The sequence below is a fragment of the Diospyros lotus genome, unplaced genomic scaffold (assembly GCF_014633365.1).
Source record: "Diospyros lotus cultivar Yz01 unplaced genomic scaffold, ASM1463336v1 superscaf1, whole genome shotgun sequence".
Taxonomy (NCBI): Eukaryota; Viridiplantae; Streptophyta; class Magnoliopsida; order Ericales; family Ebenaceae; genus Diospyros; species Diospyros lotus.
Window position 1 is genome coordinate 3,067,052 of NW_026267104.1, and position 68,570 is coordinate 3,135,621.

General features: G+C 36.6%; 10 protein-coding genes, 1 long non-coding RNA gene and 4 other non-coding genes across 16 annotated transcripts in view; 5 read left to right on the forward strand and 10 right to left on the reverse strand.

Moving 5' to 3' along the window:
• Positions 1-8,089: 8,089 nt before the first annotated feature.
• LOC127793210 (pentatricopeptide repeat-containing protein At4g21065-like) lies at positions 8,090-10,026 on the forward strand. The gene is made up of 2 exons (XM_052324013.1): positions 8,090-9,804; positions 9,897-10,026. Exon 1 carries the CDS (start codon positions 8,230-8,232, stop codon positions 9,784-9,786), a length of 1,557 nt encoding a protein of 518 aa, XP_052179973.1. The 5' UTR covers positions 8,090-8,229; the 3' UTR covers positions 9,787-9,804; positions 9,897-10,026.
• On the reverse strand, positions 9,930-12,385 carry LOC127793211 (2-hydroxy-palmitic acid dioxygenase mpo1-like). The gene is made up of 4 exons (XM_052324014.1): positions 11,920-12,385; positions 10,417-10,479; positions 10,270-10,341; positions 9,930-10,176 (listed from the first exon to the last, which is right to left on the reverse strand). The coding sequence occupies exons 1-4, from the start codon at positions 12,256-12,258 to the stop codon at positions 10,060-10,062; spliced, it is 591 nt and encodes a 196-aa protein (XP_052179974.1). The 5' UTR covers positions 12,259-12,385; the 3' UTR covers positions 9,930-10,059.
• Positions 12,386-14,021: 1,636 nt separating this feature from the next.
• Positions 14,022-14,095, reverse strand: TRNAI-AAU (transfer RNA isoleucine (anticodon AAU)). The gene has a single exon. It is a non-coding gene; the product is annotated as a tRNA-Ile (tRNA).
• A 2,942-nt stretch (positions 14,096-17,037) lies between these two features.
• On the reverse strand, positions 17,038-18,901 carry LOC127792771 (uncharacterized). The gene is made up of 2 exons (XR_008021217.1): positions 18,755-18,901; positions 17,038-17,209 (listed from the first exon to the last, which is right to left on the reverse strand). It is a non-coding gene; the product is annotated as an uncharacterized LOC127792771 (long non-coding RNA).
• On the reverse strand, positions 17,775-17,855 carry LOC127793283 (small nucleolar RNA snoR122). The gene has a single exon (XR_008021298.1). It is a non-coding gene; the product is annotated as a small nucleolar RNA snoR122 (small nucleolar RNA).
• Positions 18,075-18,162, reverse strand: LOC127793281 (small nucleolar RNA R44/J54/Z268 family). Its single transcript, XR_008021295.1, has one exon. It is a non-coding gene; the product is annotated as a small nucleolar RNA R44/J54/Z268 family (small nucleolar RNA).
• On the reverse strand, positions 18,312-18,384 carry LOC127793280 (small nucleolar RNA Z267). The gene has a single exon (XR_008021294.1). It is a non-coding gene; the product is annotated as a small nucleolar RNA Z267 (small nucleolar RNA).
• A 7,309-nt stretch (positions 18,902-26,210) lies between the features above and the next one.
• Positions 26,211-27,788, forward strand: LOC127793209 (expansin-A1). Its single transcript, XM_052324012.1, has 3 exons — positions 26,211-26,399; positions 26,503-26,815; positions 27,110-27,788. The coding sequence occupies exons 1-3, from the start codon at positions 26,273-26,275 to the stop codon at positions 27,414-27,416; spliced, it is 747 nt and encodes a 248-aa protein (XP_052179972.1). The 5' UTR covers positions 26,211-26,272; the 3' UTR covers positions 27,417-27,788.
• A 1,587-nt stretch (positions 27,789-29,375) lies between these two features.
• On the forward strand, positions 29,376-30,532 carry LOC127792978 (chlorophyll a-b binding protein 4, chloroplastic). Its single transcript, XM_052323686.1, has 3 exons — positions 29,376-29,649; positions 29,744-30,159; positions 30,241-30,532. Exons 1-3 carry the CDS (start codon positions 29,444-29,446, stop codon positions 30,375-30,377), a joined length of 759 nt encoding a protein of 252 aa, XP_052179646.1. The 5' UTR covers positions 29,376-29,443; the 3' UTR covers positions 30,378-30,532.
• Positions 30,533-30,740: 208 nt separating this feature from the next.
• LOC127792977 (agamous-like MADS-box protein AGL65) lies at positions 30,741-37,585 on the reverse strand. The gene is made up of 13 exons (XM_052323685.1): positions 37,419-37,585; positions 37,164-37,275; positions 36,614-36,799; positions 35,094-35,153; positions 34,965-34,983; positions 34,793-34,857; positions 34,683-34,698; positions 34,503-34,564; positions 33,750-33,846; positions 33,185-33,232; positions 32,949-33,076; positions 32,209-32,590; positions 30,741-31,060 (listed from the first exon to the last, which is right to left on the reverse strand). The coding sequence occupies exons 3-13, from the start codon at positions 36,796-36,798 to the stop codon at positions 31,052-31,054; spliced, it is 1,071 nt and encodes a 356-aa protein (XP_052179645.1). The 5' UTR covers position 36,799; positions 37,164-37,275; positions 37,419-37,585; the 3' UTR covers positions 30,741-31,051.
• Positions 37,586-44,812: 7,227 nt separating this feature from the next.
• Positions 44,813-45,784, reverse strand: LOC127793221 (probable calcium-binding protein CML45). The gene has a single exon (XM_052324027.1). It carries the CDS (start codon positions 45,737-45,739, stop codon positions 45,158-45,160), a length of 582 nt encoding a protein of 193 aa, XP_052179987.1. The 5' UTR covers positions 45,740-45,784; the 3' UTR covers positions 44,813-45,157.
• A 4,368-nt stretch (positions 45,785-50,152) lies between these two features.
• On the forward strand, positions 50,153-54,434 carry LOC127793193 (uncharacterized). 2 transcript variants are annotated; one of them, XM_052323987.1, is made up of 4 exons: positions 50,153-50,593; positions 51,587-51,627; positions 53,933-54,055; positions 54,154-54,434. In XM_052323987.1, exons 1-4 carry the CDS (start codon positions 50,209-50,211, stop codon positions 54,274-54,276), a joined length of 672 nt encoding a protein of 223 aa, XP_052179947.1. In that variant the 5' UTR covers positions 50,153-50,208; the 3' UTR covers positions 54,277-54,434. The 2 variants fall into 2 exon arrangements, with proteins under 2 accessions (XP_052179947.1, XP_052179949.1); XM_052323989.1 differs by having other exon boundaries at positions 50,154-50,594; positions 51,589-51,627; positions 53,971-54,055.
• Positions 54,435-56,980: 2,546 nt separating this feature from the next.
• On the reverse strand, positions 56,981-59,637 carry LOC127793249 (cyclic dof factor 3). The gene is made up of 2 exons (XM_052324083.1): positions 59,231-59,637; positions 56,981-58,508 (listed from the first exon to the last, which is right to left on the reverse strand). The coding sequence occupies exons 1-2, from the start codon at positions 59,435-59,437 to the stop codon at positions 57,384-57,386; spliced, it is 1,332 nt and encodes a 443-aa protein (XP_052180043.1). The 5' UTR covers positions 59,438-59,637; the 3' UTR covers positions 56,981-57,383.
• Positions 59,638-63,531: 3,894 nt separating this feature from the next.
• Positions 63,532-64,885, forward strand: LOC127793075 (uncharacterized). Its single transcript, XM_052323845.1, has 3 exons — positions 63,532-63,836; positions 63,943-64,001; positions 64,537-64,885. The coding sequence occupies exons 1-3, from the start codon at positions 63,722-63,724 to the stop codon at positions 64,669-64,671; spliced, it is 309 nt and encodes a 102-aa protein (XP_052179805.1). The 5' UTR covers positions 63,532-63,721; the 3' UTR covers positions 64,672-64,885.
• Positions 64,886-67,467: 2,582 nt separating this feature from the next.
• The window catches only part of LOC127792840 (GDSL esterase/lipase At1g74460), a 2,109-nt gene continuing 1,006 nt past the window's right edge, over positions 67,468-68,570 (reverse strand). Inside the window, exons 3-5 of the mRNA XM_052323455.1 lie at positions 68,500-68,570; positions 68,053-68,302; positions 67,468-67,929 (exon numbers count right to left, since the gene is read on the reverse strand). The exon at positions 68,500-68,570 is cut by the window's right edge and continues 169 nt beyond it. Coding sequence (XP_052179415.1) covers positions 67,664-67,929; positions 68,053-68,302; positions 68,500-68,570 — 587 coding nt within the window. The 3' untranslated portion in view covers positions 67,468-67,663. The remainder of the gene's footprint in view (positions 67,930-68,052; positions 68,303-68,499) is intronic.

A 68,570-nucleotide genomic window follows, 5' to 3' on the forward strand; every position in this document is an offset into this window, starting at 1 on the left:
CTACCTGGCTTCTAAAAGCTTCAGTGGAAGGTATAGAGTCTTCCAAACAATGATGGGTTTACATTTGTTCAAAATAATTCGGGAGTGAATTTATTATTAGCTGATTCAGAAATTTGAATTTAAAATTGAATCAGTCAGCTCATAATAATAAATTTAGGGTAGGTCTTCATTTCAATATTTTTAACCTAAATTTAGAAAAGAAAAAAGAGTCAACTTATGGGAAATAAAATAGAATAGAATAGAATAAAATTAAATTAAATTAAATTTAAAAAAGACCAACTTAATCATAATAGTTCGATTTTACGAACATTCCTAATGAATAACTCAAAAATACTTTTGATAAAAACATTTTAATTCTTTTATTCTTAAATTTAATTTAATTATAATGACTAATTAAATTTTATAATACCACCACTCTTGAAACTTTAAACTTGAGAATTTAAGATCATGTTCTATTTATTATTTTTAATTTTTAAAAATAGTAAAAATATATTTATTTGTATATTTTTAAAAATAATTAAATTAAATTAAATAAAACTCAAAACAACATAAAATCATTTTAACTACTTTTATCACAAAAGAGTTTAAAATTTTTAAAACAAAAAAAATGTTATAAATAAAAAGAATGTATTTTTAATCATCTCAAAATAAATATTTAAAACATAAAACTTTTAAAAAAAATTAAATTAAAAATTAAAACACGAACATAACAGAATTTTTCTTATCCCATCATATTAAATATTAAATTATCCCATTGCATTAAATATTAAATATTAAATATTTTCCCTCTTTGGCGTCACTCTCATGCACTGACGTTGGTGACAGCGGAAAGGATGACTAACCTCGCTGCTGGGTTCACCAAAAGGAGCTGCAATTAAGTCACTAAAATTAAATGAAATGAAAATGAAAATGAAAATTTTAATACAAAACCCATCCAATCAGGAATCTGGACAAAACTTGGGCGTATGTAAATGTAATCATATGGGGTTTTATACTCTAAATAAATTTAAGTGTTCTCATTATTCCCAGATGACAACATCTTGATGATTGATTGGCGCAGAGGTCGCAATTATGAAAACTATAGTTTCCATTAATATTCCATATATATATTTTTTTTATAATTTTTCATTTGTCTGCGCTTTGGACGACTCGTGCCTGAGCGTGTTCATTTTTAAATATTTTTACCATAAGTTTTATTTTAAAACAAGATGATGGTAACATTTTTTTGTATTAATTATAAGCTTGTTTTATTGTATGATGATGTGTAAATAAATATTCATATGGTACAAAATAGGGTATTTGGTGAATGGTTATATGTGAAAAACAGTAGGCACTAAACTTGGTGTAATATTACCAATTTTTAGGTTCAATTGAGAAATTCAACTTTTTTATTTTTATTTTAGATAGATAAAAATAGACTTGATGACAAATTCGTATGATTTGAAAGTATTTTGGTAGTTTGTCAAGATGTTCTATTTGATTTAATTTTTCAAAGTGTGGGCCCTTGGTGTAAATTTTTTCAAAGATTGTTGGGGTTATTGCATAATTCTCAAAAAAAATTATGGCTTAAGTGGAAGATTAAATTGCAGTGACTTCTCAAAATTATGCAGCTTGTCGGACAACTTGCACTACCATTGACGATGGCTAAATCCCTAGGATTTGACTTAGGGATGAAGAAGAAAGGGATGAAAAATTAGGATTTGAGAATTTGGGTGGTTTGGCAATTGAGATTGGCTATAGAAAATAAAGAGTTTTAGCTATAAAAAAAAAGAAGCAAAATCAATCATAATTTGACCAATTTTGAAGATTTATTTATTTATTTACGGTGTTCGAGATTTATCCAACTAATCTTTCGAGGTATGTGATATTCTTCAATGATATACTATTTGAGTAAATATGAATATAAGCACAATCTACAAATACTCAGAGTTGGACATTCAATGTAGTTCATACGGAACTTACATTTTAGCTTTATTGTTGTTTTTCAAATAAATATTGTATTTCAGTAATAATTTTATCTTTTAAATTATTGCACTGATTCAAACTCTCAATATTTCATGTTAAACTTCAAGTACTGCACCATGTATGTGGGGTAGTTTGAAAAAGTTTTATAGAAAGTTTTGGTTGAAGAGATAAAAATAAATGAATTAAAAGAAAATGAAAAGAAAATATGGTATTTTAAGTAATTTTTAAAACTCACTACAAATTTGGAAGAAGATTGGAGGTGAGGTGTCTAGTATGTGTCCCAAGCATGCCAGAAAAGAGGCAAACGTGCATGGTAGACTCCCTAGAATGAAAAAAGTTAAAGAAAAGAAAAAAAAAAAAAAAGAGAAAATATAAAGAAATTTTAAAAAAAATTCAAATTATCATGAAACATTCAAATCTCAAGAAACATATAGCTAACCTCCAAATATATTTTCTTTTATAAAATATATATATATATAGATATGCTGAATAATCTATAACAAATGTATTGGTTTATGAACGAGTTATGAAGATAAAAAAATTTATTGTTTAGAGTTCCGGATCCGCTTGCATGTTTATATTCAATATTTTAGATTTATATTTTTATTTTGTTGTATCTTGAACAAATTTATATTATCATTTAAACTTAATTTAGATGTATAAACGACTATTGTTCACCAGAATTTTATATTCATTCTAAATTTGATCTAAACTATGTTCCATCCTAAATCCTGATTACTTTCCTTAATTTGTTTTTATTAAGATTGTTATAGAAAAGGGTAAAAAGGAAATTTTAGATAACTTCCAAATTAAAGTGTAATTATTAAAAAAATCCCAAAATATCAATCCCGGGCCTAAACACATGAGTGTTACACTTAGGCCCCAAATCTAGAGATGTCTACACAAGTGATTTGGATTTTTTTAAATAAATAAGGTTGAGCATGATTTTTTAATTTGAACTTATGAATAATAAGTTTATTTATTAAGTGTTAAATTGTAGGATGATTTTGAAATAACTTGTGTTTCTTTTATACATCAATTATATTATTTAAAATTTAAATACATATTAATTTTGCATTAATTATTAAATCAGTCTCCAAACTGATTTATCGATTGTACAATATTATTATTTTTTAAAAAAAATGGGACCATTCAAATTGAATATTGTGGGATACCATAATAATGGAAGCTTAATTGAAAAAGATAAGAGAATGTCACTTCAGTTTATGAGATGAGATGAGATGAGATTTGATTTGGCGGACAAAGTACATGCTTTCAGTCACGTGAATTGTGAGCTCCACCAGTCGTCTTGTCAACCAGCGCCCTCCCACCCACCCACCCACGGCCAGCTCTTGGATTAATTGCCAGATTACGTTTCCAGACTTTAATTAGCTCTTCAAATTAGGCTTTGGATCAGGGAAATTCTATTTACAACCATAAAATTTGCGGATAATGCTACACGAACGGAATAGTAAACAGAAAGTTAGACAACTCTAACAAAATTACATATCTACCCCTTAAGGCAAAAGACAAGTTCACCCTGACCTCTAACTCTCACTTTCACTCTCTCCCTCTGTGAAAATCGCCCTCTCTCAAACCAATCCAGTCTTATCTCTCCTCCACTCTCTCTCTCTATCAAAGCCCACTCTTATCTCTCCCTCTCAAACCCGGTTGCAGCGTCCGCCCCCCACACTGTCGCTCGCACCGCCGCCGTCACCGTCACCCCTGCCACCGCTGCTCGCACTGCCGTCGCCCAAGAATGGTGCTATCGTCGTCGCCCGCCATCTCCCCCACCAAAACCGCTCGTCGTCGGCCCCCTACTCGCATAGCCGTCTCATTCGCCAACACCGCGAACACCTCCCACCGTCGTCATTACCTCTATCACCAGCCACTGATCACCGTCGTCCCCCACACACCGTCGCTCCGACAGCCATCGCCGACCCTCCGCCCCTACACAGTCGCCTGCCCCACCCCCTCCGTCGCCCACAAAAACCCTCCACCCCCACCCACCGCCCCCTTTGCATACATTTATATATTTTTTATATATTTATATCTTTTTATTTTTCTGCTTTAATTTTTCTATTTTTATATGTGTTGGTGAAAATTTGGTTGTGAATGTGGAAAATTAAGAAGAGATGATGATTTTAGTTTTTGTAATTCTGAAAATGAAAAATTTGTTATTTGAGTGTAATTTTTTTAAAATTTATGTAATTAATTTAATATTAGGAAATTTATGTAATATAACTAATTTTATTTTATGAAATATATTTTAAAAAATTAGATTTGTCATATTTCAATCCTGAACTAGATTGAATCCTCACAATCAATTAGGTTTAAAAAACTGCTACAATGATTGTGCAAATGATCCCTTAAATATAGTCAGCTCATACATGGCACTGAGAGTCAATTTGTTGAAGCCTCCAAGTGACCAACACAAGAGCTTTCATCTAAAAACCAAATTACAGGTGAAATTACGAGTAAGCGAGATCAAGAACTCAAGTTGAAGCCTCCTGAATTTTAATTTTTCTTTTTATTAAGTTTTGATATATAATTTTCATTATAGTGATTTTGATTAAATATTGTTAAATCTAACCTTAAACTGTTACGCTTAAACTTTTAATCAAATTTTGATAATTTTTTTAAATATATTACATAATATAAAATTAATTATTTTACATAAATTTTATAATATAAAATTAATTACATAAATTTTAATTTTTAGAAAACTAAATTTACAAACAAATAATAAATTTTTAATTTTCAGAATTATAAAAAGTAAAATAATTACAAACAAAATAATATTTAACATTTTCATCTTGCTCGTCAAAGTCTTCAATCATATTCTTATTTCGACTACCACATTCGCTACCAGATAAATTTCATTTTTTGACAATATCATATAAATTTAATATTCTGTAAACCCAAACCAGAAACTCCTAACACAATCCAAAAATCAACCAAGTAAAAAGAAAAAAAAAATACAAATCTATGTAAATGTATATGCGTCCCGCCAGGGGGCGACCCGGTGAGGGCGGACAGCAGCAGCGGGTGGCCATCCGAGCAGCGATGAGGGGCCGGCGGTGTGATAGGTGCAGGCGGTTGCTCGCGGCGGAGGGAGGGGCGATGACGGGTGGGGGCGCGGCGGTCCGAGCGGCGCTGTGGGGGGGGGGGATGGCGGTTCGAGTGGCGCTGTGGGGGGGATGGCGGTCCGAGCGACGCTGTGGGGGGGGCGACGGCGGTCTGCGGCCGGTGGTGGGGGTGACCTGGTGAGGGCGAGGCGCTGCGACCGGCAAAGGCAGGGGCAACAGCGGACGGTGCTCGCGGCGGGGGGGGGGCTAAGGCGGATGCTGCAACCCGCGAGGGTGGGTTTGAAAGAAAGAATAGGGGAAAGATACAGCGATTTTGAGAGAGAGAGGGGGGGTTGAGAAAGGGTGGTTTTGAGAGAAAGAGTGAGAGATTTGAGAGAGGGTGGTTTTATTCTTCGGTGGGTTTGAAAATGGGCGGGCCAAAAATTAATTCAAAAATATTTGGGTGGGTATTTTAAAACATGTCAATCTCTCGCGATATTTTTGTGTTAAAATATCGCGAGAAGTTAGAGTTGTCTAACTTTCTGTTTACTATTCCGTTCGTGTAGCATTATCCAAAATTTGCTATTCGTAATCAATCTAATTAAAATATTTAATTTTACTATTTACAGCCACACTTATTATTTTTTACAACCATTTACATGTCAAATATGCCCTCCACACACTCAACCCTCAAAAACAACGCCCACGCGCATCAAATCTTATTCTTCTTCTTCTTCTTCTGTGACAGCGTCGCCGACTTTGTTTGCCTCGCCTACTTTGCTTGTCTCGTATAGCCTGTTGGAATCTCCCAAATCGCATAACCAGATAAAAATTTTGCCTTCTAATTTGATTTCATATAGATGCGATAGTGTTGGGACTCGTCGAAGTTCCTAGAATCTGGCCGATGCTTGGTTACTGCTCGAATTAGGTGTTCGGGAGAACCCGCACCCCCGAATCTCAGTGTTCGGGGGAACCGCCAACCCCCGAACAACGAGTTTCGGGGGGCAATTAGCTCCCCCGAACAGCGGGGTTCGGGGGAGCCCCAGCCCCCTGAAACTCATTGTTCGGGGGTGGGGCTATCCCGAACCTCATTGCAATAATATTTTATTAACTTTATTTAATAATATTACCCCATTGTAATAATATTTTATTTTAGTATTTGTTGTTAGATTTTATTTAAATTAAATTTATTTAATTTATAATAAAATGTCATAAATTTAATATAAATAAAAATAAATATAATTTTATTACGATTTGTATTTAACTCAAAAAAATTAAAATTAAAGCAACATTAATTTAAAAAAAATAAATATAATATTAATCTAAATAGTTGGGGCACGATCATTCGGAAAAATTGATATACTTTTGAAATAATTTATATAAAATCATTATATATATGCATATAGTTATAATATATAATAATATAATAATATAATATACATATATTATATAATACATATAATTGTATTATAATATATAATATATTATATACATTTGCATTCTCCCGAGCCTCATGATTCGGGAGAATGGATAGTATGCATATTATATATTATTATATAACATATATAACATTATATTAATTATATAATATGTTATATAATGCAATTCGGGAGAATTGCATTCTCCCGAACCTTGAGGTTCGGGAGAATGCAAGTCTCTAGAATTCATAATTTCAGAAAAAATGATTTTTTTCGAATTCATTGATTCGGGAGAATTAATTTTTTCTAAATCTATGAATTCGGGGTGGTTACCAAATCTTGAAATTCGGGATTTCCCGAACACCCCGAACCTCGGGGTTCGGGTCATCCCCTAGCTCCCGAATCTCGACGTTCGGGGGCATCCCCGAATCCCGAGGTTCGGGACATTCCCTAGCCCCCGAACCCCAAAATTTGGGGCATTCTCTAGCCCCCGAACCCCAAGGTTCGGGGGCATCCCCTAGCCCCCGAACTCTAAGGTTCGGGTGGGTTTCAAGGCGTATTTTTTATTTTTTAATTAATCTTATTTTTTTAATTCATCCCTCTTCTATGTATATGTAAATTATGTTATTGAACTACTGATAGATATTGTAAATTGTGTTGTTTCTCGACGAAACAAGAATACTCATTATCTTTTTCGTCAAACTCTATGTAAATAATAATGGATATTAATCTTCTATCGCTGGATAATAATCTTCCATCGCTAGTAGTAACTGTTGATAATACTAGTAATTGGTTATGGCGAGGAGAACTGGTCCGAGCAATATTTAGTATTGAATAATTGTGGTTGCGTAATGCTAAGTGTTGAATAATAATAGTTGTGCGATGTTCAGTGGGTGAGTAAAGTGGCTATGGTGATCATGATCGAGAAAGTGAGTGAACGCGCTTGAAGAGTAATGATGGGTGGTTGAGCGTCAAAGATTTAAATGAAGGGCAAATATGAATTTTCATTTCAAGGTATTTTAGGAATATTAAAAGTGAGTTGTGAAAAGCAAAACGTATGGTTACAAATAGAATTTCCCTTTGGATTATCCCTTATCTGTGTTTGGAACAGATTCCCCTCGAAAAAAGAAAAGAAAGGCGCTAATGTTAATGAATAATGCTATTTATTTATATTAAAGATGATTTTTTAGTCTAGATGATATTTTTTTTATCAGATAATAAAAAATTATGAATATTTATATTTATTATACATCTTTTCCTTATTATTTAAATTAAAAATTCATTATCAGTTTAAATAAATAGCATTATTAGCCCTCACAGGTGTGGTGTAATGGTAAAGTATCTAAAATTTTATATGAAATATCAAAGTTTGAATCAATGTCGCGACTTGTTAAAAGATTTAATTCTCGTATGGACTATATTGAATGTTCAATTCTGAATGTGTATAGATTGTATTCGCATTCGAATTTATCCCAAATGTGCATTTTGGGAAAAACTCAGTCGTCTATAGAGATTAATCAGGCAAAACTCGGATACCTTAAGTAAATAAAAAAAAATAGCATTACTAAGATTAATTAATCAGAGATAAAATAAAACGGGGTATAGGTGCTTGGGCCAAAACAAACGGCTGATGGTTGAACGGTTGAAGAACATCACAATTCCAATCCTTATTAGCACCTTTTTTGAAAATTTCATTTTGTTTCATTCAGGAAATGAGTGGTGTTCAGTTTCTAATTTCTATGCTGAACCTTTTGGCGTAGAAATTGGAATCTTAAGCGATGGGCAGCAATAGCATGAACTGTAAATGCCTGAAAGCATATTTGACGGTTTCGCTTTGTATTTCGAAGCTGCCCCTTCTCCCATGGCCTCTTCTTTCCCAGCTCAGTTTTTCTCCTTTTTATTCAGCCATTGCAGCACAAGATCCAGATCCATGTGGTAATCACACTTCCAAGGAACGGGTTCTCTCTCTGTTCAAGCGTTGTTCCGCCTTGGAACATGTGAAGCAGATTCATGCTCACATGATCCATACTGGCCTTGATCAAAACCTCTGTCTTGCTGGGAAGATCGTCCTTTTTTGTGCTGTTTCCGAGCGCGGTTCGATGGATTACGCAGCCTCAGTTTTTGAAAATACTAAGAATCCTGATGGATTCCTCTGGAACAATATGATTAGAGGGTTTGTAAGGACGGCCCAATTTGATAAGGTTTTTAGTTTCCACAAGAAAATGCAAGAAATGGGAGAAGTTGCGGACAACTTCACGTTATCTTTTTTGCTTAAAGCTAGTGGGCAGATGGGATCAGTTTTGTTGGGAAAGCAGATGCATTGTTGCGCTCTCAAACATGGGCTGGAAACTCATGCATTTGTGGGGAACGCTCTGATTCACATGTATGGCATGTTGAGGGAAATTGAAACTGCGCGCCAACTGTTTGAAGAAATACCCAAACCACACCTGGTAGCTTGGAACACCATTATTGACTGCCATGTTCATTGTGGGAAGCATAGAGAAGCACTTGAGCTGTTTTCCAGAATGTGGGGGAGTGGAATGGAACCAGATGAGGCCACATTGGTTGTGACAATTGCAGCTTGCTCCGCATTGGGTGCTTTGGAGTTTGGGAGGTGGCTTCATTCATTTGTTAGCCTATCTGTCCTCGTTGACATAGTTTCAGTGTCTAATGCCCTGATTGACATGTATGCAAAGTGCGGCGCAATTGATGAAGCATATAGTGTGTTCAATGAGTTGAATGAGAGGAACATAGTAACATGGAATTCACTGGTTCTGGGATTGGCAATCCACGGCCACGCAGACAAAGCATTGGCACTCTTCAATAAAATGTTGGAAGAGAAGCTTGAGACACCAAATGATATTACTTTTTTGGGTGTTCTATGTGCTTGTAGCCATAGAGGGATGGTTGAAGAAGGAAGACGGTATTTTGACAGTATGAGACAAGACTACCATATCCAGCCAACGATAAAGCACTACGGGTGCATGGTGGATATTTTGGGCCGAGCTGGATTGGTGGAGCAAGCTTATAAGTTGATAATGGGCATGCCAATGGAGTGCAATGCCATTGTATGGAGGACTCTGTTGGCTGCGTGCCGGTTGCATGGTAAGGTTGAACTAGGGAAGCAAGTTAGGAGGCATCTTCTTGAGTTGGAACCAGATCATAGCAGTGATTATGTTCTTCTAGCGAGCATTTTTGCAAGTGCCGGCCAATGGGATGAGATGGCTAGAGTAAGAAAATCAATGACAAAGAGGGGAGTTCAAAAGCCCAAGCCTGGTAATAGCCTTATTGGTATTCATCCCAAGTTGATGGAGCCAACCAAGACCTTTGCATAGTCGTGATAAGAGCTTCAGGTACATCTTGATCAAATACGAAGTTCTCAACCTAGTTTCTGATGCTATAGTTCATGCAGTAGAAAGATATCTGATGTATCATGCGTGTACAGATGATAAAGATTTTTGAGTCTGGTGAGAAAAGATAGGAAAACATTCAAATAGAAATTCATATATGAGGGAACAGTCTAACAAGGTACATGCTGATTTATTTTCTCAATCCGTTTACATTTTGTAATTGAGGCCTATATCATTCAATTATTGACCCAAATCAAGTTATGAAATTTTCTTCTCTTTGTTGTCCTGCCATTTTCTAGTTTCAGCGTCTATGTTTGCTTTCACACTCGCATTAAACCCTGGATATGGTTCGTAGCCAAAGAAAATCTGTAAGGCCTGCAAGAAATGAACAATTACAGCATATATTGTTAAAGCTGCATCGCATAGGAGTTAAATTTTTGGTTTATGCAACAAACAGAGAAAACTTACATCGAGTAATACTAAGAAGGGAACCATAAGGAGGGCTTGAGCCAGGTTATCCCGCACAGATGGTGAACGGCTCTGTAGAAAATAAAAACCTTTTAAGATGTAGTCATGCATGCTAAAGAAGGTCATCCGAAATATAGAAGAACTTACCTCAAAAATAGCATGGCCAATTATCTGTGTTGACCAACAGAACAACTGAGTTGCCAGAACAATCTGGAATGTGTTATTGAAACAAAATATTAGGGTTCAATTCTATGAGAGGTAAATTTATCAAGAATAACAATAACTTTCAAATAAAATCTACCTGCTCATACCCGAAGAAACAGACGGAAGAACTGTTAGAATGATAGTATAGTCAATTACAGAGGTTTTCCCATATACCTCTGAATGGCTAGGTAGTTCTCCTCAACCTTAGGTTTGTGTCATCATGAAAGAAGTCCTATATGTCACACACTCACTTTTGGGGGTTAATTTTATGCAGGCAACACACAGTTTTGACCTGTTGATTGGGCAACAATGTGGCGTCTACATGGTGAAGACTATTACATAACATTCCAGAATGTTCTAGAGTCATCCAACTAATTCTAGATAGTCCTTTTGTATTCTTGTATCTTCTATTATGGTCTAGATTATTCCATATAAACGTAGTACCTGGTAGATGAATACTAGTAGTTGGTAGGATGTTTTGGAATGTATTTATGATGGAGGATTCTAGAATAGGTGAATGGTTATATATGCCTCATCCCTCCCGTTTTCTACTCGCCCCAATCTCTTTCTCTCTCTAAGTGCAACACGTCGCCTCAGGGCGTGAGATATAGGACTAAAATCTGCAATATTACTTGCTATCTGAAATGTTTCGTGTGAGTCCTATGTTTACTTAGGGGGTTCCTGGTTCAGAGTCTAGACGTTCAAAATGGTCTTCTTAGGTCCCCAAATTATGACCTCTACAACTTGTATTAGCTAGATGACATTGGCATTCTCCCTATGACACTCCTCAACATGTTCATTAACTTGTTCTTGAATCTTTGAGATTGGCGAGATATCTCTCAGCAGGTTGATTCCATGCTAGGCTAGTAATGTAATATTGGTAGAATGGATAAAACCATCATAATAGAGCTTGGCAAAAACACACAATATCAATCTGATGGGTATAAATTCAAGTAAGAGTCAAAGTTAGCAATAATAAATATATTTCAACAAGGCTAACTAAAATATTCAAAGGATAACAGAAGCAACCTTCCATCAAACAGGAGTGATCTAGGTGACTAGCTATTGCTCAGAGGTTGTGGAAAGAACAGTCGGAAAGGATAACAAAGTTAGTCAAAATTGAAAAAAACACAAAACAAAACAAAAGGCACAAGGCATATCCAGATTTTGAAATCGTAACATGCATTTTTCAAAGACAAAAATGTTAAAAGCAGAGATATGTTCATGGTTAAAGATGACAAAAGCATCTCCTTCCATAACACGTAGTAGTCGATAGATATAAAGAAACAGAAAAAAGAAACCGGTAAAGGTGGATGATGAGATAATAGTTAGTGATGTTGATACAAAACAAAATATTACACTTTGGATCCCCTTGCTTCCCTAATCCAAATGTATTCATGTATCAAATGCTTCAAATAATCAAGAAGGAAGGAAATAAAACTGTACCTTCCAAGAAAGAGAGAAGCCGAGATTCTTAGCAAGAAGACTGGCAGAGACCCAACAGGCCAAACAGAGGAAAGCAGCCAGAGTCCCAGCTTTCCTATCCAAACACACGTAGTACACAACGTATACCAAGGTGAAGATGAGCCCAAAATTTGGAACCAGGCCAAGGCGGCACTTAAATGGGCACTCGAAGAGAGGGGGAGTGAAATAGAAGAGAACAAGGGTGGTGAAGAAGAGTGGCCACACGAACAGCAGGTGTATCCAGACGTTCACTGGGTTGCCGTGGTACGCCTTGTGGAACCCCAAGTTCTTCTCCAGATCAAACAGCTTCAGCTTCCCCATTGGAAAGGAAAATTAAAGGGCGTTTGTTTGGGGCGAGAAAATTTCAATATTTTCCGGGAAAGTTTGCGGGGGAAGAAAGGAGGTGAGAATGTTGGGAAGGGAAGGGGAAGATGGTTGGGCATTTATAGGAAAAAGGCAGCAACTGTGTGGGCGATGGATAAGAAGACCAAAGTCTACTTTTATTGTATTTTTCTGGCCAGGTCAAGAACAAAGGCAGCAGCTAGGAACCAGACAGAGGCACAGCACAACCGTCCATTGGAATTTACTTCTTTCCGCGGCATCGTATAAGAAAAGGAAAATGCTAAAGTACGCCGACTATGTTACGCTGCATTTGTATTGGCCTTCCCCTACTTGGACCGGACCCGACTACCTTGACGATTGGGCTAAAGTGATTTTTATATAAATAATTTTTTTTTATAACATACCAGAAATTTCACAACAAAATCAATGGAGCGTTACGCTAGGTAGATTCGGCTAGTTTTTTCTTTTTGGTGGGGACTTGGGTCCAGATCAGAAATTAATGGGTCGGATTGAGATAGCTGGGCATAACAACCCTTCTTGTGTATTTTTTGGCCTTTCTTTTTCTGTATGGGTTGGAAGTTTGAACTCTTGCCTGCTTTGCATACCAGTGTGAACACATTGACACTTGACATTAAAGTATTGGGTCTCTGAGCTGTGCCTGTGCGCTAAACTATGTTCCCGGGCAAACACAGGTTGTGTCAGTGAGACGACCATTGAGACGAAAACTTTGTGCAGGTAAAGTAAGTGAGTTTAGCAGTTGTTGAAATTGAGAGAGAGAGAGAGAGAGAGAGAGAGCATTTGGACACATTCAGCTTTGCTAATTGCTATAAGGCTGCAATGCTGTCTGACTAAACTTACCTAATCCATTCAGATAATTTTGTTTGTGTTTGTAGCTTAGCTTGTACATGCACAATAACCCATGTCTAAGTTGATGACGAAGTGTAAATTCTTCCAACCCAGAAACATAAAAACAAAAGTATATTTTCACCATCTTGATATTTCTTGAGTTAAAATTTGAGATTTTAAATTTAAGTATAGTTTTTAACAGTTATTGAATTGTACTGTGTTTTGAAGTTCAAGGATGAGGAAGTTAATAATAGTATATTGAATAATTTTTAATATTAATACTTGTAATAAATACATATTATTTTTAAATAAGGTATATTTATCATATATTATTTTTTATTTTAAATAATTTTATCTACTAAAGTAAGGAAACATTAAAATCTGTATATATTTTGATAATAAAAACATTAGAAGAAAATTTCTAATGTTATAGGAGGAAGCTACTTTTGCGGTCAAAATCCGATATATTGCAATTGTTAATTATATACATGTACGGATTGTGGAATGTGGAGTGAGATTTTTATGTGTGTAGCAGCATTTCACTAGTAAACAATATGAGAATTAATAAACGTGACAAGCAGGATTATTGGTTACAGTGAGAATATACTTTTATGAAGTTATTGAGATTATTGTATTTGTGTGTTTGCAATTTTTTATTTTGACAAAAAAGATAAATTATAAATCGAACTCATGATTTACTGATATAAATCCTAATTTATCGTGATCTAACCACTTTGCTAAAAATAATTTTTTGTATGAAGTTCTTTTTCCGAAACTTACTGTGTGTGTGTGGAGCTAAAAAATGCATTATGCAGGCCCATTGGCTCTCAAAAGCATCGAACGAGATGCCATCGCCGTGTGGCCGAAAATGAGAAAAAAGGACAAAAAAAATAATTTGGCCCATGCAGGTCTCGAACCTGCGACCTTCGCGTTATTAGCACGACGCTCTAACCAACTGAGCTAATAGGCCAGTTGTCCTTGTCAGTTTTCAAAAATAATTTTGTTTACCAATTCTTCGTCTTTGGGAGGGGGATTTGGTGATCCCGTTCTTTATCGTCCCACTTTCCTTTTATGAAAAATTTTCAACCACAATATATTAAAAATAATGTTAGTCTTGTAGTCTAAATTGATGGTAGTAAATGTCTTCTTATTAGTTTCAATAATCATTATAGTTATTAAAACTAACACAATATAAAATATTTCATTATTTTGTCAACCCATCAATTCAACACAAGAAAGAAAGAAAGAAAGAAAGAATACAAATATCATTACTCTAAGTATTATTTAGACTACAAAAGCAGACCTCGCATGTGTTACTCACCTAACCCCACTTTGTTAAATCAGCTTTCAACGTTGAAAACTTTTCAGCGGGAGAGGTTTACATTTTATGTACCAAATCTCAATCAAGAATGAGCCAAGGGGTGGAGAGACAGTATGGACGAGTCCAAGCCTCGTTTTGATATTTCTTTGTCACCGTCGAGAGATTCAGGATTAAGTCCAAGTTTGGTTTCTGCTTTGACATTGTAAAAACCGGGGTTGGGTCCCTCCTCTTGTTTTCAATTAAGTTTTTGGCTGTTCACCTCCTCTAGCTCTAGGTCATCCAATCAAGTTACATACATTTCTTAACTTTGTCGTCCGACTGGTTAAGAAATTTCCTACTTCCCATCTATTGGACGTACAAAGAGTAACTAATTTGCCGTTGGTTCTAGCGAGGACCCCCAGAGAAAGAGAGAGAAGAAACTTTTGTTTTGAGGAAAGTTTAACAGCAGAGAACTTCAAGTTGTAAAATCGTCTTTCAATCTGGTCATTGCATGTTCTTAATTTATTCATCACAGAACTAAGAGTAGATGGATTCAAGAGTTCTTGGTTCAAATCAAGATCCATAATTAAATCATTAGTCATAGCTATAGGAAACATAACAAGTACAACTAAAAAGGTTAATCCCATTATCCCGTTAAGAAGATAAATGTTGTGAAAACTAATTCTGTTAAAATAATTAGTAATGTACCTAACTAGTCAGCTACCAAGTGTTCCTGACCATTACCTACAAAGATCTGTTCCGAGAATGAATGGAAGGCTTGTTGCCGTCTCGGGTAATAAGATTGGTGGTTGTACCATCCATGTACGAAAGAAGGCCATATTTATTCTCAAAGCATAAGTAGAGTAGTCAAGCAAGTGATGTATCAAATTTGGATAGGTGAACCGTGAGTTTGATCATTGCTTTATGTAATGAGGCAAAATTTTACACCTGTGATTTACCTAAACGACAAAGGCCGTGTAAGGAGGGTCATCCCAAGAAGACCATACAAACCAGAATTCTAGTGAAGATAAGTTTGAGGAATAGCTTGATTAACAGTATAGCCAGAATCATCAGAAAAATTCCCCTTGAGGATAAGAAACCTCCTCTTTGAATATAGTACTAATTAGATGATGAGACGCCATACCAATTTCTGTCAAACCCAAAATAACACTGAAGTGCAGAATGACCTTGTTTAGAGCGAACATGACAAAATAATTTTCCTCCTCGTGTTCGGCCATAGCCCCTACCAAAATTATGGCCACGACCTCTATTGACACCTCTATTAGAGTTTCTACCTTGTCCTTGCCCAAAAGAATGATTATTCACACCAATATTAGCTGATAAACCAGTAAGATCTGCTTGCCTTTCTGTATTAAGTTGTTCCATTCTCTGTTCCCGAGTCATTAATATAGACAAGTCTTCATGCAGAGTATGATTTTTAGCTAAATGTGATATCAAAGGAACCACAGAATTATATCCGGATCCCAGATCATTCAATAAACGCAGGATCTGGTCATACGAGGTCAGAGACTAGCCTACTGCCATTAGATTATCACAAAATGATTTGATTTTAAGACCATAATAACTTATACTAGGGTTATTTTTCTTGAGATTTTGTAGTTGATTCTTCAGATGTTAACACCTTACTAATAGATTCCTGAAGAAAACTTTGTTCAAAAACTTGTCAAAACTGAAGAGCAGTAGAGCAATGTGTTACTCGGGCCATAACACTTGCACTTACTGTAGACAGTAACTAACAAAGAAGACATTTATCAGCCTTTTTCCAAGCTAGATCTCCTTGCTAACTATTTTCTGAACATCTATACTATGAATCAGATACATGATCTTCCATGTCAAGAGCACTAAGTGCTGGAATGATCCAAATCTTCCAGAACATATACTTATCCTTATACAACTTAATGGACAAACTAAAATTTAAAGTTCGAGCCCCAGTAGCGACATTCATACCAGATGAAGTTGTTCTTGTACTAGCGTTGTTCAATTCAGAGTTTGAAGCAATTGATAGATCGGAAGCCAGTTGTGCCATGATACCATTTGAAGGCTGCAATTATAATAACTTCAAGAACAAACACTTGATAGCTGACAAGTTGGATGTATAGCTAACTGATTTAGCAAAATTACTTTTCACAATTTTAACAGAATTAAATACATTTCTTCAACTTACTTTGCACACAGGTTCCAAATTTACTGATCCATCATTATATAGAAAAACCATTGGTTCATTACAATACTATGTCATACCAGATCTGATGTTGCTTTTACGTCGAACAAACTTAAGTCAGTTCTTAACTTCTTGAACTCAAGCATACACAAGGATTCTGCAATATCTTAAGGGTACAGTTGACAAAGGTTTAGTTTGTTGTCCAGCTAACCATCTTTAAATGTACACAGATGCAACAATCTGTTGCTTCCAGGTCAAGTGCTGGAGTAGAGTGTGAACATCTACTTGTGGCTTAACTGAAGTTTCGTGGTTTTAATCCTTATATTCAGAGAACTGGGATTTGCATTATCACGTTGTCCGGTAATGTGGTGTTATAACCTGTCCACAAAACAGCTTGCAAACAATCCAGGATTTCGTACAGCACAAAATATTGAGAGATTAATGTTGATTTCATTAAAGAGAGAGTAGCTGCTAAACAAATTGAAGTTAAATTTCTGCCGTCTTAACAAAGGACTCTTCTTGACTTGGATTTGAGATTCTCTGCTCCAAGCTGAATCTAGTGTCTAATCCCAAGTTTTGTTTGCAACTGGGTGTAAAGACAACTGCGGTAAAAATTAATTCTGTTAAAACAGTTGACAATATGCCTACCTAGTTAGCTATCAAGTGTTTGTTCTAGAAGTTTATTACAGCAGTTCAATTAATTACAAAAACAAAATAAATACTATGATCTCTTTTCAGTAATTACAGTCCTCACTCTACAATGAAACTATTAGATCTCTCTCCTCAACTCTCTCTTCCTTGAGTCATCTACTTACTACCTTCGCACATCCACCAAACAAGGCATAACCAAATCTTAAAAATGTACAATATAGTTTTCACTTTTACAAGTAGTTTTTTTTATATATGGAATTTGGGATCAAGACGATACCACAAATCCTTTAATTAACCAATATTAAAGGGATTTAAAAAATTAAATCTCAGTCAAACAAACCATTGACTCAGTTCGAATGGTTTTCTAAGTCTTGGGGGCCATGATCACACAATACCCCATAATTGAAATTTTCAGTTCTCCCGTTGATTGGTATGCAATGTCTGGAACCTGAATATCAGAATTAGCAAGGAATAATTTGTCAGGCCTAAACAATGCGTGTAAACCATTTGATGATTTGCCTCAGAGGTAGTGACAATCCAGATATCATCATGCTCTTTATATCTGATAATACGTGCAAATAGAATGCATCATCGGCAAACCCGCAAATAGCAGTAGATTATTGCATGCATTAATGACAATTCCAACAACGTCCGTTACGGTTTAACAGGCTTCAAAGATGAATTGTTAAACCATAAATCATTGACTAGGGCTTTAAAATGATACGGTAAAGTAGCAAAGATCACAATTAGAGAAAGATTATGCGAAACATGCAAATATGATGCAGTAACAACGATTTCCAGAGTTAATGCAGCGTTCGTGCATCAGAGAGATTCCCAACGACAAATCATCATTCTCTGTGATAGAGTTTCTGATGTCCCTGTCTGTTTTATCATCACTTGCACTAACAAATACTTGGAAACCAATCACAATGTTTTCGAATATGGCATCCATCAATCACTCTCCCTAAAAGGATCTACGGTTTTCTTAAAAAGCAAATCACTTCAAAAAAAATTCAGCAAAATAAAAATGATAGAAAAAGGATTAGGCTCAGAGAGGTGCCTCAGATTAGGTTCTGTTCATAGTGGTGAACACTCATAGTATATTTAAACCCATCACTGGCACTTTCGTACTAAAATAGGAACAAAACTCCCATGTTTCATTGCACGAAACAAGGACAATTCACATGGCAGTGAATCCATGCAAAAATCTCATAGGAATCAAGTCAACGAAACGGATCCAACAAAAAAATTTGATAACAGAAAAGAAAACAGAAATGATGGAAAAAAATTCTTATGAAGGACCAAATGCGAAGAGAAACAAATCCAAGCGAGGTTGGGGATGCCTCAACGCTTCAGATGAGTTCTTCACTCGCAGAAGTAATATAATCATTGTAATTCTAATGTCCATACCCATCACGGGCATAGACAACTCAAATACAATGAAAAGATCGCATCAACCAACGAAAATCAAATGCAGCAACAAACATTATTGAAACCTGTTGGTCTTCAACAAAACCAGAAACCAAAGATTTCCAAAGCAAAAGGAAATCACAGCATCATTCCCGAGACGCCATGGAGAGTTAACTCTCTTAAAACCCTAACTTGCAATAGAGGAACAGGGGAGAAGAAATGAGACTTTAACAGTTGAGACGGCTCTAGGGTTTAAGCCGCGCTTATATATAGAGGTGTGTATATATCTGGAATGTTCGCCATCGATTAATGGGAGGGTAATCGGACGGCTAAGACCGATCCACATGCTTGCGAGCCCGGAAGTTTGTCAGTATATCTGGCGGCCCAGTGGATCCGCAGCGAAAAGCCCAATAGGGGCAAGTGAAGAGGGCTTCCAGAGGCCCATAATTCACTAATTGGCCCGTCAGCAAACGAACTGTTTATGAGCATTGTTTTACCCAAGGCTTTTAGTTGGAAATGCAGGCCGATAAATATGGGCCTATGTGGGCTTAGCTCAATCGTAGCCCACTTGAGTGTGATATAGATTCATGGAGATAGCATTACTATGGGTGGGGTCCGAGTTCCCATTAAAGCTGTGTTTGTGTTTGATTTTTATTTTTTCTGACGATCGATCCTGTTTGTTTGTGAACTTTTAGGGGTAGCACAATTGGTTAAAAAAAAGAAGTAGAGAAAACAGAGTGAATTTGGGTCTTGGATGGGACATCTACTTGAATGAAATTCTATGCAGTAGACGTGGATGGGACGATTCGAATGAAATTATTAAAATTAATTAAATTATAGGTTTAGACACTCCATGTTACTTAAAACAAAAATTCTACTCGTGTTTGAGAATAAAAACAACACGTAATTTGTAAATGTCTTTCAATTCATTTTCATTGTTTGGAAAATTCCACAACATAATTAATTATAAGATATGGGATGAAAGCGGCTTCGATCCGGTGGGCCGGTCGCTCATCGTCGTCGTGGACTAACGGAAGCCGGGCGCTGCCACTGACACTGACACTGACGTGCCATTTTCACGTTCCTCGACATGCAACCTCAAGAAACTGAGATCACTGGGCCTGCGAGTGCGTTCCATCTCTGTCTCTAACAGTACAATTAGCAGTGTTTGCTGTGACTAATTACGGGCGCCGCGTGTGAATGCTGTTATTGACAATTCAATTCAATCCATGGACTAAAAATAGCAGGTGATGAATGAGTCACAAAAGGCAAGGCGATGGATCCAATCCTGCAGGTTCATTTTAACGACTCTTAATTGGGACACACTTGCCACTAAATTAAGGAGGGTTAAAGCTTGTCCAGATTGATCCTCCTCCAATGTCCATATATATATTCAATATCTGTTCGATTCGATATCTACATATCACATATGCATGCAACGACGACACAATACACAAATTGTCTTGTCTTGAAAAGGAAAAGGAAAGAAAAAGAAAGAAAATATATAGTTTGTGACGTAAATATATATATATATATATATATTCGTCTCTTGCTGCCAAAGAAACATGAAGAAGCAGACAAAAGTAAAGAGAAAAGGAAACAAGGAGGCAAGGCTAGCTAGACATTCTAACATGTTCTATGCCAAAGCATTATGTCTTGTTAGTGCTTAAATGACTCTGACTGCCGCTTGTCCCTTAAAAGCATTTGTTATCTCTTCAATCTGTGGGGTCTCTTTGCTCCTCCATCTTTGAAATTAACTTCATTCCTTTTCACGCCTCCTCTTGGATTTCTCCCATATCCCATTCGATTCGCCTCCACAAATTATATATATATATATATATATATTAGCAATACAATTTAATTATTTGTTTTTAAAGAACATTTTACATACAATTAAAAATTCATGCATACTTAATGTAATTATTATAAAATAATTTTAACTTTTGATGATGAGTCAAGGTCATGGAAAGGATTGGGCGGCCCAGAGAGTCCAGACCAATTAAGGGATGCGTGGGATCGAGATTGAAATGGTGGCCACGGCACTGTCACGTTGAGGGCTTAATTATTTATTATTGGTCCCGTTAATGCGGAAATACGTACGTACAAGTTTAGCTAAGATAAAAAAGCAATTTTATCAATAAGGCCGTCGTGGTCTAAGATATAGGAATCTTAATTCCCATTAGATCAGGAGTTGTTGGGGGGTGAGTCAATAGATGTGGAGGGGGGGGGGGGGGGTTAGATTAGAGGAGTTTGCCAGCTACCTCGACGACATTGAGTCACTTACTGTGAGGAGTGTACGCAGGAGTACTAGGGAAGAAATTAAAATTAAAATTAAATTGTCGGTATTGCAATAAAATCAAACTATTAATTTTGATTACACATGTATATAGAAATCTTGCAATGCATCGGTTGGGTTGAGGCCCACAAGCTTTAAATTAATGAGTTCTCACTAAATTCTTCACCTACCATGCATGCACTGAACCCATGTGTAACTATATACATTATATATATATATATATCCTTTTTCCTTCAAATAAAGCAAAGCTAGTGATTTTCTTCCACTCTTTTTATCTCTTAATTTGACCATTAATTGAGAAATGATATTTTAACAGAACTTTGTACAAAAATATCACTGTCCATGCTAAATTCTAACATTAAATTTCCTCATGTTGACACAATGGCCACGGTCTAATCTTCCACGGTCCCCATCAAAAAATTTGGTCCATTAATCTCATAAATATTATCAACTAAAACTCATCCACTCTTACCACCATTGAAAAGTTATAGATATGTCACCCAAAAAGATTTAAAGAAATGTCACTCTCTTTGTCACTCAAAAATTTAAAAAAAAAAAATTATAAAATTTTGATTTGGTCAAAAACTCATTTTTGTGCTACTTTTAAATTAAGCTAGTACTTTATTTAATAGGTAATGCTATTAATTGTTTTTAGGTAATGGATAAGGTGTAACAAATATATTTTATTTTAAATAATCCTATATATTGGTTAGCATTACCCTTTTTAATTAATTTGATGCTTTCAATTAATAGTTAAATTGAGTTGATTAAAGTATTTGTCCCATTCGATTTTAGTATAAACTGATTCAGTAAATTTGGTTCACTTTCTTGCCATCATATATAACTAATTTAATAACCAAATGAACACTACTAAATATCGGAGCCCATTTGAGTATTATTTTTGAGTTCCCATGAAATGTTTTGATATCAGGATTAATATAAGGTTATGAAATGTTTTTATATCATTATTATATTACTTTAAGTGAATAAGATGTTTTGCTTATAGACAATTAGCCAAGATGGGCATATATACCTGCCCAGAAGCTCGATGGATTGGTAGTGGAGCATGCGAATAAAGTGCATAGAACAGCATGGAGGGTAAGGGTTTAAATTTTAGTTTAAATCAGATGAGTGGTGAAGAAGAATATATAGGAGGAGAATCTCTCTTTCTTTCCTTTTCTTTTTAGTTTTTTTTTTTTTATGTGAGATAGTTTGTATTGAAAGTAAACAACCATTTTGTATCTTCTACTTTCATATATATCCCTCTTTTTCTTTTTTTAAATCAGTTTAACATTTGGATTTTTTAGAATTAGTTAATTTCATGCCTGTTTTGAATTTGGCAAATGGGGCTTTAGCTTATAATTGTTGTGGAATGCATTATTTGATTAGATCGAGATTACTTAAAATTGTCACATTAATTAGTTGAATATATACAATTAATCTGCGTTAGCAAATAAGGTATTAGTCAATGGAGCCAAATATATCTATTTGAAAATTGAATTATTAACAACTTTAGTCTATTTTTAGAAGTTTAAGTCTTAAGAGTTGACTTAAAATAACTAAGAAATTAAATAATCCTATTTAATAGTGATATGTTGTTAAAAGATTGGTACCGACACTAATATTTGTCAATTTCTTGCAATTTTATGGGTTTGACAATTAAGTTAATACTCAACAATAATAAGAGATTTGAGTAAAATAAATGCATGCACATGTATATCACAGAGAAAATTAATTAATAGTTTTTATAACTTGCATAAGGATCGAGGATTTAAATATGAATTCTGTGTGTTTAAGATGTGACTCAAGCATGACTAAGATGTGGTGCTAATAAAAGTTCAAGCCATATCTATTAATGGTGGAGCTAGGCACTAAATCTTATACATGTTCAGATATCTTTCAAGTGACACTTAATTATTAGGTCAGTTAACCATGATCATCGTGTCACATATTAATTTTCTGCTGGTTCAGCTCAGTACTTGTACAGAAGCTTATCCTTGAATATATAAGAAAGAAAAAGAGATTCTCACAAACATTTAACCAACCAATTAATTAATTGGAGAAAAAAACTTCCAATAACAGTAGCGAGACGCTTTTAGCAGCAGCATGAGGCATTAATCTAATCTTTCTTTTGCTGGCTGCGTGCTTGCTTACTTCCACGTACCCTTGGCGAATGGAAGCCCTAAAGCATCTCTCTCAATTACATCATGCATTTCCAGATTAACTGAATCTCATTAAAATAAATAATTGCTCTCCATCCATCAAAAGACATTGCAGTCCCGTCCCGTCCTCCAAAGCAGCGGCCTTCAAATTTTGCGGCTATCATCAAACCCAAGGAGCCGTTGAACCTCCAAAAACTGCTTTTTGGTTTTCGTGATTATTATTATTATTATTATTATTATTTTAAATTCACAAATTAAATTCATGTAGTAAAAACATTTTTTACATTTTTTTCTTTTTTCTTTTTACTATGTATATATGTGTATATATATATATATCAGGGAGAACATATGAAGGGATATACGCGTAGATGTTGTACATGAACAAGTAATTACTTTTGGGTGGGTTACGTGTAGAGAAGGGAGATTTATAGTTTAATTCGAAGTTAATGGTCAGAATAAATTAAGAAAAGAAAGTTAGGTAAACGACTGAAGAAACAATAAAAAGACAAACTCCCATGCAATCCGGGGAAGAAGTAGAAAGAAGGGTGCCACTGATTATGGGTCTTGAAAAGCTTGGTGGGAACCCTTCCAAATTAGTCCCTTATCAAGTAGCTAAATTACGCAGCTCATTCAGCATGTCAAAACATGCCCCATGTGAGACGACGCCACGTTAATACACTTACGAACAACTCTGGGGTGAGTAAGAAGATGTTTTTGTTATGACACAACTGTTAAAATTTTTAAGTGTTTCTGAGAGCGATTAAAATTAATTTTTAATAGAGATAAAAATGTTTTATTTAGTAAGATTAATCTTATATTGCTCGAGAATATATAAGTTTGCGACCGCATCCAATTTACTCGGAGATTAAATCAGTGGGAAGACCGATTTCGTCCAGAATTAAGCAGTTAAAATTCAGACACTTAGATTATAAAAAAAAGAAAAAGAAAATGTTTTGGCAGCAATGGTAAAATGGTTGATTGAAAAATCATGGGTTTCTCAGCAACGGAAAAATGAAATAAATTAAGTTTTATAGTATGATATCTTTGTAACACAAGGCTGCTTTCTCATGACGCAGGCGCAGGCCAATGCTAAAATGACAGGCAATTAATTGTTTCGCAGTCACTGAGAAATGAAGCTTTAGTCGGTTTGCCGCCCATAGGGTAAGAAGCATGGGATGATGGTTGATGGCAGTAGAGAGCAGAAAGCTGGCTAAGGAAGAAGCCTGCAGCCGACTAAAGAAGCAAGCATGCTAGATAGCTAGCTCAACAAGAGAAAAGATAGGGAGAGAGAGACAAGAAAGATAGATAGCTGAATATTGGGGGTTGGCCTTTAAATGAATTTGTTAATATTTTTGTCAAGTTGGGCGTGGATCTGCACATGCGATGATTGTTGAGTCCCTGTTTGGAAATGTGTACTACTGAAGAATCGAAGAGTCGCATTGAATTCAATGAACGCGTGCTGCGCTGCAATAAAGGGCTCTCTCTCTCTCTCTCTCTCTCGCAGCGTCCTTGGTTCTTACAACAGATTACTGTTCGTTTGTCATCGCCTACCTCACCCACGTGCCGCCCCTCCTCCTTTCTCTGCACCCAAACACACCATGCAATTTTTTCAACCTCATAATAAATAAATGGGTCAAGACCAATTTAATTCCTTCACCATCTCCAGTCGTAATAATCGGCCTTGCTACTACAATCCTGGGTCCTGGCAACACTAGAATTTTCTAAATGGAAACCACTACCTTCCGACTGTGTACTATTTGGAGTCTTTATTAGAAATGGAATGAATTGCATGTGAACTGGCTTTGTTTGACATTGAAAACTGGGATTTTTAATTTTGAGCATTATAATTAACTTGGACGCTTATACATGCCATCAGTACTACTACTTTAAGAATAAATTTACTGATAATATACATTATTAATAGTGTATAGGTGCTGCATCAATGAGCATTTAGCATCATGCACCCTGCTGCTTGTCAATTTGTTTGACTCTGTTAGGCAAAGTGGTGCATTATGGTTCCATGATTGGACCAACAACTTGGAATTAATTAATAAAACTATTTCAGCATGCATATTGGCTTTGTTTAAGTGAGTTAGCTACTCTTTCAAGCAGCTCCATGCTCAACACAAGCCCGCAAGTTATTGGCATGCGCATTTAATTAGTGCTGTACTCCTACTGTACTGTGTAACAATTCATCAAGTATCTTAATCTATCATTGCCTAGAATTATTATGCATTCCCTGTTGTTTTTATTTATAATTTTATCTTTTAATTATAAGAACTCTTATTATGTTATTTGTGAAGAGTATTTCCGTCTATAACACGTGGCTCAACAACAAAGCTTCAACATAGCTCAATGTCTCGTGTAGTTAAAATCAAAGGTTAACTAACTGCTTGAGAGTTGAGCATGAGGCAGGTGAACCATTGCATGAAATCAGTGACATCTCACAGATTTAGCGATACTGAAAATTTGAAAAAATAATTAATAATACAAAATTTGGGATCATGAGAACAAACACAACTCGAATATCTTGGCTCATATATAATCACTTCTGGTGTTTGTTTAAGCGTTTTAAAGAGTCTGGCCGGCAGTGAATTCGACTTGATTCATCGCCATCATATATGCTCATAATTTCCATATAAACGATGCTTAATTAGGTAACTAGTATCTCAAACACGCAACACGTACGAGTAACCCGATTGTGTGTTCAACCACGTTAATCTCCCCAATCTGAAATAGTCGGAAGGCATGCACATGGTGGCTGCCCACCATGTGCATGCCCACAAGTGGGGACGCCATGGATTCTGGACGGTCTGTGTTTCAAGTTGCCAATAAATGACGATGATCTTTGACGATTCCACATGCACACACAACACACAGCGCCAAACTTCAACCTCAAAACCACGTGAAAAAGCGGCAAAGTACACTCACGCCTTGTATACTACGTACTACGCTGAGCCTCGCACCTGGCGGTTTTGGGTCCCCACGCCTCCCGAAAAAGAGCCAGTTAAGTAGTTGTGACGTGGACTTCGCGATGCTCTCTTCTTCCCCACGGGGCTCTATTTATTCCCACCCCTCCCCTCGACATTTCCTCACCTCTTCTCCATCTCTCTCTCTCTTCTCAGTCTCTTCAGGAAAAATTAAACATGTATCTTCTTGGGTTTTCCATTGTTGCATTTCTCTCCCTTGTCTCCTCTGTTCATGGTTATGGTGGGGGATGGGTTGATGCCCACGCTACTTTCTATGGAGGTGGAGACGCATCTGGCACAATGGGTAGGTGCATTTTTTACGACCAGTGAGAATTTTCTGTTCAAGGAAGTTTAGCATATAACACGTTTGTGAAAATGCCTGAACCAAAATCTTGCTTGCTGTGCAGGTGGGGCTTGCGGGTATGGGAACTTGTACAGCCAGGGGTACGGGACTAACACGGCGGCCTTGAGCACGGCGCTGTTCAACAATGGGTTGAGCTGCGGGTCTTGCTTCGAGATAAGGTGCGCCAATGACCCGAAGTGGTGCCTGCCTGGCTCCATTGTCGTCACGGCCACCAACTTCTGCCCGCCTAACAACGCACTCCCCAACAATGCCGGGGGGTGGTGCAATCCTCCCCAGCAACACTTCGACCTCTCTCAGCCAGTCTTCCAGAAGATTGCTCAGTACAAAGCCGGGATTGTCCCTGTCTCTTACAGAAGGTACCCTTCTTGTTTCACTATAAAAGTTCTGGACATCCCACGTTACAAAAGAGACAGACAGATCTTTAAATTGACTCTTGAAAATGTAAATTGTAAAATTAATTATCCCTCATGAACTGGCAAAAATAACTTCCTTATATATTTACACAAGATCTTTAAATTGATTTTTCTTTTTATCTTGGCAGTTCAATTGATTTTTTGGTAAATTGCAAACACCCGTGAGGTTGCACTAAATCACAACATCTGCCCCCTAAATTCTAGAAATTCCATTAACTTCACTTGGACCAATTGCAGGGTGCCTTGCCGGAAAAAGGGGGGCATCAGATTCACAATCAACGGCCACTCCTACTTCAACTTGGTCCTGATCACCAACGTCGGCGGCGCCGGTGACGTGCATGCAGTTTCCATCAAAGGGTCGAGAACTGGGTGGCAGCCCATGTCCAGAAACTGGGGCCAAAACTGGCAAAGCAACACCTACCTCAATGGCCAGAGCCTCTCTTTCAAGGTCACCACAAGCGACGGCCGCACCGTCGTCTCCAACAACGTTGTCCCCGCCGGCTGGTCCTTCGGCCAAACATTCTCCGGTGGCCAATTCGCATAAATATAGATAAGAATAAGATAAGACAGACAGACATATAAATCTAGCTAGAGTATAGTAGTGGGGACAAGGCTTCGAGCTTAACAGAGATAGGAGTTGCTCACTTAAGCTCTGGAGGCCGTTTAATTTGGGTCCTATGGAGTTTGGTTCCTGTCTCTGGTCTTTTTAGGAAAGACAGAAACTTGGCAGTGGTGGGTTTTTACCACCCTCCACTTCATGGTGGTTTTAGGGTCCTATTTTCTTTTTTTTTCTTAATTTTATTGATCCTATCCATTGCATTGCTATTGAATGGTTGGGTTTCAGTGAAGTAAATTGTAATCAGTTATTTGGCTGAGCGAGTGAAAATTAGAATTGTAGCCGTTGAATGTTGTGCTCTCTCTCTCTCTCTCTATATGTATATATATATATATATTTATAATGATGACAATAAAGGGGGAAGAGATCCCTCGCATCTTTTTTCTCCCTGTCAACCTTTTTTCTAATCTCTAATGCCTGCTTTGGTAGAACTTTTTTTTTTAATTTTATTTTCATTATCCTGAAAGTAGAATGCAAAAGAAAAGAAACAAAGTTGAAAATAAAATCCAAAGTTAACTAATGCTATCAAGTAACATGTTAAATAGTTTGTTTATTAAAATTTAAAACTTGAAACCCCGTCGTACCAAGAACAGCTATAGAAAGAAAATGCGGAAAGAAAAGGCAAAATAGGATAAAATGAAGGATCCCTGACGGGCCCAATCTTCATGAGCCCAAACTCTTTTTTTAAGTTCTTAAAAATTTTAGCCCAGAAAAATTAACTTAGAATGGGCCAGGCCGAAATATGGCCTGGCCGGCCTGGCCTTGAATACGAAAGCCCATTGAATAAAATGTGTAAGATATTATTTTTTCGGAGTTCATCATCATTATAATAATTTGTTAACACCAAAAGGGTATTTTTTTTTTTTTTAACGTTTTTGCCAAGTTTGGCATCAAAATTTGAAAAGAATATCATTATTATTAAAAAAGTAGTACCCGTATTGGCCAGAGGAAGGCCAGATCGTGGCCCGAATCAGTGTCGGGCCTGATCTTTATTTCTTTCTTCATCATTCATGCCACATGCCACAAACAAAGACAAAGACTGATATTTACCTTCCAATTCTTGTAATAGAAATACTCGCTCTTTGAGAGTGAGATTAGGATATTAACTAATTAATTGTTATCAACTCATTATAGTTTTCACAGTGAAAATAGCAGAATAACTAAGAGAAATTAAGGACAGTATGTATCACCTAGGCTTACTAAAAAAATTGATGCGGGGACCAAATCCAAATCCAATGAGTCCTTCCAAGTGAAATGAAATTCTTGAATATGTATGCATTAATTTAAGCCCCCACCAATGACTCAAGTAAAATTAGAAAACTTGGATTATGTTATAGGTACTCTATGGACTACATAATACATTATAAATGATAAAAATACTCTCCGTACCTCACCACTTTGGGTGAGAGATATTTTAGTCATGTACCTTACCGCCTTAATTTATCATTTTGAGTGAGAGATATTTTGAACATTTTATCTATATTATATATCCCATGATATAACCCATAAAATACTAATAGCATTTTTTTTTAAAAAAAAAACTTTCTAAAGTGATTTTATTAAATAAAATTGACACTCATCATCCACGTGTTTGGCACTCATTGGATACCCTAGATACCACGTGGCAAAGATCTTCCAATCGGATGCATCGCAAAAATCTTCCAACGTAGCAGTTGATAGACCCACAAAATCTCTACACAGCCAAACAGCGAGCAAGGAAAAGATTAGGGGATATGGCTCTGCTAAGGATAAGGATAAGGGATTCTCAGTCTGCATCCCATTGGACGATCTAAAGCTCGCCACCGCATCACAGCCGTCGGATGCCCATGATCCAGCAAACAACTAGAGCCACAAGAATCCCTCTCAGATGAAATACAAATGCACCCTCAAAACTCCCATTTTTTGTGCCATTCCTTAGCCCTCCAAACTCACCTCCCTCCGCCGGATCGGAAAAGATGGCCAGCGTCGCCGCCCATGCCTCCACCTTCGTCTTCCGCCCATGCGCCTCCAAGACTCGGTTCCTGACCGGCTCTTCTTCCAGACTTAACCGGGAAATCTCCGCTAGACCGGCCACATCTTCGTCACCCAGCTCATTCAAAGTCGAAGCCAAGAAGGGTGAATGGCTCCCGGGCTTGCCCTCGCCAGCCTACCTCAATGGCAGGTAATAACGATGATAAAAGCTTAAGGATGATAAAAACAGTTAACCGTTAACACACTGTCACTGATTAATTAATTTACATACTGTGGTCATCCAGTCTACCAGGAGACAACGGATTCGACCCCTTGGCGCTGGCGGAGGACCCGGAGAACTTGAGATGGTACGTACAGGCAGAGCTCGTGAATGGGCGTTGGGCCATGTTGGGAGTTGTCGGAATGCTGCTGCCGGAAGTGTTCACGAAGATAGGGATAATCAACGCGCCCAAGTGGTACGACGCCGGGAAGGCAGAGTACTTCGCCTCGTCGTCAACGCTTTTCGTGATCGAGTTCATCTTGTTCCACTACGTGGAGATCCGGCGGTGGCAGGACATCAAGAACCCAGGAAGCGTGAACCAGGATCCCATCTTCAAGAACTACAGCCTGCCTCCCAATGAGTGTGGATACCCTGGTGGCATCTTCAACCCCCTCAACTTTGCCCCCACACTAGAGGCCAAAGAAAAGGAGCTCGCCAATGGTAAGTGCCCAACCCCCTTTCATTTAATTTAAACGGAAGCAAGCAGCAACTGGGCTAATTTGTATCGTGGGTGTGGTGCAGGGAGATTGGCAATGTTGGCATTCTTAGGGTTTATTGTTCAGCACAACGTGACCGGGCAAGGGCCGTTCGACAACCTGTTGCAGCATCTGTCGGACCCCTGGCACAACACAATTGTTCAAACACTAAGGGGTTACTAGACTAGATGATCAAGATTAACCCGTTGCCATGAGTGATGTGGTTTTGAGTGCGTGCGTGTGTGAGAGAGAGAGAGAGAGATCATCTGAGCTTTAATGTGTACAAGCAAGCTTCAATGTACAGGGAAGTAAGATGGCACTACAATTTCATCTACCAATTTATTTGTTTTGTGTTCTGTTCACCCATCCCGGGCAAAGTGAAAACAGAATCTGGACGGAAACACTTATTAAAGAAGTGGGACTTGTTTGTGCGGACTGACTTTATATTTCTGTTGAACAGAAGATCAATTTACAGCAAAGCAGCTAAAACTGCTATTAAGAGTGTTACAGAGTAACTTTATCAGGAAACATTTATAGATACAACAGTTGACAAAAACTGTAATGGGGTATGATTTTTATATATATCTTATATATACTATACACAGCTTATAATTTGCTTACAGTACAAGCAGAATTAGAGCATCTCCAGCTAGGCTAAGGGGAGTTCTTGGGCTTCATCTAATAATTATACACAATAAAGCTTGGAATCAACTCCAATCTCCTCCAGACACAACTGGGATGCGACGCGTCTTCTGTCTTCAACATAACTAGCTACCTCAGCACAGCAAAACAACCAACATGAATATCCAGCAACCATTTTCAGCAACTTGATGGAAGAGGATTTTGGCTTGTGAAAATTAATTTTGCTGCAACCAAGAAGCACCCAAAAAAAAAAAGAGGAACTCATTACAAGACCAATTGAGAAGGAAATTCAGCTACGTGACATCCCCAGGGCATAAGGCCCCCGGTTTTGCAAGGGTCAAGGAAGAGTTGTGTTATACACAGCCTTCCCCTACCAAGGCAACAATATTATTGTCGAGTATTTTGCAACAATTTCTGTTGACCTTTGCAGTGCTAAGAAAAGAGAGGAGGAGAGGGTGGGTTCCGGTTCCAACACCTAAGAACCAAGAAAAGCCGAATGGGCAAGGACTACATAGAGCAGGAAGATAACCAGTCAAAGAAAAACTTCAGCCAGATAAGATCATGCAAGTTCAACAACCATTTAAGTTATAAAGCCTACCTTATTATCACAATGTCAAATCATATAGACTGGAAGCGAATAAGGAACCTAAGGGAAGTGAATTCCAGGTGTTCTAACTAGATAGATTTGAATGTAGTGGCTTGTAAATGCCTAGCACACTCCTATTGCAAAACATCAAAATAACAATTTGCCAGGTTTATTGCAGCTATTTGAATTTGCATGCATCACAATTAAAAAAATAAAGGAGTCTATTGTGATAACAGAAGATGATGCTAACGTTTAACATTAAAAACAGTAAAATTTGCACAATTTCTTCAGAACTAGCTAATTTCAGAACAACCAATAGGCCAATGTGCGTATTTTTACTGGCTATTGTGATTTTAAACACAATAATCCATCACTGATCAGCACAAAAAAGTCCAAACACAGAAACAGAAGTCAAGACTAGCTATATCTGCCTGTTCCAGCATTTGGTATGAGCAGGACCATTGCTTGCAAAAGGGGCCTTCTCCATTGGATAGAGAACTATACTAAGAATAAGTCAAGTGGGTACAAGAATAGGACATAAGACTAATTAAAAACAATCAAAGACGACAGGTTTAAAGAAACAAGACAAACACAATAAAGACTGCACAAAATATGGCTCCTGTATAAAAGTCTCCAGATAATAACATCTAAAAATATCAAATTAGGCCCTTCATCCAGGCAATGCATGCACTACGGAGCAGAAAATAATATCATCAGTTTATTGCTGCAAGCTGACAAAAGGTGGGAGGGGGGGGGTTGGGGGGAAGAGAGAGAGAGAGAGAGCACCTGCGAGTATGAGTTCTCATTGAACATGGAAATAGAGCAAGGCCCAGGTGGAGTAACCCAAGTGTGGTGGATGTTATCATAGAAAGGTCTAGGCAATGGAAAGTTTGTACTAACTTGATAATTCAAAGGATTTCTTTGCAAGTTCATCTCTGGATCAGGCCTCAATTTCTTTGCTTCAGGTAAGTCTATACTATATGGTTGATATGGATATTGCTCATTAAGCTGTTGTCTCAAGCATGCAGTGGCATCCAGCTCATTCAAGACACCACCTCCCTGTACTGCACTATCAGTTTGTCTAGTATTTTCAGAGTCTGTTTTAACAGGGCCAAGGAAACCAGAATAATAAGTTGAGAAGGAAGGAATAGTTGAGCACCCCACATCTCTGCAAAAAGGGAAAAAAAAGCCATAAAACACATAAAGTGGGAATGATACAAGAAAGACATCATCATAATTGGAATTCAAGAAATAGAAGAATGGATCAAACCTTATGAATACCAACATATTTTTTGTTTTGGAACTAGGATTTGTTGAAGGAAAAGAAGCTAAAAGGAAAATAATATTACATATATACATCTTGAAATGCATACATATAAGTAACTTTATCTACATCTGGAAGAGTCACAAGAACATAAATCATCACAGAAAAGAGACCTATTGATCATTATATTACTATTAGCATACAGAAACCAGGCAATTTTGAGATGTTGGGTTCATATTATCATTTATGTGAACCAACTCACCTTTGAGGCAAAAAGTTTGGCTCCCCCGTTAGTATCATATGTTGATTCTCATTATTTGGAAGCCACGATAGTGGTTGGGCTTCTTGCAAACCACCCATCATTAAAGGCAAATGCATCCCGCTTTGGAACTGTGATGTAAAATTGGTCCCTGTAAGATTTTTCAACCAAAAGACACAGGTGCCCACACAACAAAGCTGCAAAGAAATGAACTTTGAAATGGCTACATGACACTTTACCTGGTTTTTGCATTCCAGTGACATAAGCGGGTGCTTTACAAAATTTTCCTGCAAGATTAAATAGAAGTCTTAATATTGTTCTCATTTCCATTTACTCATTTACTCACTATGAGGGTGACCCTTGGTAGCAATGGCACTGTTTGCTCTTTTATTACTGGAAGTTCACAGATTCAAATTATAGAAAGAAGTGAACAACCTCCCTGTAAAACAAGGGTAATGATGCAGACAAAATGACCCTCTCCCAATACTTGCAAAGCTAATAGTCTCATGCACTTGGGGACACGCTATTTCTATTGACTCGCCATGACATAACATCTAAGGGGCAATTGTCACAATATAAGTTGAGGTTCTAAGCTCTAACATGAAAACTTACCAACTACTTTAGGATGTAAAAACCATTCAAAAGTGCCAATTCACATGTAAAACCTGGATGATAATACATAAATTATTTTACTTAATCTAAGTTCTTAAGGCATGAGGTTAAAATGGAAAATAAAGAAGAAAAGGCACATACAAGTGGAGCAATTGATATTGCAAATTTTAGTCATTATGCTTAATGTAGTACCTTTTGCATTTGAATTCGGTTAATTGAATCCTTTAGTGAGTCTTCCATCTGCCTAAGATGGTCAATGTTGTCAATCTTCTCGGGACTACTCCAGCAACTGAATCCACAGAGAACAACAAAATTTATAACATAAAGGAACACAACTCTTTTGGCAATAATTCTTACACATGGTCGTCAAACAATAAGTAAAAGCGAAATTTACTTAGAGAGAGAGAGAGAGAGTTCTATTTGCATTGAATTGAAGGACAACTATAAAACACAAACTACTATTACCCTTTAGTTAAATAATCAGTATTTTCTCAAAACACACTTGGCATGAAGAATTAATAAAATGAGTCCCTCTTCGCTTCGCAGGTCAGGAAGCCAAACAGCACAAATCATACGTGTCTGTTTGGGGTTTAGCAGTTCAAGATAATGTAATAACAGATAGTAGTAACAAAGTTAAAACTATGACCCCTAACTTTTAACTATTATTCTCCATATACAATGTGTATTATAGGTAATACAAAGATATGCAGGTATGATAACTTGTAGATAATTATTAATCAGAAAATATTCAGTGTCTCCATTAACTCCGAAATTCTATTATTGTGTGAATCTTAACCTAACCTAAGAACAGATAATGTTGATAAAGTTGGTTGAAAAATATGTGTGTAGACATCTAGCTGTGCGATTACATTCTGCCAGTTCTTTTATCAACAAGACAAAAAAGAAAAAGCAATACTTTAACAAATAAGAGCTCCAAAGTTGCACCTCAGTCTCCTATGTAGTTCTGTAAGTTGAGCTTGCAGCATTCTTACTTGGTTTGACATTTCCTGGCCATACCAATTTAAGAAAAATTTGTAAATGAAAAATTAAACTAGGACCCTTGGGATGAACAAGAAGTTAAAATTTATTGGGTCAAATCATTGTAAGCAGTAAACCAGGGCTCACCTCAACTGATTGAACACTGTAAGAGAAGGGAGAAAGAAAAAATAAAAAGCATTAGATTTTGTGCAAGGGCCCCATAATCTTGAAAAAGATTCATCTATATAATCACAAACCTCGACCCCATAAAGTCCTGTATATTTACATCATGGTCTAACTTCTTGAAGGTTTTCTTCAGTGCCTATTTTGTCAAATGGAACAGCAAAATCGAGAGATAATTATGGTGTGTTTATCATTTAATCTGAGAGAAAGAGAGAGAGAGAGAGAGAGCTAGTGTAATATTCTTACTTCAAGGGTCTCCACCTTCCTGTTCCAGAGAGAGTAAAATCATTTAGTGACATTGTTGCTTGAAGTTCAAAAAGCAAATAGAAAGGAAGAAACAAAGATAAGCACATAGTCAGTTGATATTTGCCTAACCTTTTTGTCCTTTCCTGTGGTGTAAGTTGAGCAAATTTTGCAATAACCTCTTCAATGTTGCTGAAGAAGAAGTAAAATATGAGATTTTAGAAAATAATAGATCATGCACATAATTGCTAATACCATTGTTACTCCTTTCTCTCTCTTTAATCACATCGAAGAAGGAAAAAAAGCCTTGGAGTTCGAAATATGAAATGTAAAATTATCAACTTTTGCCTATCTGTACATCAAAAGATGCCTGATATCATACTGTTGGTACATGTATCACATGCTCCAAAGTCGCAAACCCATGTAGCTAAATTCCCACAATCTTTCAATTTGCAGGTCAAGCCTTTGTGTGATTTTTCAATTTCTAGCATCATTAGAATAGTACATAAATATCCATGACCTCTCTCTGTGAGTCTAGAATGTGAACCGCTGCAATACACATTTATTCTCTCATCCAAGCCCATGGACATCAGAACTCTACTGCAACTATACTCAGGATTGATTATGTCACCCCCCATTACCAGAGTGTCAAGCCCTTGGACATCAGAACTCTTGCCTAACCTCTACACTATAAATAGGGGTCATTGATCATCATGGAACAGAACAGTGCAAAGCCCTAACCTTGTCCTTTTTAGTTCAAAATTTGGACAAACAGAACAGAAGCACTTACCTATTTCAATCATTTAGTCTTAAGCACATTGGTAACATCCTTATTAATCTCTGCATCTTTTTGGATAATTGGTTCAAGATATTTAAACCTTATTTTTTTCTTTTTGGATGACTTGATCTTCAACTTTTACCATAACACCATGCACACTTATAATTTAATAAATTTACATTACATATATTTGATTTTTAATTTGCTTAACTTAAAACCTCTAGATTCTAAGTATTCATCTATATCTCAAGCTTAGTATTCATGCATTCTTTTGCCACATTCACCAAGACAATGCCATACGCTAATATCATATACCAAAGCCCTCTACCTGGACATTGCAAGAAGCCTCAACCAAGAACCAAACAAGTTGGACTCCCATTATGGTTACAACCAATGTAGTAGAAGCCAAGAAAAATTCTAGCCTAGACTTTGAGCTCAAAAGTTACATAGAAAAAACTAGGCATATACATAGGAACAAATAGCCCAATTGCCAGCCTCTTAACCAATCTTTTAAGGTGAATTATAACGTATTTACTTATGATATTGGGTCCATCTTTTCAGGCAGCTATGAGGCAGTGTAGATCTTTTTTCCCAAACAACAATGATAGTTCTTCAGCTAGCAAGAAGAAGGGGCCTGAAGGGCAATACTAAACCTTTTGTTTAACAATTTTTTGAAGCAGAGGCTTCTAGTAAATATATAGGCTAATATAAAGAAGGATGGTCATCTTTTATGTTCAGAATTTTACAATACATTAGTCATCTACAAAGATAAGTATTATAGAAACATATTAAAACTTTGGAAAATGGCCTCTTGAATTTGCCATCCAACAAAATCCATAGATATTGGCAGCAAAAGTTGGAGACATGAAAGTACCTGCGCTCTCCATGGAATAATGTTGCCCCTCCAGTCGGAGAAAACATAAGAAGAATGATGTCGATGTCACACAGTATGGACAATTCTTTAGCCTTCTTCAAGATGCCATTCCGTCTCTTTGAATAGGTGACTTGCCGGTTGCTGACACTCTCTAATTTCTTTATCTTTAGCTTAACCCTCCCCATACTGCAAATGAATAAAAAATCCCCTTTAAGGAGGCTAATAAATAACTGCCACATGCATTTTATGCTCCCATAGGACTCTTTCCCTAAATTCAATTCTTCAACACAAACACACGCTTCAACAACCATAGCAATAATTTCAAGATGGTCCAATTGAAACAGCTAAGATCAAAATTTCCAACATGATTCCATAATCGTTCTCCGTTCCCACAAGATCAGAACCACAGTCTGAATACGAATGGCATTCCACGATTTGAATGATCAAGAATCGAATTCATCAATTAATTGATAAATTAATTCAGAAATTGATTGATTTTGATGGCGAGCAGAAAGAAAATTCATTGAATTGAGATAAGGAAAGAACATACCTAAATAGGAAAATCCAGTATGGAGAATTCAAGTTCCGAACCGGTTCGAAACTGTGAAACCCTCGATTGTGTACTGCGAACAGACGGTAGATATAACCTAAAGAAAGAGAAACTGCAGAAAGGCCCAAAAAAGGTAAAACCCGTTGCGGGAAATAGATTCAGAAAAGGTAACAGGAACCAGTTAGAAGAGAGAGAAACAGAGTGAGGAGAGAAAGAGAAAGCGCAGAGAGAGAGAGAGAGAGAAGGAGAGCTCACGATTGGACGACGGGCTGTGCTGTGATTGCGGCCGGCTAAAACGAGCGAGAGAATCGGTGGAGTTGTCCAGAAATTTCACAAACCAACCAACCAAGCAAACCCCTTCATTCCTTCCTACATTGATACGAATCGTATTGTACCGTATTCGTGTATTCGTATGTACCAGACAGAGCGCCCCCCCAAGAAAAAAACACCACCCACACACAGACGCCAAGCTCCTGCGTGGCCCATGGCTCAAACTAATGGGCCTTGATTGGGCCTCTACTGGGCCCAGATATACCTCGATTTCAGGTTGATGGGCCTCTCATCTCTTGTCTCGAGAAGGTATTTTTTATTTTTAATATTTTCGTTAACAATTTCTGTTAGGTTTCTTCCTTAGATACAGTGTCAGTTCAAGGTCCATAGTTTTCCTATATTGCACGAAAATGGCTTAGAAGAGCCGTTTCTCCATTTCTAAAATATTTTTTATTCTCGTTTCAATCCTATTTATACTTATTTGTTTAGAAAAATGTTCATTTCCGCATTTCCGTTTCATATCAGAAACGTTTTTCGTTTCGGTACAACTTAGTAGTCTTATATGCAACAAAAAAAAAAAAAAAAGAGAGATAAAAATGAAGAATGTGGAGATTGAAAAAATCTTAGTGACAAATTTAAAAGTCATGAAATAAGTAATGAATATACTATAAATATCAATATTTTTGTAGATGCTAAGATTAGATTGCTTAAAAATAAAATAATTGATAAATATTTATAAGAATAAATAAATAAAGAGAAGGAGTATTAGAAGAATGTACTATTAAGAATTATTGTTATTGTAAAAAAAATTAAAAAATAATTTGACATGTGATACAAATGAAAAGATTTATCAAGATAATAATAAAAATATTTTTAGTCTAATTGAAATGATTGTTGAGTTTAATCCAACAATGCAGTAACATCTTAGAAGTATTCAAAATGGAGAAATTCATACGCATTATCTTAGTCATAATATATAAAATAAGTTGATAAATATTTTAGTATTAAAAATAATAAATATCATTATTAAAAATTAAAAAAATAAAATATTTTTTAATTATACTTGATTGTACCTAGATACAAGTCATCAAGAACAAGTATTTATTATATTAAAATGTGTAGATATTTCAACAAATCCAATAAAAATAGAAGTGTACCTTATAGCTTTTTTAAAAATTGATAATATCTTCGGTCAATGTCTTTTTAATGTACTTAAAATTAAAATAAAAAATATTAAACTTAATACAAATAATATAAGAAGACAAGAATATGATAATGGATCTAAAATAAAAGATAAATATCAATGTGTGCAAAAAAAATGATTAGATACAAATTATAGAACATTTTATACACCATGTGATTGTCATAATCTTAATTTACTTTATTGTGATATAGTTAATTCATGTGCTAATATTATGACATTTTTTGGAATAACGCAATGCATATACTCATTATTTTCTACTTCTACAAAAGATAAATTTTTTTGCAATATTATGTTTTTAATTTAACACTGAATCTATTATCACAAATACGTTATGAAAGTCATATTAAAAGTGTTATACCAGTCAGATTTTAATCTCCACAAAAAATATATGTTTTATATCAATTATCAAAAATTAGTGAGGATTCTAACACAAAAGTGAAATTATTTCTTTAACAATACATGAGATTGAAAATTTTGAATTTCTATTAGGCACGATTATTTGGTATGATATGCTATTTGATGTTAATATAGTTGATAAATATTTACAATGTAAATATATGAACATTGTTGTTGTAATAGTACTTGAAATGTCTTTTTTTTTTTTTTTTAAAGCTATAGAGAAAATGAGTTTAAATTTTCTATGATTTCTATTAAAAAGATTGAAGAGCAAATGAATATAAAATTAAAGTTTCTTAAAAAATGTATAATAAGGAGAAAGAAATAATTTGATGAGAATGAAAATAAGGTGATGAAATTAGTTATTGAACAATATTTTAGAATTAATTATTTTACATATTCAGTTAACCATGTCATTTCTTCTCTTCAAACCAAGTTTGAACAATTTAAAATATACGAAAATAATTTTGATTTCCTTTATAATGTAGAAAAGTTAAAATTGCTTGATAATGATAATTTGAAGAAAAATTGTTTAAATCTTGAAATTTTTTTAAAATATGACATGCTTTTCGATATTGATGGTTTGGATTTATTTTCAAAATTAAAATTTTAAATGAAATTATAACTATGGAAATAAAAACATCACTTGCGATACTGAATTTTATAAAAAAAAAGTAAATTAATTTTCAAATGTATTGATAGTTTATAAAATATAATTAACCATTCATATTACTATAGTTTCAGTTGAAAGAAATTTTTTAAAATTAAAATTAATAAAATTTTATTTACGTTTCAATAATATTATAAGAAATATTAAGTGATTTGACTATATTGTCAATTGAAACATATTTACTTTCTAAATTTGAATACAAAAATTTAACTAGTGATTTTATATCTCAAAAAAAGAAGAGGTAAATTTTAAATAATTTTTAATATTTATTTATATTATTAAAGGGTTATCAAAAAAATTATTGTTTAGGACCACAAATACTCTTAAACCGACCCTAATGATGGTTTTTGTTTGAATTCATGTTTTATTTATTTTATTATTTAATTTAGACAATGAGGCCCCCAACTCTTAAAGTCTACGGATTATTTTTCAATGTTAGACAACGAATAATAATGTGTTATTTAGATGAATAGATCCTCAACTCCCTAAATTTATGGATCATTTTTCAATATTAAGTAATGAATAGCGAAGGGTTATTTAGATGAGGAGCCCCCCCAACTCTCAAAATTCATAGATCATTTTTCAATACTAGATAATGAATAGTGAGATGTAAACTAGAAATGCAACGAAAAAAAAAAAAAGAAGATAAAAAATAGGGTTATTTTAAGAGAACAATTTGATAAAATAATTTTTTGAATGGTGAAAATTTTGTTTAGAGAACCTACACTAATCTGGACATTAAAGAAAAAACATAAAAGTAAATTGATAACTTTTAATTTACAAGGATTTCCCTTGGATTCTCCACATTTGTTTACTTATTTAATTTTTAAATTTTCAGATATTTTTTCTTGTTTATATAGTCAATTGAAAAAGATTTACTTTTTAAACTTAAATATAAAAATTTAATTAGTAATTTTACATCTCAAAAAGTAAGAAAAGTAAATTTTAAATAATTTTTAATTTTTATTTAATGGCATAATAGATTGTTGTATCCTGAACTAGGGTAAATTTTTAATTTTATCCAATTTTAACATTTGTTTCAATTTGGTTATCGAACTTTAACTTTTATTTTAATTTTATCCTTAATCGGCCAAGTGTGTGTCCTCACATATGTGGCCCTGAGATGGCGTGCACATCAGCAAAACAAACCCATCATCTTCAACATTAAACCACTAGGGTTTTACATCTTAAACAGTTGTTGCCGCATTCCTTCACCACTGACCTCCTTATTCTCCATTTATCGCTGTTGGTCGTATTTTTCTTCTCTTATCATTGGTCACCCAAGGTCTCAACCCTTTTTGGTCACGCTAGCAATGTCAAGCACGAAACTCTTTAGCCATGACAGTGACCAAAGGTCATTGATCATGGAATCGATGGCCATTGCAATGTCGAGATCCATGGCTGAGAATACTCGTCTTAATCGGTCAACCAAAATGATGATCTACATCAGCTGCAACAGCTGGCGCCAGGCGGCGCCCATGCGTGCGCCTGTGCGCGCGGTCTTGCCGCGCGCAACCACGTGGCCAGGGCGCCAGGCGTGCGCCCCTGGCCATGCCGCATTGGTGGCCATGCGCCACCCACCCCTTCTCCCTTGCTGCCGCGTGGCAGCATGCGGGAGACCTTTGGCCGCCCAATTTTTCTTCCCCTGGCCGAATTGCTCTCTTATGGCGCTTATAAATAGTAGTGATTTCACTGCTGAAATGCTCTGTAATTTTTAACGCGCCGAAACTCTGCCCGTGTGTGTACGCGAGGTATAAAAATGTGTTAAATTTATTTAATAGTGTTATTTATGAATCAGTCGCATGTTTAGCTAAATTAATTAGCGATGTATCAGTGATAATTAAAATTGCACGTTTAATTAAATTATTTTTATTTTACGATTGTATAGGAAATTGAACGTGAAACCAATGCGCAGCACGAAATTAACGCGTGGTAAGGTTTAATATGGTTTGCGTGTAAATTTATTTTGGCATGACTTGTAATAGACTGTGGGAGAAGTGTCTAAGCATGGGACTATAGATTTGGGTCATGTGAGTCTCGAGATAGGGTCCTAAATGAAATCAGTGAGGCCACCAAAATCCGGTTTAGGGTGAGGTGGACAGCCTAGCATGCATGATGCACTTCACATTATTCTATAATTGTTATGCATTTTAGTTTACTGCAACTCATATTACCCTTACTGAGTCCTCGGGACTGACCCCTGTATTTTCCCACTAACCCAACAGGTGGCTCAGGATCCGAGAAAGGAAAGACAGGTGTTGATAGATGAGCTGCTAGTTGGTAGCGACTGTTAATCATGGGGTGTGGGTTAACCCCGAATGTTAATAATGTAATATAACTACTGTGTGTTAACTATGAGTGTCGGATATGCCTTAACCTAAAGTAAACCGGAACCAAGTTAAGGTTCCCGCTATGAGTAAACCCAGTAAAGTAGGGAACTTGTACCTGTCGGCCATGACCGAAAACTAGGTTATGTTTAATTATGTTTGGTGGTTGAAGTAATTTATTGGGCTTGTGATATTTGTTTGAAATTGGATTTATGCTCCAAGGGCCTAATCAGGCACGAGGCTCGGGTGGGTTTTCGCTGCCCTTGCAATTTACTCTCGAGCTCTCGTCCAGCCGAAGGCGACGAAGCTTGGACCCCACCTAGAGCGCCCATATTATTTTAAAGTTTTATCTTGATAGGGGCATAACTATCATTCGGGCAGGCCGGGGTTGTAATGTGGATTATGGTGGCACCCGTTAGTGGGGCCGGAACGTCACATCGGCGAGCCATTGACCAAAAGGGGACACGAACTATCAGCCATGACAGTCACGACAACCCTCGATTTTAGAGAACATTCAATCATCGACGATGGCGGAAGCAAGGCATAAGCCAATCGACGATGACGACAAACCCATAAACCTTGCCATCTTCTCGACGTGGGCTTCCCCATGGCTGTTTTTTCCCCTCGACCTCTGGTGTTCTCCTACTCTTTTCTTTTTTTGATCGGCTGCTTCTGTGACCATCATTAATGGAAGCAAACCGGCGACTAGAATTGTTGGTGATGAAAAGTGAGTAAGAAAGAAGGCCGACAGCAAAAATGGCGGTGACGCAAGGTGGAAGGCAGAAACCCTAGGTGATTTATAGAAGAAGATGGATTTTGACTCATTAAATGTTGGGTCAACCCACTGGGTCGAATTTGGATCATGGTCAACCTGACCCATTACTTGAATTTCAAAATACACAAGGTAAAATGGTGTCATTTTGCCTTGTGCATTGCAGCAATATCATGGAAAAACGACTTCATTTTCCTAACATATTTATTATTGGACATATCAATACGCCACATCAATTGCCACATAAGTTGGGGTATACGTCTAATCGATCGAGAATAAAATTAAAAAAAAATGATAATCAAATTAAATCAAATATCAAAATTAGATAAAATTAAAAATTGACCTTAAATTTAAAATATAATAGTTTATTCGACTTTATTTATATTATTAAAAGAATATCAAAATAACTTTTGCTTAGTGCACAAATATTCTTTGAGTGATGCTATGGGTACGCCATGGGCTACGCCCTCCACTACTGAAATAATTTAAAAATAATTTTTACATTATTTTTTGGATTTTGTAAGGCCCAAGAAATGTAAATGTATCTGCTTGCCCAAAGCCATCTTCTCTCTCCCTGCTACCTGCCCAAACCCAAAACCATATTCTCTACCTTCTTTCTCATTCTTTCAGTATCTATCTCTCTCTCAAACCCACCACTCTCTCTCTCAAACCGTCGCCCCTTCTCGCCCCACGACCGCTGCAAGTGCCACTGTCGTCCCCCTTGGTCGCAAGCAGCGCTTGTTGTCCGTTGCCCCGCTACGGTGAGCACTGCCTCGCCCGGTAGCCACCACAACTGGTCACAGACGGCCATTGCCCCTATCACCTTTGGGACCACTATCGCCCCTCCGCCAACCAGTCGCAGCGCCTCGGCCCCACTCACAGTCGGCCCTCCCGCCCCCCACCGTCGTAGCCCCCAACAGGTCACCCCCACCTGCACGCAGCGCCTCGCCCCCACCCGTAATATTTAGCCTTTAAATTAATAAATTATTCAGTTATTTCAATAAGATTTTTTTTTCTTCCCTTAACTTGGAAATGCAGTTGTTATGCTAATATTAGGATGGCTGATAATATAATGTCAGTCCGGCACTTGGTTGCTTGTATATAGGTGAACTAATGCTTGTTTGACGATTTTGCATTTCAGAAAAAATTAAGCAAATCTATTTTTTCAAGTTGTTGACAATGAATCAAAGAGATGCTAATTAGTGGCAGATGAATAGGTATGTGACTCGTAGAAGTTGGATTTGAATTAGATTAAGAGAAGAAAAATAATTTATTAATTATTCAATTGTTTTTCAAATTAAGTTTTGATTTTTTAGTTATTTGTATTTTTTGTTTTAAATTGAATAAACCAATTTGACAGAAATATATAATTATTTTATAAATTAGTTTTGTTACCCTAACAAGCTATGAAATAAATATACGACATTGATTTTTCTAAATTTTGATTATGTAACTTCAGTTTAATTTCACAATAAAATAATTTAATTTATGGTTAGAATTGTTGTGTTGATTATTGTTCAATTTGTCCAATAGTCATGCCTTTGATCGGCTTCTCTCAGTTTCAAGGCTATGTCCTCAATGTAGAGTATTGTTTTGGAATTTGATCTACTTGTAAAAAAGAAGAAGGCAAAACTCGATCTCCTAATTAATTCTCAAATAATTAAATCAATTATTAAATTTGAAATAATTATTAAATTACGAACAAAATCTAAATTCCAATCTTCTCGCACAAAATAATATTTTGATATTTTTGTTTTCTTTAACATTGCTCACAATTTTTTTCTGACTACATTCGCTAATTGATAAATTTCATTCCCTAACCACGTCTTGATATTTCATAAATTTAAACCCCAAACTCCTCACACAATTAAATAAAAAAATAAATTATATTTTTTTATAACTCAAAATAAATCATATTCTTTATTTTTCATTTTCACAATCAACTCAAAAAAACAACAGAAAGCAAAATTTTGAGATGGGTGGCCGTCCAGTCCAAGCGGCCGTGTGGTGGGTGCGGGCGATTGCTCGTGGCGGAGAGAAGGGTGAGGATAGGTGGTGAGTTTGAGAAAGAGAGAGTGTGGGGAGAGAGAGAGAAAGAGAGAGAGTGACTGAATAAATGAGAAAGAAGACGGAGAAGATGGCTTTGGGTTTTGGGTTTGGGCGGGTAACAGGGAGGGAGAAGATGGCTTTGATGGGTGGGTGGGTGGGCAGGTACATTTCTTGAGTCTTGCAAAATTCAAAAAATAATGTAAAAATTATTTTTAAATTATTTCGATAGTCGAGGGCATAGTGCACGGCGTACCCATAACATTACTTTTTAAGGGGATCGTGCCCCTAGTCCCTAACTATGATTACCTAACGATTAGGGCCATTCTCCAAGAGCTTCAGAAACTCACGGAAATCAATACGTCCATCTCCATCCTCATCAATGGCCGCAATCATCCTTCTGCACTGCTCCATCTCCGAACAAGCTTCTGCAAATCCCAATGCAGAAACCACTTTCTGCACCTCATGCGCATCGATGAACCCATCCCGGTTTTCGTCGAACACATCGAAAGCTCCCTTAACTTCCTCGAAGCTCGCTTCGTTTTCCTCGAACAAGGCTGCCAGGTAATCTGCGCCCACTCGGACTTGCAGCTCGTCAGTGCCATTGCTGAAAATTCCCAGCTTCTCCATCACCATCTCCACTTGGGATCTGTCCAAGCTGTCATTAATAGCTCCATTGACATGATCAGAGCGAGGTTCTGAGCTGGGAATTTGGGTCGTGAAGAGGAAATGGAGCAAGCGGAGAAGCCGCGAGTAGATTTCATGAAATGTCTTGATCCAACTTAGAACTTTTCGCAATACGATGATGCACAAGAGTGAGAAGAAGCTGGTTGGTAGATCTTCTGAGATCAGGATGTCAGCCATGGAGAAAGCAGGAGTAGTCTTTTCCATTATCTATGGAGTGTGTGTGTGTGTAGAGAGAGACAGAGAGGATAGTGGCCAAGTACTGTTTTGGGGTTTGTAAAGGGTTTATGAACACATGAATTTATATATAGGAATTCGACGTGTGTGGAAAATTTGTGAAAATTTATGAACGTTTGATGAAGAGTTGTGGAGAAGTTGGAGAGAAAGTGCAATGCAATGGTGACTTAAGACTCTTTGCTTTTCCTTTTCAGAAGGGAGATAAAGAAAATGTCTAAATGTAATTATTATATATATTTTTTATAAAAATAATCAAACACTATTTTTATGAAAAAATTATGTATGGTATAAATATTTAAACTTTTTTTTTTCATAGAATTCATTTTTTTAAGAGAGTGAGGTGATTTTATTTTCTAAAAAATTATTATCTAAAATTAAATTTTAAATAATGTAATCAAACACAAGAAGTTTGTTTTCCTTTTTAGAAGTTTGTGTATTTTTTTAATAAAAAAAAAATGAAAAAGAATATATTCTCACAGACTTTGGTCAATGGGTAATTTTTCTTCTTTTTGAGAATGATATTTCCACTCAACTTCCAGAGATCACTTCCCTCATGCAAAGCTTGCTCTTTTTCTTTCCTTGTTTTACCTCCCTCATTTACTTTCCCTCCTCCGTAAGCCATGTATGACACTTAATGGCAGTTTTGGAAGAAAAAGGGAATGTTCCAGTGTTTTTCTAAGGTTTTCTATCTCAAAAAGTTAAGAAATATTAAAAAAATAATAATTTGTGTTTGTGTTTTATTAAATAAATAATAAAATTTATGTTAATGGTTAATTGAGTAATTATTTTTTTATTCTCGAGAGTTACTTTCTAGATCCTTCCTTCAATTTCCAGATACCTCTCCCCTTAGTCTCTTCTTGTTAGTCGCTATTTTGGCACCTTATTCCAACAGTGAGACTATTGGTTTTGTTTCTTGTAAACTTCTTGTAAGATTCCACCAATTGCTTGGGGCGTGGACTCACTTTATCTCTCATGATGACGGGAGACGAACTAATTATCCGAGAAATGGGTTTGGAACGGTTCGTGACTATTTATGGAGCTACCTCAGAAGCTCACAATGAACACGGGAACTGCCTCATCTGCATTTTCAGCATACTCATCACCAACGGAATCGTCCAGTGAGATATAATTTTTAACGCCTTATGGATTGTAACAATGTAGATTTTTACCTCAATTTTTATTTATATCAACGGAAGTAAATTGATTAAAATTACACGTCTCAGGGGCTCTTATGTACATACCATTGCATTAGCTAAACAAATCCAACGAAACACCCTCATCTGAGCCCCTTTTCACACACACCTCTAAGGATTTTTTCGATTGGGATAGCCCCGTACACATGACTATCGTCAAGGATCCGACATCACTAAATCTGACCTCAAACTTTTCTTCCTTAACCTGGAATGATGGTTAAATAAATGGTGAGTCACAGGACTTAGTAAGTGAATGCAAAACCAAGGCTGATATAGCAGAAGATATAACCCCAAACCACCTGCACACCACGTGCAAACAAGTAACCACTCGTACCCCCGTGCCCAAGACATACACTTGCACGACATGAACCACAATTCAAAGGGAAACCACACAAATAAGCATGCACATAATGGTCCTTGGGCCCATATAAAAGATACCGGCACCCAAGTTCCCAACAAACCTAAAGCTGCCATAAACTGGCAAACATGAAACCACGAGCCAAATATAACCTTAGGTCGTTACTCTCGCCTGAAACGGAATGATACTTCCGTGTGTAATGTCAACCTTAGGTCGATACTCCTGCCTGAAATGAAACGGTCCTCCCGTTCGTGATAACAGCCTTGGATCGGTATTCCTGTTCGAAAGAGATATCTCGAGTAACCAGAATCACCGTACGCATAGAACCATGCAATGCAAAACATAAGAAATGCAATGGCTTCTGCAGCATAAACATGATGACAAAGCCTTCATAAACCAAGTATCGAGCCATGCTATGCCCACATAGGAATACACATATGCGAGATGCTCTAAATGTATATGCTTATCTAACGTACCCAATTTGGCTCTTAGGCCAACCGGGTCATGTCAATGCTCATACAACCCATTACACACAAAGCATGTCTCCCCCAATGAATACAACCTAACCCCGACACATGCTGTCAACATCAACTGTAATTAAATAAATAACAATCCCACACATAAAGACTCAAGATCCACAACCAGAACACACACACACCTGGAACTTAATCCCATCAGGTGCGGCATCATTCCCAAGGAAATAAAGCGATACGAAGTCCCGTGTTGGCTAACAAGAAATATTACATCCATCAAAAAAATGGTTGCCACACACAGTTGCATAATTAATACGTGGAACCGAATAACAGCAATGAAGGGAGAAAAATATAAACAATGGCAAAGGCTTGTAGAGGAATACAAGCTCATGAAAAAAGAGTTAGGAACTTGTCTTTATTTGACTGATTCTTGCATTTCTTGTGCTCCCGATACAAAGTAAAACGTTTTCCAATAAATCGTGGCTTAAATTAATTAAATCTAACTGCATAAACTGTATAATCTAATCGTGAGAAATTCATGATTTAAGCGTATAAGACTTCTAGTTATTTTACCTACTTATCGGAATACTTTAAACACCGAATCTTTCCAAAATTCGCTAATTTTCTTCTTTTTTCTTGAGTTGTCCGTGCCTCTCCTTATTTCTCCCTCTATGTTAAAGGCCGGTTAAAATTAGCCCAAAATCCCTTGTGCACGCCTGCTTCCACGCAACCTCAAACCCGCAATTGTTTGCATCCCTCCCCCAGCGCGAATCGCCCGTGTCTGCTACGTCCTTCAACCATAATGGGCACGCCATTTCTTTTAAGGTGACTCATGACCTTTTCTCTGAAATTGCAACAGCGCCCAAAACTTCTAAAAATTGACACTCTTGCCCCCACTTCACAGTTACCCCTTATTTCACTTTCACCCCATAAGTTTCAGAAGCCCATTTAATTTATTTTATTCTTCCACAATCTCCATAAATACCCTTAACTAAAATTATTAATTGCCTTAATTTTTTATTTCCTTAAAACAACATAAATTATTATTTTTCCTTAAATATCAAAATACTCAATAATGATCTCAACACTGATATTAATAACTATTATTTATTTTCAAAATTCGAGATGTTACATGGATGGTTTGGTTTTTTAACATATGGTTGTTAGACACCAAATCTTGCAAGGTGATATTGTATCTTGTATTTTTTTCGCTATCGTTTTAATGTTGTTTTCGAATTTTTTTTTTTAAAATTGGCTAAAACCCGCTCGTATGAATCATGAAGTGTTGGCATTTTCTTTCAATGGTATAAGAGTTTCAGCTCGATATTTTCAACATGTGCTTAGATGCTATGTAATATGTATGTGTTTTAGACATGTAAATAATTCTTTGTTTTGTAGGTTTTCTATAAATAGGTCGACTAATTTGTCCATGCGATCAATCGTTCTTGATTTTTTTCCTTGAAAATGGTCAACTAGTCATGGAAGCGATTGACCCCAACTGAAAGTTAGTCGTCAGTTTTATTAAAAATTATATTTATGAAAAATCTCTATATTTTTTTATTTATGTATTTTTGTTTTTTTACTATTTTTTTCATTTCTATTTTATATTGCATCCGTTTTAGTGCAACCCAACAAATGATAAATAAAGAATGTAAAGTGTGGTTATTTTTTTATTTATTATGGTTTTTAAAATTTAGAATTTAGTTATATCAAAAATAAAGATAAAGGGTGAGAGAGAAAATTTTGGGACTAAATCATCACTTACCCTTTATTTGAATATTAAAAAAGAACATTTCATCTCACAGACCTTATTAATTTTGGGGGGAATAAAGTTCAGTCCTGACACCAAACACGCGTTACAATAATGCAATGTTTTCATTGAACTTGAATGGCAATGATGGGCTGAAAGAGTAGACATTTTATTCCATTGCGCTGCAGCTTCCAAATCAGAAATTCATCTGCCTTTTCACCTGGATTTATTTATTCTAAAGTTTGGCAGCTGTTTGAAATTTTCATTAACCATGGCTTGTTATAAGTATATAGCCATGATTATTATATAATTATAAATAGAAAATAAGCATGACTTTTAACTGTGAAATAGAAAATAAAGGGAAATAGGGATCGGGGGGGGGGGGGGGAATTATAAATATTATAAATTAAGTTATTATTTTACAACAGTAAATCACTGGCAAGCAAAAGATTCCGATTAGAAATGAAAAAGGGCAAGGGGTTGGAAAAATAAGAGAAATTAGTATTATTTCCTCGATTGTTGTTACTTGTTAGGGTGTCGTGTGAAATTTATCATTATTTTAGGTGTTAGTGTGGAATTTATTATTACTTTTTATATTTTCGTTTCCCAGTTTGTAAAACGGGCGATGTCATACGGACCTTACCCAAACCCGATTACAGTCGAGGATGGGGCCGAAAAAGAGGGGGAAACGGAGGAGCTATTCGTCTCCGACCAGAGATTCAGCCATCGGCTCACCGTCTCCTGGGTCGTCACCGTTTCCCCTCTCTCCGGCCAGAGGAGCCTCTGTTTTCGGCCGGGACGTGGTCGTCACCGAAGAGGACACCCTCGGTTTTTTCGAGAACCTGCAAATCTCGCCCCCCGATCCTAACCCTAACCCTAGGAGCTTCCCCTTCAGCGTGAAGCAACAATGCTGGGAGAAAGCCGAGAAGATCAAGGGCCGAGACCCGGATCGCTGGCGCCGAGACCCACTTGGCAATACCGTGTTCCGGAAGCTCGTGGGCTGCTCCGGTTGTCTCTGCCACGACTACGACCACATTGTTCCTTACTCTAAGTTACCTACTTAACCTTTGTTTACTTTTGTTTGTTTTGGTGCTATTCGGAATTTGAGCAACTGGGTCGGTTTGATTCTGGTCTTTCGGCGTTGGGGTTGGATGGACTGTGATTTATGTTCTATGTTGATTTGTTCAATTCTGCTGTACATTTCCTTAATTCTCATCTTTTGTTATATGGGTCTGTGTGAATTCTGCTAAAGCTTGTTTGAGTTGGCTTGGAACTATAATTGCAAAGTCCTTTATCGGAATCTATGCACACTTTTTTGCATACGCAATGTAATATGAATCCTTACTGGGAATTTTAATCATTTTGTAATTAAACCTATAAGCTATCTGCTTTTTAATTTCTACACTCTTGAATCACTTTATGACAGTCACGGCTACAATTCATGATAATGTGATTGTGGGGAATCTTTTAGCATGGATAAAATGAAGTGTAGAGCAGTAATAAATATTCTTTACAATTTTTTATTTGATAAGAAAGTTTTATTTGGATGCCTTGTTGCCTAATGCTTATTCTGGACTTCTGAGGTACTCTGCTTTTCTCCATGATTTCAAATTATTTTATCCATTATTTCTATAAAATTTGTTGATTCTTCTAAATTTCTAATACGATTTTGCAAGTAATAGGGATCAAACCTTGGCCCTTCTGAAATGATCCAGTACTGAATGATCAAGTCTTGCTTCTTGTTTGTTCCTATTTTTTTTTTTTTTGGGGAGGGGGGGGGGGGGGTTGGGAAGGGTTTGTGCAATTTGTCCTCACTGATGCACTTAATACTGGCTGGAAAGCTGCAGTTGCATAGGAATCAGCTTTACCTTATTCAAATGCTTGCTCTTTTGTTTTATCTTTTTCCTAACTCCTAAGGCACTTGTAATGTGCATTATATCATCTACAATTTTGAAGTGTTTTGGACTTGTAATATTGTCTTGGACCCTTGTCTCCTATACTTGCCTGGAACTTCTAAACTAAGGATATGATCTGAATATTTGCAGGGCGGTAAAAGTATACTTGAGAACTGCCAAGTTTTACAGGTTTGCTTTTGTTTCCTTTTATGATTATGGCGTTTGTGGGATATCTCATTTTGAAATACTTCTTCATAGCATATTTTCCTATTTTGTTTTGTATTACATTGTTTTATAGTTGTAATATTGTGTCTGCATGGTACGTACCTGATTTTATCTCAGCAGTGCTCCATTTATAATTTATCATATCTTTTGGGGGTTGGGGGGGAGGGAGGCGGGGGGTGGGGGGGTTGTTAATGTGAAATGAAAAAAATAGTAAAAAAAGGAAAAGCAATAATTTAGGACTGCGTTTATGCTGGTCAATGGCAACGGATCTTAAGCTGTCTTGAACTTCCTGGAAAAGGGTAGGGTTATAACAGGAAAGATTCTTGCACAAACAGTAATTTACCCCTTACAGCCAATGGGATTTGTTCTCCCTTTTATGTTAGCAAGAATCCCACGTACATCTAATTCAATAAGAATGATGTCCTTTTGCTAATAGTGGTATAGTAGTGCTAGAAGTTGGCCAATGCAATTCGAAATGTGATTCTTTTAAGTTGATATGGGCGTGATAATATATTAAAAGTTGCTCTTTTGCACATGTGTAACTGCTTAATGGCCCCGTTTGTTGCAGCTTAATTAAAGAAATTATAGCTTATAGCTTCTTAGATTATAGCTTCTAAAACTTAGAATAAGTTGTGAATCTGTTTGTTGCAACTTCTTAGAAGTTGTAGTTAAGTAGTTGTGGTGTTTGATACCATAAGCTGTAAAATAACTTATTTTTGTATAATTATCCATAATACCCTTAGTAGTTATAGAATGATAATTTAAAAATTAATTAGTGTATATGTATAAGTTTCAAGTGTTATAAAAAAATTAATTAAAGTATAGAGAGAGAGGAAGATGACGAGAGAGAGGAAGAGATTTGAAAATGGAAATGGCGGTGGAAAAGAAAAACCCATGATTGCGTAGACAAGAGAATAATTCTTTATTAAAAATAAGGGTAAAATTGTCATAAAAATATAATTATTTAAGCAGAAATTGTAAAAGCTGGGGTACCCCAGCTTTGAAAAAGCCAACTTCTACCCCTTCTAAAAGCTAGTAGAAACTATAAGTTAGAATTCTATAAGTTAAAACAAACACTACATCCCAACTTTTTTGAAGCTAGAAGCTAGAAGTTGCAACTTTTAAGCTGCAACAAACAGGGCCAATAAATGTTGCCAGTAAGATAATGTGATTCTAATAAGATTTTTTGGTTCAAGTGACAAATTGGTCATTGTACTTTGGCCTAAGGGTTAAATTGGCCATTGTACTTTGGCTAAATAAACCATTGTATTTTCAAACTCAGGGTCACGTTAGCCATTATGGTAGATGCTGTTATGACGCTGTTAATTTACTGTTTAATTCCATTAGGGCGAAGTGCCAAATTGGCTAGTATTTATTGGTTGAGTGGCCATTGTACTTTAAAAAAGGGCCGAATAAATCACTGTACTTTTAAACCATCGTGGTCTATGTTAGCCATTATGGTAGATGCTGTCTTGATGCCTTTGGATGACATTTTAATTCCATCAACAACGTTAATTATATCCCAATCAAACTCTATTTCAAAAATTACACCAAAAATCATATTCCAAACATTTGTGATCGCTGACTTTTTCTTTAACATTTTATGTTAAAATGCACTATGAGTAAAATATTTTCGTTAGTTTTTCGAGTCAGGTAGGTGTTATTTTTATAGCATGGTTCTGGCCCCGGTCCATGAGATCTAGACCTGGATCAGATCAGTTCCTTATCGGATCTGACCCAGATCCAGGCTATTGACAAGCTTATTTGTGCCTCAATTTGGTCATATGTTGTGGTGTATATAACCAAGAAGATTTAGAAAGGAATGAAGAACGGTTTGAGGTATGGCAATTATACCTGTCCCATTGGATGATTTTTATTGTATCTTGATGGATGGAAATGCACACTGTTAACATTTGATTTATGCAGTATCAACTTTTAATTTCAGCATAACAGTTACTAACTCCTATAACCTTATGTTAACTATTATAGGATGGGAGATAAGTCTCATGCTAAATCGTTGGAGTATCTCTTGGCAACCTCTGTGGATATTTAATTGTGAAGTGATCCTCCTTTAGAATGATTTTTTGGTAATTCATGCTAAAATTTTTGGAGTGTATCTTAGGCTGCTAATTGATAAAGTAACCCTTGGTAAGAATGATGATGTGCAAAATGTTTGCCAACCGCTACCTATCTAGTTAGCTTTCTAATATTTCATTTATTCTAGGAAGGACACAAGTGGTCTTCTGTTTTAATGTGTATATGCTGACAGAAAAAGGACTTTTGTTCCATGGCACACTCTTGGTGCAGGCAACAGTTAATCGATCGAAGGGCAATCGGACAGACATATCCAGAGCAGATCTTATACAGAAAAGTTCATACTGCAGGGTTTCAGGTGTGCATGATTTCTAAATCTCGTAATCTAATAAATGCGATACCAGTTCAACCAATTTGTTATAATTGCTGTGGACATGCCTCTTGGTCTAAGTGCAGGCCGTGACATGGATCTTCTTGAACTGTCAGCCTATGGTAATGTCCGACGAGCACAGGACTCCGGAGGATGTAACATTCAGTGATCTTGTAAGCGTTGGCAGTGTAAATGTTCTAAGACTTTAGGTGGAGATGTTGAAATTGTACTTAAAATCTGTTGGCTAGTCAAAGGTAGCTGCGCTGCCTCCATTGATGACAATTGCATGTAGAGTACACTGAAACCATTGTTCTACTCATGCTTATGAGATTATTGACGAACCAATCCATTTTGGATTTTCTCTATTGGTGATGGTGAGGGTCAACGTTACAATATTGCTCGACTTGGGGGCAGAGTAAAAGCATGAATTGAGTAGCCATATTAAACATAGTGCATTAGTGCTTGCCAGATCCCTACTTTATACCTAGAAAGTAAGATTAACTTCTTATCCAGTCAGTGTCCGGTAAATTTTAAATTAAACTTGCTTGTGTATCTTGATAGCCCTGCTTCTCATCTTTTGGTTCAGCTTGTGAAAGGCATTGACTTTTGGTACTCTACTTTGATAACCCTTTTTGGCCTACTTTTTACACTGCTTGTTTGAGTTCCATCTCACTATTTTCCTTAAATCTTGTTTCCCCGAGTCGCCATCATTGCACCTTTTTCTTTGCTTTTCTGCAGGAAACTGTTGGCTGTTCTATCCCGGGTTTGCTTTTGCTTTTCGATCCCGAGCCAACCACTTTTCCTTTAATTTGCACCCAAGCGTTAATCTCTTGATTGTGCTTCTCGCTTCTCCTTTCAAGGCCACACACATATCCTAATCCAAAGAATCATTCTCAGTATGTGATATCTTATGGCTATAAAGGAATCATGATAAAGATGTGCTATCTTATGGCTGTAAACTCGGCTTATGGATAGGTGAGGTTTCTTTCACATAATTGGCTCTTCTTTCTTTATATACGGGTGTTTTACAGTCTAAATCTTTGTTTTGTAATCTTCGTACATATTTTTTTTTAACTTTTTATAATTAAATTTCATAACTTAAACCATGGCCATGATTCTGATTATAAGAGAATAACCTAACTATATATATATATATATATATATATATATGTTAGTGGACAAGCAACAGGGGTCACTTTTGAGGAGCAAAAGAAGCAATAGAAATAGGATACATTGAAGTGGGAGGTTTTGACTTTGGGGTTCCAAAGTCAGTAGTCATGCGAGTAGGGTAATGTAATTCTTTTTTTTATTTTATGAAGAAAATTTGCTTTAGATAGTGGCCAAGTAATATTGCTATTGAATGCACCCAAGTGACACAGCCATTAACTTAATTTATCAAGTTAGTCAAAGCCTTTGTCTTCTTTCCCTTGGATTTTTCTACTCTAAAAGTCTTTCACTCCTAATGCAAGAATTTCAGAAATATTATTGCTATCATGTGGCAGATTTATTTTACCAACCAAACACAATATAGGCTATATACATATGTCTCTGACTCTCTGTATAATAATATATAGAAACGTCTTAAGTTATCAATATATATTTGTCTAATATTCATTATTCTCCTATCATTTTTGATGTTTTTAATACATGAAATTTATTTATTTTTTGAAGATTACAAGATGATCGTTTTTGCACTTAATTTTATCAAGTGACATCTAAAATTCGGAAAGTACAAGACTTGGATTTTTTTTGAAAAGAGAACAAAAGAGCTCTCCACCCATTGGAGGTGGAGGCGCCTAACTTGGAAGTTGGAACCATGTTATGTTTGTATTTTAGCTTTTGAGTCACGAAGGGCTGTTGGTGTTGGGTAGTCCTTCCATTCTTACATTTGTTTTCATTATTTATTTATTTTTGGCCCATGTACTTTCTTTCATTATTTTGAAAATAGATTGGGGTATTTGGGAAAAAATAAAATATAAAACTGCAGAGAAAATAGAGTTAAAATTAAAAACAAAAAACGGAAATATCTGTCGAACTACGAAGTTTGGCATAGATAGGGAAAATCCTGTTTTGCCAACTATAAACTGCCCTCCAAACTCATAGACGAGAGAGAGATCAGGAACACGAGATTGAGGTTTCCATAAACAGATTGAACAGAAGAAAGTATCCCTCTTTTAACGCAAATATAATTGATACACAGCTAAATCTGCAGGCAGATGCTCCTTTTCTGTGGATTTGATTGTGGCCAACGCTGAGAACACCACCATCGAACTTTTAGCTACACATCAAGTTGAAAATTAGGCAACCCCATGAGCAGACAAAGCAGGATATTGGCGTCTAGAAAGGGCAAAGACCAAAAGTTTAAAAAAAGAGAGAGGAAAGCGAAGGCAAAGCGTAGTGCCAAAAGCATTTATTGCCCACAAAATGTGGCCTGCATTTGCCCGGAACAAGAAATATCTTGCTGTCTTGGGTTGTCTGGATCTCACTATTTAGACATTTTGTCTGATATTTCATGCACCCACCGTGTGTTCTTGGGACAGCTCCGGGCAGAATTTCGACATCAACATGGCAAGAAATCAGTTTTATTGAGGAATCCATTCATTGGTGAACTGAAAAGCAGAGAGTGTTTTTGACAAAGCCTAGTAGGTTTGGATAGAAAGGAAGATAAAGGGAAAGTAGCTTTCTTTTCCACTTTTTTTTCTAGCAAATTTTGGTGGCAAGAGGCTACAGCAATCTATTCTGTGTCAGGATTTATTTTATTCAGTGGAGTCGCAGATGGGTGCTTTCTCTTTCTCTGCTGATTTTTTCAGTCTTTTGAGTTTTATGACGGTTAACTTGGGTTCTCGGTTCTCTTCTCCCCATTTTAGGAAATACCCATGTCTGACAAACCCACCAAGAAATGGAAAACACAGCTTCTGAAGATGGAATGCACCATTATATGTATATATATATATATATATATATCCACGAGGAAAATGGGAAACAGAGTCACTCTCCAGATCTCAGTGTTTGCTACATCTGAAAACTCTCCACCTATTATGTCAGTATATCTATATCTACACACACACACATATATAATATTTACATCAGCTCACAATACCCAGAAGAAAGATAAAAAGAGAAAAGGAAAAGAAAATGAAGGTACCATTCATAAGGTTACAGGAAATCAGGCTGGCTTCTCTTAGATTAAGCCCCCCAAATACTTGCAAGGAACCGTGACTTCATCCTTCCAGTCAGTGCAAGTGTAAAGCATGTTTCTGTCAACAAAACTGACATTTTCCGCTTTCTTTGAAGACATTTTCTAGGAAAAACCAGCTCAGGCCCTTTCCTGAAAACTGAGGGATCTGGACAGGGCTGCCGGATTGGCCCGGAGCGCCGGGGAAGTTTCCGGCAAGTGGCTCTTCCCGTTGGCCTTGGATTGGAAGCCCTTGAAGAGGCCTCCTTTGCCGATGGCTGAATCATTCTTAATCCCCAGAGTTGCCCATATGGAACTCTTTGCAGCCTCATCAGGGTCATCGATTCTCAATGTTTTCGGAATCAAAATGGATCCCTCCAAATTCCTCGTCTCCACAGGGTCTTTACCCTCTGGGCCACCGGGCTTGAGCAGGTCTCCTTCTCTGGAATGCTTTCCAAGAGTTGGCGAATTGGGACCTGGTTTTTGGGTTCCCGTCGGGGAAGCCGGACACAACCAGGGAACCGGCCAGTATGGGGCCGGATAGAACGGCATTGGAAAGCCCGGCGGGCAGAAGGCCGGCAAGGGAACCGCTGGATTCCACTGGCACGGCCAGGGAACGCCAGGGAGGCAGGGGAATTGAGAAACCAATCCGTTTCTCATCCCTTCCTCAACCGAATTTGAACTCGTGACAGAAGATCCCCCACTGCTCGAGCAATCACTGCCATTTTCCTTACAAACGCCGTTTGGGGCCTTCTTCTCCATTAAATTTAGCACTGAAGCCATGGATTCGCAGATTGGACCTTCGGATCCAAATGACAGAACCGTGCCATTGGCTCTGAATGGGTGAATTCCGTTCGGAGCATCAATCCTAGCGGCTTGTAGAGCGTCGGAGATAGTGAGATGCCGGCAAATCGAGGCGGAATTCTTGTTCTTCCGGCGGCCGGCTCCCACAGGAACGTTCCTCATGGTGCCGCCAGCGGTCCAGTACCGCTGGCAGCTCTTGCAGAAATGGCGCGGCTGATTGACGTTGTAGTTATTGTAGTAGCAGAATTTCGTGTCCATGCTGTTACAGCGCGGGCAGGGGAGAATTTTGTCCGGCTTCTTCAACGGTTTCTGCTGTGATTTAAGCTCGTTTTCACTCTTGGAAGGCGTTTTTGGGTTATCATCAGATTCCGCCATTGTTTCTGGATTTGAGGGCTCTTTGGAGATTGAATCCTGAGAATATTTTTCTTGTTTGCTCTCAGTGGGTTCCTCTGGTACTAAATCCTGCAGGTTGAACACGATCACGATGCTAAGAAAGTATTTGAATTTTTGGCTCTGTTTCCTCAATTTTCTATGGACATGATTGGGAAATATTTTCCAGGAAAATGTTTTCTTGCAAATAAATCTAAACATAGCGAAGAAACAGACATTCCGACAATGAATTATCAAAGACCCAACTAGTAGCTGACGACGCCATGGCAGTTTGTACAAGGAAAATTCATATGGACTTGGATTGGCCAGAAAATCACAAGATTCTTAATAAACTGAAGGGGCAAAGTCAGAAACAAGTTTTAGAGAGAGAGAGATTTCCAGAAAGAATTAAAGGTCAGGCAGAATCAATAGTGTTTTGATGCATGTCATCTTGAAGAAGATAAACAATTCATGGTCAGGGATCTTTCTGGAAGTTACCTAGTGGGGGGAGAAGCAGAATAAACAAAACCTAAGAAAGCCAAAAGCTGAAAGATTCTTCTCGAAGTTCTCATCAAGGAAGACATAATCAAAAATTCAATCTTCAAATCAACAATTAATAGATTAACATATGATTTACCCAAGACCTAGTACTATAGTTTTGAAGCACCTTCCCTGCAATGCCCTGTGTCATCGCAAGGAAGGTGAAATTTTGAAAAAGTAAGATCGACCCATTACTTGATCTTCTCTGGCAATGGGTTTTTCTCATATTTGCAGATTTTACAATAAGATTCATATGTGCAGATATGGAACTGAACCTTGTCAGTTTCTGGCTCTTTTCCTTCTTCCTCGTCGCTCTTTCTGCTGACTTTCTTGGAATCCAAACAAGCACTCACCCCGCAGCTCCGGCCATCACCAGACCTAGAATCTCCCTCTGCGGAGACCGCCGGAATTCTGCCGTTCTCCGGCAGCGTAATTTTCTTGCCGAACAGCGTGATCGCCGGATCCTTGGCTTCCCCGATCATTTTCCCTGGCGTTTTCCCGAGAATATTGACAAAAACCCAATCCAAACGGATGCCTAATCAGAGCTAGCTGGTACCGATAAGGAAACGCCGTCGCCTTCGTTTCTTCTTCTATGGGGACTCTCTCTCTAAACCTCTCTGCTTCTTTGTCTCTCTCTCTCTCTCTCTCTCTCTATATGTATTGTTGTTGAGACTCTGCGTTGGCATATTTCCGGTCTGCGATTTTGATTTGTTTAAACTGATATTGGGTGCCACGTCAGCCTTCCAGTGGCTGCTCAGCCACAAGTTTTTGTGGCCTTTAGATCTTCCCCACGCTAGATTCTTTCGAGCTGTTGCACCAAAAGTTCGTACACCCCGCACTCTTTTCTTGGCCTTTTTCCACTTCTATTTCAATCCCTCGGGGATCTTGGGTGCACCGAGCTACCGTACCATCCCCCTGAAAATTGAGTTTCTCGTGACTTGGCAGAATCTTATTGGTTCCCAGGATTCAGTTGAGTGTACATACATACATTCAATTAAAAGGCAGTTCGTTGTAGCTCTCTCTCAATGATATCCAGCCACGTCCGCATTTTTTTTCTGATAAACGTCCGGTTACTTTAATCAGTTAAAGATTTTAATATGCCAAATGAATTTAAAAAGGATTAAAGAGATTATATGTTATTATTTTTTATTTAATATTTTTTTAATAAAAATAATAAATTATGATTCATAATATTATTCTTTAAAAATATTATGACTATTTTTGTAAAAAATTAGATGAATGTTAAAATTTATAAATTTGATGAATTAAAACAGTCGAAATTTAAAAGGTGCTCCATCAATTTATCTAACAAGTAAGTCGTATTAATTGTTTAAATATAAAAATAATCAGATTGAATAAAATTAATCTAAAAAATTGAAATAAACTAATTAAAATAATTAATGATTTTTCAAGTAGCCAAAATTTAAAAGTTCAATGAATGTAATTATTATTATTATTATTATAAATATCAACTTAGTCTTATTTTTATAATAATTTGTAAATATCTTAAAATTTAATGATTCCTTTTTAAAAATAAAATATATTTATTTATTACTATTTGATTTTTTTTTTTTTTAAAAAGGATAAATGTTACCGTTGATAAAATGAACTGATTCGATTTGAATCAAATGGTGGTTCACCCCAGCCCAAAGTAACTGCAGCGGCGGATAAAATTCTGTTAAAATGCCAGGTCAGCCGCGCGTATTAACTTTTTCCTCAGAGGAGTGGGTCCCAGCCGGACCCCGAAAGTCGGAAACGGCAACCCAAGTGTCTTCTTGGGTTTTCGTGAGGCCGGTCTGGATGGGGGACACGTGTAAATCGGGACAGGTCATTGTGGACTCGAGCCAATCCACAGGGACACGTGTCGCCCTGAAAATCGGGGGTTTGAATTTTCTTTCTAGGTGGAAAAATAGAGAAACGAGAGAAATGTCCACGCTTGCAGATAAAAAGTGGCTCCAACGCTGCGCCCTTTCGGTGTAAAAGTCGACGTCTGATTTCGCAGGGAAATGGATACTTTGATTAATTTAATCCAAGATCCTAAAGTTGGGGCCATTTTTCGAATTATTTAATTTAAAAGGTCCGTTCAGAATAAACGTTTTGTTCGATATTGATGCCGATGTCCATGGTCCAAGCGACGCCCTCCCCCTGGGCTGTGGCTGTACAGTGGAATTTGCACTTAACTTTATTCTCAATTTCTTTTAAAAAAAATAAAATATTTATCATATTATATCGTCACATATGAATATGTCAAATGAAGTTTACTGTAGCTCGATACTGTTTATTTGGGGAGGGGGGTGCTACGTCAACTGTCTATTCTAAAATATTGTAATTTTAGAATATTACTAAATTATATCTATTGATTTGATTTTTAAAGCACAAAATAATTTCATTTAATATTTTCTTGAAATTTTTAATCCCCTTGATTTTTAGATGGCCTCACCCTGCATAATCTAAAATTTTAATTTGAGTATAATTAATAACATTGATGTACATTTGAATATTTTCTTCAAATTGTGGGGTTAAATTTCCAATCTCATTAATTTTCTGGATTCTGTGATGTTATGTAATTTATAAATTTAAGTAAAACAAATTGATGATATTATTAATGAAATCATAAAAAGAGTCTGTAAAACTATCATTTTCATGAGACCAATTTCAACTAATGAGAAGAAAAAAAAAAAAAATAGTGAAGTCCTTGTCTACAAAGGGTTGTGTTGTCCACAGATGATGGGCTGTATTAATGGGTTTAGTTGGAAAGCCCAAATAATATGGCAAGCCCATCTCTGGAAGGAAGCCAGATTGTCTAGTGGAAAGCCCAAAAAGGCATTATTGGGCCTAGTCACCAATCGGGTGTTCACCAATAAATAAACCCAATCGGGCCAATACCTCGCTTATTAATTACAATTTAAAAGAATTTTTTTATATTAAAAAAAGAAAGCCCAAAATGACAATGGTAATTTCTAGCCATATAATTTAAAATGGTGGAAAATATCATAACAGAGATTATGCACATATTCTATATATCCAACAACACCATCTATAAATATGTACTTGAAGAAGATAGAGAGACTAATTTTCACAAAATCATTATTGCATATAGTTATATATACTTAACCAGTTTAAATTTTGAAACACGTATTTTTGGATGTAAAAGTTTCATTGGCACAAGTTTTTGTACAGAAAACTCTCTAAAAACTGCCCTACCTAGGGGGTACTATAGTCGTCTGTATTTATGGAGGACGCATGTTAAACTATTATGAGTGAGATCTTCGCTCCACCATTAATATCTATAATATGTTTGCCTTGCTTAAATTATAAGATTTAAAAGTGGATGAGCTTAATTAATTATGATATTGCCATTGAATCCTAAGAGAGATGCATTGTCAGTTTCTTGGATGGTGGGTGCAAATTGAGATGTTGGTTATTGCTATATATGCAGACACATCCCTATTGAAACCCATGCCAAACCTCATTTGGGTGGAGCAAGGGCTAGAGCCTGCTCCCTCTGCCTGTATCTCTTTGACTTTTACAGTTTTACACATAATATGCTTGATACCTAGATCATGCCTAATGTGTGTGCAGATAGATGACTTTCAATTCTTTATAAATGTGAATCTTTAATTCGGGGCAACTTTCCATAAGTCTTCTCCAAACATAAATAAATAATGAAGCAAGAGAAAGCAGCCTGTTAATTTGCTCTCTCTTCTGCATGAGCTTTACCTAATTAACTTTATGGCTTTGTCAACCACTTGTGAACCAAAAGGAGAGATACATGGGATTTGCCTCCCTTGGCTAATATACTTTCTACGCAACCTTTTACATCTAAAGTTGCTTCCTTTGCACTGTTTGAAAGCTTATTTGTTAACTTTTAACCCTAAACTTTTGTAGTTATAATTAATAATGGTGTTCGTGATCTTCCAAAGTCTGACATTTTAGCTTCCTTAATCATCATGGTATGAGACCTTTGATAATAACTAGTTAGATTATGTTATTGTCCAGAAGAGTGGATCATAAGGTGCTGAAGATTTTTTAATTTTAAAATAAAATTGTACATGTTATCAAACAACAGATGAATAGTCAACTTTTAATGGCATCAGATAGCATCGTTTAAGAGAAACCCATACAAAATATATTATAAGCACACTCACTATTGATTGAATGAATTATATTGGTTACACATAAATAAAAAATTTATATTTAAAATTAAATTCAACATTTTTTTAAAAGGGTAAATGCAACAATTCAATCCATTGAAAATCCACAAAAGACCCATCATGATAGAGTCCACTAGCTAGGGGGGGACTGGCTGCATAGTGCCATAGCTCAGCTAGTTGCCACACACCATGGCAGCACTGTTTTGTCACACTCCACTTGAGCACAGTTTGCCCATCTTTTCTTCCCATTTTGAGTAAAATATAATTCCCAATTTTCATCATATCTTCCACTAAAACCAAACCCCAGTATCTTAAACAGTAGCATCACCATATGATTGTTATTTTATATCTATGTCCATTGAATTAATTCACACTTCATCCACAAGCCAATTAATATGGTTCACACAACCAACCCACAAACCATCTTTTGTTGTTGAAACCTTTTCTCTGACTTTTTGCCTGATTTGATTGCTTCCCCCAACATCACTAACAAACCATATGCTGTGTCCACAATCAGAATGTATAAATTCAGCTGCACTGGCCTGCTTTATCAGACAGCGCTAGCGATCATATAGTTAAAGCAATACTCCCAAAAGTTTTGTTTTTGACTGCATGATGAGATTAGTGCCTGTTATAGCAATGGAGGGAAGCAGGTTCCTTCGTTTCTTGGTGGTCTTTCTGTATTTCTCTCATCTTTTCTTCTTGAATGTTGCTGTCCCAGTATCAAGTAATCCTTCATCAACTGCCAGCTCTTGAGTTTCTCTTTCTCTTTTTATCTTCCTCTTCCTCTTGTAATGATTTATTTATGAAATCTTGATTGATTCTATTTGCAGGAACAAGGAGTCTAATGCATGAATCTCAAGCTTACAGATCTCCAGAGAAAACCCAACTGGTACTACCATCCACAGTTCTTTTGAACACTCCCACCATGTTTAATTCTATCACAACTATTAGATACCACTTCTCAAATTTATATACCTCGACAGAGATGTATTCTCTTATATAAAACTCAAATCTGATTTAATAGTGAATAATTAGGGACGTGGATGCTCATAAGAATTAATTTTTAACCTTGTTTCTATTAATTATTGCTTATAAATAGGCACTCTAGTGATCACTGATCAGATGGTTCTTGGTCACAAGTCAATAATATTTCAAATAACAATGGTACAATTTGTGCATCGAGAATGTGCACCAGACTTGATAAGGAAGTCGCAAAGTATTTGTTACAAGTTATTTGGAATCATAGATTGTGGAAGGTCTGCAGCAATTATTTTATTATTGTGAGATTATCAACGTATAAATATTCATGTCGAATCACATTAAAATTTCTGTATTATTTTAGATTAGTTTCTGTACATAATTGTGTTCTATCTCATCCGATCCTATCAACAACTCTACTGAGTTTATTGTTGTTCAATGTTCAGGGAAGTGCAGAAGAGAGCTTGGAGCTCGTGGGAGAAGAAATGAATGCGAGAAGGGTGGAGGTAGAGTTGAACGATTATCCGGGCTCTGGGGCGAACAACCGGCACACTCCGAGAAGAGGCTGTGCTGATTGTTGATGATTTTAATTATTTTAGGCAGTAATTTAGATCGGATCGGAGAATCTATTGGCTCTGCGGTTTCGTGTTTGATGAGACGAGCTATATATTTATATATATATATATATATACATGATCATCAGCAACAGGCTGTGCTGATTGTTGATGATTCTAATTATTTTAGGCTGTAATTTAAATCGGATCGGAGAATCTATTGGCTCTGCGGTTTCGTGTTTGATGAGTCGAGCTATATATTTATATGTATATACATGATCATCAGCTATATATATATATATATATCAAGAATTACTATAAAATTAAGGAAGAATTTCTCTGGGTACTTGGCAAACAACCTAGTTTGGTCAAAGTTTGAGTCCCCGTATATATCATATGTACGTACTATGTTCATGAATTTGTGCCCTGAGAATTTTAACCTTCCCATTAAGGCTTATAATTAACAAAATGTTCTTATACTCCTAGTAGAAGTTCTTCGATTATTCGATATATTTAATGGTCAAAGAATAATGATTGGTAGTCTGAAAGTAGGCATCCGAAATTGTAACCCGAGAATATCACCTCTCTTTTAACAGTTTTGGGCCTTTTGGCCATCATGGTTCATATAGTAGAAATAACACATTTAATTTAGTTGAACGGCGCTTAATTAGCTTCAAACTGTAAGATGTCATGATATATATTGGAGAAGATCAGTAGAAGACTATAAGAACAAATTAAGCACGTGTGTGTTAATTAAAGAAAGCATGCAGCAGCAGCAGGAGAAAGAAGAAGAAGAATCCAGAAACATCTTATGAATTTGCAATTGAAGACTTGTAGTTAGTGTTTATTTTGATGTTAAAAAGAGAAGATGGATATGTTATTGGGTAAACCACTTCCAATTAATATGGCATCTAAAATATCCTTGAGTTCGAGAGCTGCAACTTTGCTTTTTATATATATATGTGTGGCTACTTTCACTCTCAGTAGTGGGGGAAGTGGATTGTGTGATAGGAAGCCACTAGTATTATCATTCCTTTCCATTTGGGAGGGCTCTATACCATGGCCTCTTCAATATTTCTCATATGTCGTATGTAATATATATATATTATTGTACGAATGCATGGTTTTTGTCTACATATGGGTCCTCAAAATAAATAAGGGGTAATTTGGTAAATAAAATATAATCTTATACAAAAAATATCAGACAAAATTATTATGTAAATATATATGAGGTACGTACTTCTCTATAGTATTAACTTTCTATTAGTTTTACTATTCACCTTATGGAAAGCACCTAATAAGAGTTAGATAAAAAGTTCACAAAAGTAATCTATTTAGAAGCCCAAACAATAGTTGAAAGCCCTAGTAATTCCTTTGAAGGATATCAATGTTCTTCATGGGTTACTTGATTCAATAGGATTTGACTCCTTCAAATGTTTATCCACCAAGGTAATGGCTTTAGCCAACGTTATTATTGGGGGGGGGGGGGGGGGGGGGGGGGGGTATTTTGCTCTCATTGGTAATTGTCGACGTTTGATTTCGGCCGATCGTGATTCGTTTTGGGCCGCTGTGAGTCAATCCAAAAATACCGAGAAGGAAGGAAGAAAACCCCTCCCCCCAAAGTTCCAAGCGTGTACACCAGAATCCTTTACGTGGTTCGGTCAGAACGATGCCTAATTCACAACCGCCATCTGATTATTCTCCCAGAGTGGCGGTATCTGATTATTCTTTTTTAGTCTTTCTTGCCCCTCATGGTCTCTTTCATTTCCATTTATCTTGAGGGGCTTTTACAATCTAGATAATATATAAAAATACAGTGTTTGTATAATGGGGGACAGACAGTTCTTACCCCCTTCGCAAGACCGGGAGTGGGATCCTCATTACGAGGGGCATGGGCTGTTGCAGATAAAGTGATCGGACCCTACCTCTGACTTCTCAGCAGCTTTGCGACTCATGCGAGCTGGAGGTTTTGGGCGAGCGACCTGGATGGTCCAGCGATCTGGAGGATATTTCAGGAGCTCGTTAGTCGATTGTTCCGAGCTCGTTGGGGGATTACCGGGAACTCGCCATATGCTCGCTTTACGAGTTCCGGATCTTTGGTAGAGGCTGGACCTTCCTTGACGAGGTCGTCCGGGCCTTCTTGGCCTTGGGTGATTGGGCCGGTCTATCGGACCGAGTCTGGCCCATGCGGGGTGATGCGAGAAATGCATATAACAATAATGTTTTTATCTTTTATTTTTGTTCTTTTTTTTATTGACAAAAGAATTTTCATCTCTACATATGTAGCATTGGCTTCTCATGAAGAGTGCAACGACCTTATATGGTCCTTTTAAACCCCAATATTGCACGCACAATATTAATATGCCATCTTAAATAGCCCCCTTTAATTTGTTGGATTTCATTCATGTTGGTTGGACCCTGTGGTCCTTAAAAGCTAGGGAATGAAGGAATTGTTTTAGTACTTGAAAGGATTGATCCACAATTAGACAATTTGATTTTTACTATTATTTATTGTAACCTTTCATGTTAAGGATTAATTTTAATTATTTTTATCATACACTCCAAGTAATTGAATCATTTGTTATGTGGCCCCTCACCTCATATGCCCATTTTTTAAAAGCCCTCGACTAAGATGCTCTTGTAAAGCAATTTATAATACTCTATCTGTACAAATAGCGGGACTCTTTTTTAAAAGCTTTTGGTTAGGATGCTTCTTATTAATATATCTGAGTAAGAAAAAGAAATATCACAAATATAGCTTTTAAACAAAATAAAAAATATATATGAGGATTCGGCCAAAAAATACAGATGATGCTAGTAAAGTTCAATCAAACACAAGTAATTAAATTTAAACAACATAAAAGGATGGTCAAAATAGCCTTAATAACGTCAATACTTGCTTTATGTATATGGCTCAACCAATCAAATATAACAAAGAAATAAATTAGAAGCTGCTAGCTGCGGCATATCATCATGCATCAATTATTTATCAAATTAAGAAGAAGCTTATAGGCTTTGCTTAATCCTGCGAGGATGGAGCATCAGCTGGAGCTGCAGAAGGAGCATCAGCTGGAGCTGCAGATCCTGATGGTTGATTGACTCGCAAAAACCCTAGCTTTCTTATGAGTTCATTGGCGATGAGCTCGCTCGCCTTGTCCGACGGGTGGTACTCATCCCAAAACACATACTTGCTTCTATCTTTGCACAATGTTGATGCCGGAACACATGTCAGCGCCGGCCTAATCCTCCCAAATGAGCAGCACGGGTCTTCTGCGTTGCTGAACCCTGCACCCACAGAACCGAACTTTTACTTAATCCCGATATCTTTTAAGAAAGAAGGGTGTCTCTAGCTAGTGCATGGGATTCATTCATTCCCGTTTATTATCTATCTATATGCAATATGCTGACCATATTTCTGGGGATTGGAGATCACGTCATTGACAACATCATAAGCTTCCCCAAATCTGAAGCTGGCATTGGGGAGTTTGCTCGACAATTGACTCAAAAGCTTGCTGGCAGCTTGGTTGAAGCCGAGAGCCAATTTGTTAGTCTTCTCCTGACATTGTCCTGTTGTACTCAGCACCCTTTGGAGTGGAATACACCCCATTGGTCCCAATCCAAACGCCATCAGCTGCCTTGCCCCTAAACCATGCAATATCTAATCCATTCAAACAAGCAAAACACTCTTAGTTATAGAAAAATTGAATTAATGAATGAAAATCATAAGATTGTAGTTCAAGTGGTATGAGAGTTGAAAAGTTTAAGGAAATGTCTTGAGATTGAGTCATTTATTTTTGGAGAGAAATTAAAAATGAATGTGCATGTATATATATTTTATTGTATATATGGTCGAACCCTAAGCTGTGCTTGGAGTGTTTCCATTAAGTAGGTGATGAATCCCTGCTCAGAATACGTCCACGAATCGC

Bases quoted from the DNA above. Each gene is read 5' to 3' on its own strand.
- LOC127793249 (XM_052324083.1), bottom strand. From the start codon at position 59,437: ATGATCGGGGAAGCCAAGGATCCGGCGATCACGCTGTTCGGCAAGAAA. The intron at 58,509-59,230 runs GTTCAGTTCCAT...TTCAACCTGCAG, and splicing joins AAGAGCCAGAAACTGACAAG to GATTTAGTACCAGAGGAACC.
- LOC127792978 (XM_052323686.1), top strand. From the start codon at position 29,444: ATGGCCAGCGTCGCCGCCCATGCCTCCACCTTCGTCTTCCGCCCATGC. The intron at 29,650-29,743 runs GTAATAACGATG...GTGGTCATCCAG, and splicing joins CCAGCCTACCTCAATGGCAG to TCTACCAGGAGACAACGGAT. The intron at 30,160-30,240 runs GTAAGTGCCCAA...GGTGTGGTGCAG, and splicing joins AGAAAAGGAGCTCGCCAATG to GGAGATTGGCAATGTTGGCA.
- LOC127793211 (XM_052324014.1), bottom strand. From the start codon at position 12,258: ATGGGGAAGCTGAAGCTGTTTGATCTGGAGAAGAACTTGGGGTTCCAC. The intron at 10,480-11,919 runs GTACAGTTTTAT...AACACATTCCAG, and splicing joins GCTTCTCTCTTTCTTGGAAG to ATTGTTCTGGCAACTCAGTT. The intron at 10,177-10,269 runs GTAAGTTTTCTC...CATTTCTTGCAG, and splicing joins CCTTCTTAGTATTACTCGAT to GCCTTACAGATTTTCTTTGG.
- LOC127793193 (XM_052323987.1), top strand. From the start codon at position 50,209: ATGGGGCCGAAAAAGAGGGGGAAACGGAGGAGCTATTCGTCTCCGACC. The intron at 51,628-53,932 runs GTTTGCTTTTGT...ATATGCTGACAG, and splicing joins AGAACTGCCAAGTTTTACAG to AAAAAGGACTTTTGTTCCAT. The intron at 54,056-54,153 runs GTGTGCATGATT...GTCTAAGTGCAG, and splicing joins TTCATACTGCAGGGTTTCAG to GCCGTGACATGGATCTTCTT.
- LOC127793075 (XM_052323845.1), top strand. From the start codon at position 63,722: ATGATGAGATTAGTGCCTGTTATAGCAATGGAGGGAAGCAGGTTCCTT. The intron at 63,837-63,942 runs GTAATCCTTCAT...TTCTATTTGCAG, and splicing joins TGTTGCTGTCCCAGTATCAA to GAACAAGGAGTCTAATGCAT. The intron at 64,002-64,536 runs GTACTACCATCC...TTCAATGTTCAG, and splicing joins CTCCAGAGAAAACCCAACTG to GGAAGTGCAGAAGAGAGCTT.
- LOC127792977 (XM_052323685.1), bottom strand. From the start codon at position 36,798: ATGGGGAGGGTTAAGCTAAAGATAAAGAAATTAGAGAGTGTCAGCAAC. The intron at 33,233-33,749 runs GTACTACATTAA...TTAATCTTGCAG, and splicing joins ACCGAATTCAAATGCAAAAG to GAAAATTTTGTAAAGCACCC. The intron at 32,591-32,948 runs GTGAGTTGGTTC...CCCTTTTTGCAG, and splicing joins CCAAACTTTTTGCCTCAAAG to AGATGTGGGGTGCTCAACTA.
- LOC127793221 (XM_052324027.1), bottom strand. From the start codon at position 45,739: ATGGAAAAGACTACTCCTGCTTTCTCCATGGCTGACATCCTGATCTCA.
- LOC127793210 (XM_052324013.1), top strand. From the start codon at position 8,230: ATGGGCAGCAATAGCATGAACTGTAAATGCCTGAAAGCATATTTGACG.
- LOC127793209 (XM_052324012.1), top strand. From the start codon at position 26,273: ATGTATCTTCTTGGGTTTTCCATTGTTGCATTTCTCTCCCTTGTCTCC. The intron at 26,400-26,502 runs GTAGGTGCATTT...CTTGCTGTGCAG, and splicing joins AGACGCATCTGGCACAATGG to GTGGGGCTTGCGGGTATGGG. The intron at 26,816-27,109 runs GTACCCTTCTTG...GACCAATTGCAG, and splicing joins GTCCCTGTCTCTTACAGAAG to GGTGCCTTGCCGGAAAAAGG.